The sequence below is a fragment of the Diadema antillarum genome, unplaced genomic scaffold (assembly GCF_040938485.1).
Source record: "Diadema antillarum isolate AM-2024a unplaced genomic scaffold, OU_Dant_1.0 seq00001547_RagTag, whole genome shotgun sequence".
NCBI lineage: Eukaryota > Metazoa > Echinodermata > Echinoidea > Diadematoida > Diadematidae > Diadema > Diadema antillarum.
Window position 1 is genome coordinate 206,193 of NW_027272276.1, and position 68,295 is coordinate 274,487.

The 68,295-nt window shown below is 37.0% G+C and overlaps 2 protein-coding genes across 2 annotated transcripts; one reads left to right on the forward strand and one right to left on the reverse strand.

The window, feature by feature from the left end:
• Window positions 1-3,883: 3,883 nt before the first annotated feature.
• LOC139710589 (uncharacterized) lies at window positions 3,884-49,846 on the forward strand. The gene is made up of 7 exons (XM_071622514.1): window positions 3,884-4,140; window positions 14,290-14,582; window positions 38,619-38,833; window positions 39,684-39,830; window positions 41,192-41,343; window positions 47,548-47,666; window positions 48,737-49,846. Exons 2-7 carry the CDS (start codon window positions 14,309-14,311, stop codon window positions 49,552-49,554), a joined length of 1,725 nt encoding a protein of 574 aa, XP_071478615.1. The 5' UTR covers window positions 3,884-4,140; window positions 14,290-14,308; the 3' UTR covers window positions 49,555-49,846.
• Window positions 49,847-58,934: 9,088 nt separating this feature from the next.
• On the reverse strand, window positions 58,935-65,301 carry LOC139710596 (mitochondrial import inner membrane translocase subunit Tim16-like). Its single transcript, XM_071622520.1, has 4 exons — window positions 65,251-65,301; window positions 63,084-63,171; window positions 60,534-60,745; window positions 58,935-60,254 (listed from the first exon to the last, which is right to left on the reverse strand). The coding sequence occupies exons 1-4, from the start codon at window positions 65,299-65,301 to the stop codon at window positions 60,114-60,116; spliced, it is 492 nt and encodes a 163-aa protein (XP_071478621.1). The 3' UTR covers window positions 58,935-60,113.
• Window positions 65,302-68,295: the final 2,994 nt, after the last annotated feature.

Genomic DNA, 68,295 nt, shown 5'->3' on the forward strand with positions numbered 1-68,295 from the left:
TCGTATGTATAAACAAGTAAGCATGATGAAACACCACTCGTTGCCTGGAAAGGAAATCAAGCGTCAGTGCATACATCATACAAAGTGCAAAAACATTGTGTCGATCTCGTATTCTTCGAGTAAAATATAGTCGACTTCATAAGAATGACTAAAAATGAAGGTATGAAAATGAATGGAGAACTTCATTCCCTCGATCTTTCTTCATGTATGACATTGATTTTCATCATTTCGAATATTTACATTCACAATTTTACCAATTGCAAATGAGAAAAAAAGAAGAAAATGTTCTTCGTCAATGATGGAGCTCTGTCGGTTGCTATTCTCCGGCTTTGGCTCTTATTCAGTGTACGAACGCGAAGTCATCTTCACAAGTATATCCCAAAACCAATATCATTGTTCTATTTTTAAAATTTCATCAGAGAGATGTAACTTTTGGATACTCTTCGTCTGGGGTCTTAGCTATAAGTGTACATTTAAGGGGAAAAAAGAAGAAAGAAAAAAAAATAGGGAGACACAACCCCAATGAATATCAATGGAGTGTACAGCATTTATCATATGGAAAGCCAGCTATACAAATGAATGAAAATTCATGCAGAAGTGAAACAAAAAGTCCCCTTCTTTCTGATATGGGTTCGTTAAGGAAATGTGAGATAGTTTTTATAATGTTTGAATGCCACTAGATGTAATGAGCTGATGGACAGGACTAGAAGCTAAATTATGAATGGAAACAATAATAAACTTTAAAATGACTGCAATCATGATTACTTCCTTATCCTAATCCTTATTTCTAAATATTTATTGAGGAATAGAAGTAGTGCCCTTACGAATATTATTTATGTATTATTTTGTTTAAACCTTCATTTCCGACAGACAGGAAAACGCAAAGCATAACATATGAATTCAAAGATCAAAGAACAAATTCTAAAAATGCGTAGATCTACAGACAAAAATAATAAATGCACATGAGTTCCATTGAAGACATTCTTGGAGCTTTCAATGAACACAACAACAAGAACAACAGCAAACATTACTAATGCACGTTGGGACTTCATATTACATTGCCGATGATTTGTCTTGACCCAGCGTAGACAAGGGAAGAAAGCAGAACAGGAACTAACACAGAACGAAACAAAATGATCTTTTCCAAAATCAGATTTTAAAGAGAAATTATATAGAAATACTACTACATAAAACTACATAGAGGCTAAATTACCAAATACACAACAGAATATATTCAGTTGACTTTAAACACTATCTGATATAAAGCTCGGAACAGAATGAGCAGCATCACCGAAAAGTACAAGAATCTATATACGATGACCAACCATACACCCCATAAATAAGTTTGAAGGGCAGCCATTGAGTAACAACCAGGTTCTTGCATTCAAATGTAATGGGTGCATGCCTTACCATCTTTAAGCAAAATGTAAAGAAAATTCAGTGCAGTACGATGGTGTTGCTTTTAGACCTGTAGGTCCATGTTTAGACATAAGCGAACCCTTTTACCCAAAAAAAAAAAAAAAAAAAAAAAAAAAAAAATTATTTGAACGCTGATGGCGCTGTCGAATGAACCTTTTACAGGAGATTAAATTCTCATAAGATGCATCTCTCTCCCACACAGCGAATAAAATTTAGCGAGAAAAGTCACCAAGAAATATTAAAATGCCTCCCAGATGCTAATGAGACTGCGTAGCATTGTCACCCATGAATTGGCTTCGTTGACTTTGTGATCACGATGTATATAGTCATTGATGTGAAATCGTTTGGCCGCTGGATCGACAGCTATAATTTTGTTATCATGTGAATAGGCCCAGTGTTTGTCGATCCCCATCATTGTCATCTCCTCTCATTAGCATCATAAAGCTTTCTTACACAGGCCCGTAACTAGGGGGGGGGGGGGGGGGGGGTTCAGGGGGTCCGCGGATCCCTCCCCCCGTTTGCTCCTAATTGGTACTGCTCGATAGGCTCTCTGTGTGTAAGATAACGGAACTGAAGATTAGCTTGAAATTAAAAAGGTCCACCACGCTTCATTCTAATTCTGACCCCCTCAAAAAAAAAATCTAGTTACGGACCTGTTACATAAAGCAAAAACGAATTTGTCAGCGCAAATAAGGATAGTATAATTTTGGTTGAGATGGGGCTTCAAATTTTTATTTTTATTTTTTCGTTTTTGGTGAGATAATGAGAAACTACTGTGAAATATGAAATTACATACAATTCTGAAAGGAAATCAAAGTTTATTTGCTGAGATATGAAGAAAACAAAGGGTCCTAATAAAAGGTGGGTCCCGCCTTGGGACCACTTTATTTTTAGATTATCTCAGCCACTTCAAAAACGATCAAGTTCATAACATAAAGTTCAATTCCTCTACAAAGTGTACGCTCTTTCATATTTCATAAGTGATTTTTCATCATCTTACTAAAAAAAAAAAGTTAAAGGGATCGTATAGTTTTGGTTGAGACCTAATTTCAGGTTCTATCATTTTTGGTGAGATAATGAGAAACCTCTTAAGAAATATGAAAGAGCATGTAATTCCATAAGGAATTCAACGTTTATTTGATGAAAAATTGGTTTTGAAATGGCTGAGATATCCAAAACAGAGCGATTCTAATAACGTGTGGGACCCACATTTTATTACGATCACTTTGTTTTACTTTATTTTTGGATGTTTCAGTCATTCCAAACTCGATTTTCATCAAATAAACTTTGAATTCCTCTTAAAGGTCCTGTTTACCTTTGGGAGCAGTGATTTAAAAAATGTTCAAGATATCACATTTGATGCATATGCGTAGGTCTGTTGTTACACAAAACATCCTACCATATAAAATTTATGCAATAAAGCCTAAAATATAGGGAGATATCAGCATTTTTCTCGATAAACCATAACTGTAGACGGTTTAGTCTGGAAGCATTCTTATTATAACTATTGTTCCCAATATGTATATTTATCAATACTTGGCATCGATTTTATTGATTCAAATTTTTACAGTGGTTGTTTTTATCCCTAACTCACATTTTACAGCTATTTTAAAGCACTAATGCTTGGTTTTTGTTTCATCTGCAAATGGTAAATTATGCCTTTAAAATGGTATGCTCTGTACTATTTCATAAGTGTTTTCTTGGTATCTTGCAAAAACTTAAAAGCCCAATTCTCATCTCCACCAATACTGTACTATCCCTTTAAAACCTGAAGTCCCATATCAATCAAAACTGTGCCATCCCAAAATTCGCATCATCAAGTCAGAATAATGATCTCAATTCAACCTCAAGATTCCCTATTGACTAGAGGGATAGAGGTACTAGTTGTAACTTCTTGAGCTTATAAACAAAAGAGGGAGTAATCTCTTTAGACATATTTTCTAATTTTCGTTAAAGTTTGCATGCAGCCCCCTCCTACCTCCACGCAATTTTTTCATACTTTAACAATGAAAAGAAGGTGCATCTGGCGAAGAAAAAAAATTACCATCTGGAGAAAATACACATCCATTGAATAAGGTGATCCCTAACTTTTTCATCGTCAGTCAACCCCACCAATAAGAGTTTAGCTTGGTCTGATTTTGGAATAGACTGTTGCTGCTTCTATGTATTCATTCTTTTTTTTAAGTTGCAAAGTTTAGCGGGTGTGGTTCCGCCAGAATGTCACCTAGGTGTCATGTGACTTCACTTGCCCGATTCGAGCCCACAGAACGTGTTCGAGCCACCTCTGTTTGGCATGTTGGGGGTCCGTTTATTTGAGCATGCGCAGTTTAGGAATGTCCATGCTGCTGCAGTACAGTACCTGTAACTGCTCGTCAAATCCAGTACAGTTTGATGCAACGGTCTCCGGTAGCTCCTAACCCGGCAGTGTACCCACGGCCACACGAGTGTGGTGTTGGTAGGCAATCCCACGGCCCCGTGCATGCGCCGCATTCCCGGCAAGATTCGAGCGATGGTTTCACCGTAATACACTGCAAGCACATTACACTACAGTTATATTCTGCGAGTTGGTATCTTCAAAGCATCATTTTGTAATATATGTAGAGTGAATTTCTGCTTGTTGACACTGCGTGTGGGAATGTGTGGTGCCAGTTGGGAGCAACATGTTCAGGTGCATGTAGCGTCGCCGTCCGCGTCGGGACTGTGAGTCGTTGTGTATGTGAGGTAAGTTCTACAGAGCGTATCAAAAAAAGGTAATCCAACTTTGGAGGGCTGCCATTTCTTAACTGTCACTTATGAAGAGCACAATGTTGGTTGTAAGGAAAGGGGAACTTTTTCTCTTTCCATTGATACCTAATTATGTTGATAATTGTCATGCATGACTGAGCACATGGACTTTAAAGACAACAATAACAAATTGCACTTTTTCCAAGTTTGCGTATTAAATTTTACTTTTATTGTGTAGGAACAATGCATGTCTCACTGCATGTATGAGATTTGTCATGAAAGTTGCCAAATAGGCCAGCCTGTACGAATGCAGGTTTGTGTTTAGGTTTTCTCCTAACATTTTACAGTCCATAACCTTTAACAAGGCCTTTTGTCCAAAAGCTTGGTCACTCCAACCAGAGGCCAACTGGGACAGTTTGTTACGGTACTGTCCCAGTTACCTGAGTAGCAAACAACAATGCATTGTCTTGAATATATATGAAGAGAGTAAAATCAGGGAGGTGGAATGGATAATGGTTTCACCTCGGCGGGAAGGACCAAATATCTATATCGACAACGTGGTCATGTTGAAGGTCATGAACCATAGAACGTTAGAAAAAATCCTAAAACTGCATCTGGCTTCACAGATCCCTTCGAGGAGAGCAATAATGTCCAAAAAATAAATGACTCCTCCAGACATACTTGGTACGGAACTTTCTTTCTACAGTATGACTAGTGTACTAGTTATAGTGGTATGGTACATGTACAATGTACGTGGGGACTACTGTATCTTCACACCTGTTTGTCAAAATGATCTCCAAACATGCACAGACACCCTAAATATTAAAGTTACACAGCCGTGTTGCATGGCCTGGGGACGCCGTGCTTCGTATGGCATCTGGTCAGTCTACCTAAATATCCAATAGCCTAGAATATTTGCATCTGAGTGAGATTCAAGTCCAGTAGAGGTGGAAATTTCACTGTTTTGACACAGTTTATACATTATAGATACACTTCTCGGAATATGTCAATCCCAGCAAGGCCCCTATACTCGCTCTGCGATAACTGTGTTGCACAGTCCATTATGAGCAGACGGCACAGCACAGTGTACAAAACACATTCTCAGCAGCACGGCAGTGAGGGCCACAATTGATCTGACCATAGCTATCTCATAGCGATCAAGGCAGGTTCATCTATGGTATCTTTAAAAAGATAATACTTTTTCCCGCCAGTCAGCTATATGTACGAGTCGCGGCGTGTGGTAGCGATCCAATTGATTGAGGACTGGGGTTGTTCGTGCTGTGTGCGTGTGCGTGTGTTTGCGTGTGTTTGTATGTGTGTGTGTTCACATATAAATGCATATTTTTTTGTTATGTGAAATGACAGTAATCAAATAAAGATTACTGAAAAATTAAAAAAGTATGTGTGACGAAACATTCAAAGTGTCATGAAACTTTCATGAATTGGAGCCAACTGTCTTTTTTGTGCACAGTTTGCCACTGGCATTCAATGTACATTGTATAGTGCAGACAAGAACATACGCATGAATTAAAGTTCTGAATCTTACCATTCGCAATAGTTTCATTCTAACAAACAAAAATTAAAAAAAATTATGGTTTTACAGTACCAGGCTGCTTCTTTAACCCTTGACCTAGAATGTGATCCATTAAGTATTGCTTCCACTTCTTTTCTGCTTCCACTTCTTTTCTGCTTTTACAGGATTCTAGCATTGATCAGTATTAACCCATTGAATACGAGCCCCGAGTATACTCGGGTTGGTGTCTATGGAAAATGTGTGTTAAGTAGCAAAATCAAATCTTCCTTATCATACTGTGCAGTGTATGGTAGAATCATAAGATAATAAACATTGACTTGTTTACATCATTCTTTTTTCTTCTTTTTTTCAAATATTGTGGCAGAGTGTATGATTAGTTTTTGTACCTCTATATTTTATTATGGTGACCTCTGGATTGGTTTCTATTGTAATTAAGATCTGGATCACCACAAGATAATGTCTTTCAGAAAGCTTATAATGTATTTCAGTTAAGAAGAGGTGTTTTTTTTTTGTGTAATGCAGAGTCAAGATCAAATGTGACCCGCTACAGCAAAAGGATCTGAAAGTCGTGAGAGGTCAATTTTCTGAAAATGGCATGACAGTCTGCAGTATGCCCTTACTTTTCTGCTTTTATAATAGTCCCTTATATAACACAAACTCATTAAAGTACTTGGGTGCAGAGATATTGATGATTTTAGGAGACCATGTTGAGTGGTCTAGGAATCAACGTTTTGAGAAAACTGCCTTCGGAGTTTTCTTTCAAACACAATCGTGATAAAGGGGAGGTTTAGAGACAGTTTTCACCTCTTGACAATAGAAGGTCCACTCATAGCAACCTCTGCGATGTTTATCCAAGCTTAGCACCAGCGGTCTATGCATGACCAATCAGTAACCAGAATGCCACTCACTGACCAATAAGATCACTCCCTTGTTGCTAGGGACAGAGTCTATCCACGGCACTAAATACAAATCTCAGGAGGTTTTCCTGTTCTGTAGAAAGTCGGATTGAAAAATGATGTCCTAAAAAAATGCTACTTACTTTATTCATTGATCATTTACATATGTAGCTAATGATTGACGAAACATTAGAGTATACGTACAGCATTATGCCAACAACAGAAATTTGATAGTTTTGACCGATTTTCATGATCTGACTTCAAACTATATTTTCTCATCTCAGCCATCATCGACTTTAGGATCCTTTTGTTGTGGCAGGTTAAAAATGTTCATCTCACTTGGCATTTTGGCAAACATGAAATAGAAAGAACAAATTTGTCTGTAGTATGCACGTTTCTGCGTTTCTACATTCTTCTGTAGAATTACAGTGTACACATGTGTATTTTCTTCATTTCTCCTTTGGAGTTGTATCAGTAGTAGGGAAACTTCTAAGACCCCGTATGGCTTATTATTTTTGGTGATTCTCCAATGTTCCATTCTTATTGTTTAGTTGTTAATTTAATGACACAGGCAATCATAATGTTTACACAAGATGTTATCAGACATAACTTGGTTTACATTACCAGTACTCTCATTTGGTGCAGGAAATCAAAGAAGATTTAATAAAACAGGAAGACTTGTAAGCCAGTGAAGTAATCCAACCCTCACATAGATGCTAAAAACAGTCGGGTCGGGGCGCCATGCAGCTTGGCTCACTGGGGCAAAATTAGCCTCAAAATGCTGTATGATGTCTTCAAGAAGACACATCAAATACAGCGTCCATATCCATTACTGGCCTGCAACGATCGTACGCCATTCATCAAAACAATCCTTGGGCAATATTATGATGTATGCTTGTGGTGAAAGATGATTTAAAGGGAAGATAAACCGTGAGAGCAATGTGGATTGAGTGAAAGCAGCAACATTAGTAGAACGCATCAGTGAAAGTTTGAAGAAAATCGGACAATCGATGCAAAAGTTATGGATTTTTAAAGTTTTGGTGTTGGAACCGCTGGATGAGGAGACTAATAGAAGTTATGACGTATGAGTGGACAACAATACAAAGAAAATATAAAGAAAATTCTACAAAAATCAATTTTTCATGAAAATTACAAATTCCATCAACTTGATACTGACATTATGTTAAGGGTAACAATTATTCCCCATGCTTACTGAAAGCGGTTAGTCAAGTGCTCTTTCATAATGCTAGAAAAATGAATTTTTGTTGAATTTCCTTTATATTTTCTTTGTATTGTTGTCCTCTCATACGTCATAACCTCTAGTAGTCTCCTCATCCAGTGGTTCCAACACCAAAACTTTAAAAATTCTTAACTTTTGCATCGATTGTCCGATTTACCTCAAACTTTCACTGATGTGTTCTACTAATGATGCTGCTTTCACTCAATCCACATTGCTCTTAGGGTTTACTTTCCCTTTAACCCTTTCAAAGAATAATGGTTTGGGTATTAAACAAGAGAAAACAGAAATTTGAAAGGAATGGTGCGAAAGTACATTAGCACAAAAAAAAATGAATGAATTCACAAATAATTGATTTATTAGCATTTACACAGTAGATTAATTTTATGGGGATCCTTAATTGTTTTAGCAATGCAGCAAAGATGTGTCATGTCACATATGAAGATCTAATTTCCATTTAGATTTCATGAATTCATGACTCATACTCATAGTATATCTGTTGTGGAGATGTATGTTTTTAGCCTCAGGTTAACATAAAAAAAAAAATCATGATTCAAAGTGGATGGAGATGCTCTTCAGTATAACCCAGCTGTAAACACTGCTTCCAAAAACACTGATAACAAGAAGAGATACCTTTAATATACTTATTCATATTCTGACATTCTCATCTACATTGTATGTCACTGTGAATTATGTCAATGTACTTAGGCAATTTGTCAATTAGTTGCAATGGATATAAATGTTTAGTTCTTTCTTTTTCTTTCAGTACAGTACTCTTAGTCTTTACCCTTAGGCCCTTCATCATTTCTTTGTCTTTCTTATTTGATTTTGATTCTGATTTCAGTTCAACTTCAATTGGGCCAGTTTGCAGACAGACAAATTTCTTCACAGGATTGTGAAAGTCATCAGTGATAGCCTCTTTTTAACAGAATCACTCAAAATACCAGAAAATACTCCTCTATCTTGTTGAGAAGATTTTATCTGTTTTCATTTTGTAGAGGGAAGTGATAAGCGGTACATCTGCAGTGTTGTGGTACAGTGTAGTACTCTAGCAATCTTTATGCTTTTATAAATGTCGTTCTATCTCTCATTATTTCTCAGTTATCTTGTCATAATTACCCACTTTTCCTCCCCTTGTGTAATTCCTTGTTTTCTTCCATTTCCTTCCATTCTACTTCTCTTTCATTTCTCTTTCTATCTCTTGGTCTATTTTCATCCTGTGATTAGACTTTTTTTTCTGTGTCCTCTTGAAGACAGATCCTATACCTTTGTTTTGAGCCAATTTCACCCTAGTGAGCCACGCCAAGCTGTGCTACAACTTGACTGTTTAGCATGAGTCCTCATGCACAAATCCAAGTTCTGCACAGAGCTGTATCAGTGGTTACTATCATGTGGGCTATTAAAGAGAATACAACCTGCATGTATGTTGGCTACGCTAAGGAAAGATTCTTTTCAAGTACAACTGTCAGTCAGTTATCATTGCAGATTGTTACACATATGTAGGGCTTCAATGATTGGATTTGAGGGATACCACAAAATCTTTTTATGCCTCAGCCATGAAGTGGTGCCGAAGGCATTGTTTTCGGGTTGTCCGTCCGTCCGTACGTCTGTCCGTTTTCGTTTACGCGATAACTTGAGTAATATTGACTCGAATTTTACTAAACTTGGTCCAAGTATAAAGTATGATAGGGCAATTACTTGAATAGATTTTGGGTGAAATCGGCCAAAGTTCAAAGGTCAAGGTCAAATCATGAAATTGTATCCGTTTAAGCGATAACTCAAGACTGGATCAAGCAAATTTCACCAAACTTTGTTGGAGGATGATGTGTGATGGAACAATTACTTACGTAGTTTTTTAGTGAAATCGGACAGAGGTCAAAGGTCAAAGATCAAGGTCAAACCCTAAAATTTATTTGTTTACATGATAACTCAAAACTGGATGAAGCAGCTTTCACCAAACTTGGTCCAAGGATGATGTTTGATAGGGCAATTAGTTAAGTAGATTTTAGTGACATTGGCAAGAGGTCAAAGGTCAAAAGGTCAAGGTCAAGGTCAAATGCTAAAAATGTTGCTATTTCCCCCATATCTATGCAATGCCCGAAGGTATTTTCTTGAAACTTAGTGTAGACGTGTACTACTGCGTAAAGATTCTCCAGAGAGAGTTTCATATCAAAGGTCAAAGGTCAAAAGGTCAAAGGTTAGGTGAAAATGTTGCAATATCACTTTTCTTGCAAATGGTTATGTACAAAAATTGTACATGTATCTTCATGGAACTTGGTACATACGCATTATGTACTGACAGGCAAGGATTCTATTTAGGGCTCATGGGTCAATAGTCACGGGGTCAAAGGTCAAGGTCAACTCAAAATTTTACTATTTCCCTCATATACTAGTATATGCAATGCTTGCATTATTAATTTTGAAACTTAAAGGGGCATAGTCCCGGTAGTGTAGAGGGCGCTGTTGATGATACTGCCGATCACCGTTAGCATTGATACGAAGATTACCGAAGTTGAGCTGTCATTAAGAGTAAAGTGCGTAGGTGTTGGTAAGTAACGTTGCCTTCGTTGTCTTCTCTGCGCATCGCGCAGTCTGTAGTAATGCCAAGGAGGTACTAGGCAAGCCTAGTACCTCCTTGGTAATGCCAGGGTGCGTGTATATTTGCTTGTTATTATGACATCACAAAAGAAGTTTGCTAAAGCTGTCATCCCCCTCAGCCGAATCATAAGCCGAACTGTGATCGGACCACTGACTACAGTGGATCGGACTTCTTTGGACTCGGGGAAGTGGGCCAAAGCGTAAGCGCTAAAGAGGAGTCGATAGCGTAGGTCTCTATAGGAAACTTGCACCGTGCGCCCGCATACGCATTTGACTAAAACACCGGGACCATGCACCTTTATATACATGCATTACCTAATGGAGATTCTCTGGGAAATGTCCAGCCAGAAGGTCAAAGGTTAAGGGTCAAAGGCCAGGTTTCAATGCCCCCCCCCCAAAAAAAAAAAAAATATATATATATATATATATATAACCCATATATATTTTTTGTACTGTAATTACACTCTTTCTTCACACCTTGGAAGTTACTCAATGCATAAACTTATAAAACGGGTCGGTCAGAAGTCAAGTAAAAATTCTCAATTCCCCAAATATGTGTACCTGCACTCTTAGACAATTAAATAGCAAACCCAGTTCAAGGAAAGTGAACATTCAAGATATTTCTGACAAACCTGTCATTTCAGTATTTTACCAGTTCTGTGAAACTGTCATCACACATTGTGAAGACATTGTACTATACACCTATTGGGAGAATCATGCATTATGGCGGAGGCATCAGTCGCCATAGCGACATTTCTAGTTTTTTTCAAATTTCAGCTAGCTAACCCCAAAACTATTAAAGTAAAGATTTGTACAGGTTATTAATTATCATTGTCACTTAACCTGAAAAAGTCCAAACAAGCCTCTGTCATTTGGTCTGTTTACTATTCATGTTGGCTTGAACATGGTGTGGGATTACACTCTGATTGCCCAGAGTCATTGACCTCCCAAGCCCAGTCAAGTTTAATATTTTGAATTATAATTTCATATCTGCAGTTGCTACATTGTACTATTAAAGGCACTGTTCACCATGGGAGCTGTCATTCAAAAAGTGTTTGAGATATTATATTTGATACATAAAATGCACAAAAATGTGTGTGTAGGTCAGTTGTATCACAAAACATCCTACATACCATGTAAAAATTTTGTAATTATGCCTTAAGTATAAGGAGATATCACCATTTTTCTTAATGAACCATAACTGTAGATAATGTTTTGTAATAATCATTTGTAACTTTTGTTCACATTTTGTATATTTAGCAGTATCTATCATCAATTGTACTGATTTAAATTTTTATGTCCAGTTGTTCGTCTATAAGTAACGCATATTCTAGAACTATTTTGAAAGACTAAAGCTGTTTTTTAATCTGTAAATGGTATATGCCTTTAAATCTGTCTATCTCGATATACAATCTACGTATGTTCCTACAGTACCTACTGTGTACAATCTTTCTACAGTGTCTAGTGTGTGTTGTGTGTGTGAGTGTCTGTGTACTGACTGTATCTCAGCCTGCTTCAGTCAGCTGGAGACACAGATTATACCAGTCTCTCTTTCTGCCTCAGACAAAAGGTCATACCAAGGAATAGTGTTCTCAGCGTGGACCCCCAACGGTGCAAGCTCTTACAGCAAAAGAAAATACCCAATTCCCTGACCCAAGACCTTAGATAAATGCCCCATTTCTTTGGCGCAGAAATTTCCCAAGGTGCACCCACCAGGGGTTCTATGCAAATTACATTTTCTCCTGCTAGCCAAGCCTACGCCTCTCCACAGTCTCGTCAACCTTTACTGATACTGTAGGTTCCTGTATCAGGCAATATTGCACACATGGAAAATTTGTATGACTTGCCACACAGACTTGGACGTTGTTATTTGTATGGGATCGAGCTTTCATTTGTTCTTTCATTCCTTCAAGTTCTGTTGATAAAATGAATACAATGATGATATTCTATAGAATGAATATATTGATGATATTCTACAGTCGCTGTACATAAGCTCCTGTTTTCACAAACCAAAATAATTGAGACTACAGTTTCACTGCCCTTGTTATTTCAGTGTGATTGTTGGCTGTTGGACAATAATTGATTTTGTGGAAAAAAAAAAAAAAAAACGAAACAAACAAGAAAGCCCGACGCTGTAACAGTTTAATAGGCTATGAGAGTAGATGATGTTAGAAAAGAATAAATGTGGCATGTGTTGGGGGGGGGGAAAGGCTTAGACTGGAGGGAAGACAAATAAAATGGAAAAGGAATGTCATGTCTTTGTATAGTAGACTGATTTCACATCACTGGGAAGACTCCTATAAAGAGTCAAGTTAGCTTCAGCACCCTGAAGGAGAATTTGGCAATGTTGAGTTCATCACAACCACTATGACATGCCTATTGTTTGTATTATAGAAAGCAATGTGACAAATTAGTCTCCATTTAATGATAATTGGATTGCAAAAGCAAACATTTGTATTTAAAAGTTTGTAAAAATACAGTGTACATTGAAAGTATGACAAACAAAATCATTACAGACAGTACAAAATAATCAATGATGTGAATTTTTGTCTCCTCATTCCCAAAGTGGGATTGCTACAATACCATTTTTCATTTCAAGTTTTCATGATTTCAATTTTGATATAATAGTCTTTGTTAAAGGCATTGATTTGATTTCATATTTTTACTCAAAAGCAAGGCCTGTTGTAAAAAAAAAGAAGAAACAAAATGTGACAGTTTTGTCTATAGATGTTACATACACACACACACTAAGTCCAGAAATATTACACAATGTTAGATTGACTTTTAAACCTGTTGTTATCTTTGTAATCAATATTAAGCCATTCAATTTAAAAACAAAGTTTCAATGAGCATCATTATTTGACCTACATAATTATGTTGGTATACAATTGTATGTACATGTCTGTCCAGCATTACATTCATTACCCCCATGTTTTCATTTCAGCAAAAAATCTAATGTGGATTGCTTCTTTTAAGCAACTTTTGGGCAAAGTTATCTCTTATCAAAGTGTTTTAGAAGATGAGAGATATTGCATTGGGAGTTACATGTATGTACATTAGAAACAGAAAATAAAGTGACATCCCGAAAATGTAGTCGACCCATTTGTTGAAATGCCCACTTAGGAGGAAAAATCTGGCAGGGTTATTGGAAGATGGCACAAGAGCGACCAGTCAGAGGTGCTACCTTATAGCAGCAAACAAAATTGTATCATGGGAATGATAAAGTATGCAACAAGCAGACATAAATTTGTATGCCTTGAATAGATGATGTAGTGTTTTCTCCTTTTAGTTAGCTCTGTCTGAGAAATCTTCTTGGAAGAAGATTGAAAGGAACACGTGTTATTTTTTCTTTTCAATGGTGTATCGTGTATTTGTAATGTCCAAAGAAGCCTTAACAAGTAATGAATTTCAGTAGTAGATCTGCTGTTTAAAGGCATTATTTTTCATTTGCAGATGAAACAAAAACCCAACTTTAGTGCTTCAAGTAGTTCTAAAATGTAACTTTTTAATATAGAGATAGAAACAACCAATGTACAAATTTTAATCAGCATAATCTATGTAATGTATTGTTAATTGTACAAAATGTGAACAATAGTTATAGTAAAATTGTTTCTAGACTAAACCATCTACTATTATGGGTTATTGAGAAAAATAGTGATATATCCCTGTATTTTAGACTTTATTGTAAACTTTTTATATGGTAGGATGTTTTGTGATACAACTGACCTACACGTGTTGTACACATATGCATGAAATGTGATAACTCGAACATTTTTAAAATCACTGCTCCCAATGGTAAACATTACCTTTAATTGCAGTAGATTTGGAGGATGCTTGGTAGTGTCGTATGCTCAAGGATGTTCACCATTTTGTCTTTGTAGGATAGCGCCCTCATGACTAATGGACACAGTGGAATCCCCCATTCTGCACAAATCCCTTTCATCCATCTACTCCAAGTACACGCCCAAAGGACCAATCCGAGTCAAGCCTCCTCCAGCACACACCGGTAGGAAAAGAGAGGATGGTATAACACTGACAGAGGCTCATCACACTCACACACAGTCAAAACTGGAGAGCAGCATTTACAGTGGTCACCATGGCAACAATAATAACAATGAAGAGATAACAGTAAAGGGGACTGCATCATCTGTTTCACCAGTACTTGCCAAGTCAGGTAGGCATGGAAACAGCATCAACCAACTCTATCCTCTTTCCTTCTTTAGATCAAGTTTGTCAGTCTGTAGCAGTGAAGGTAGAAGGAACTGATTTGTGAAAACTTATCTCTCCTGTTTGGTTATTGTCAGGTGAGTGAATGTTACTGATAAAATATTTATTTTTAGAAGTCATATTGTATAGAGAATGATGTTTTGACTCAAACTTACCAAAGCTGCTAGTATGTCAGCCAGCTTCATATCCCATCTTATCTCACAAGGTCCTCAGCTTCATATCCCATCTTATCTCACAAGGTCCTCAGCTTCATATCCCATCATATTTCACAAGGTCCTCAGCTTCATATCCCATCTTATTTCACAAGGTCCTCAGCTTCACATCCCATCTTATTTCACAAGGTCCTTGTGAGTTTAATGAATGGGAATCCCTAAAATTACCAAACAACTTGACAAATTCAGTTTCACCCACCTAAGTTTCGTTCACAACTTTGAAAAGGGTAGTATGTTTCATGATTGCATACACTTTAGTAAGTTATATTTCTATATGTTTGTGTCATACCGGGATATTCCTTTGGTGTGTCTAACATGGTAGAACTTTTCTATACAGTGTACGTGCGACCTGATCAAAGCGACAGCTATCGCAACTATGCTGTGCTTAAATGCATGTGCCTGCAAGCCACATGGACATTGCAGTGACAGTGAAATCATTTGACTGTAATGGCGTAAATTTGAGACATCGGTGCAACATTTTTTGTTCAAGTTCAGCAAGGACTTACGTGACAATAATTTCAATTTGTGGAGGTTTTATTGCAAGTCAGTTCAGAGCTCCCAGGTGTTCCCACTCCACTGTACTGTACTTCACTTCGTGTTCTAGCTTGTCGGTCGCAGTTAACAATCGCGGTGAATATGGGAATCTGTGGAGTGTACATAATTGTGGATCTTCTGGACAGTTGAAATTTAGATTGTAATCTAGTCAGTTTAGCCCAGTAACAATTAATACTAAATGCAATTTAACACACCAAATCTCCTTGTATATGAACGAATACTCACAAAAGTAGGGCAAGTCCAAGATAATGCGCGCGTTACGTATGGGACATTCAGAGACTTTTATGACCTGAAAAATAGTGTTAATGGCTTTTGATCATATTAAACTTTATCATGGTGATTGATATCTAGGAGAAGTATAATCATGCAAAAAATGGAGAAAAATGACCTTCACAATTATATTTTAGAAGAGAAAATATGTGCCGTTACGTATGGGACCAGAAAAATTTTGTTTTTTTGAACATTTTTTTCAACCTCAAAACTCTCTGAAAGTATTTCATTCTACAACTTGTAACTCACTGTGATGAAAGTCACAACACTCAAGATTATCACAGGTAAGTTTCGTGTCATTAGGCAAAAAGCTCTAATTACAGGTTCTAATTAAAGACAGACATGACGTGTTACGTATGGGACAGTTACGTATGGGACAGTTTGTCCCCCATTCATTTAGTGTGTGAAGAACCATGTTTATGGGTATTTTGCATAATTATTGAAGTAAAATCTGTTGAAACTACTCAAATACTGATCCAGATTGTCAAGGAAACAATATTCCCCAAATATTCACCATCCTAATCATATTCAATCATATTTTTATATTTTTATGACCAACCCGAGTATGCATGCCCTTTGTCCCCCATTCGTTTAGTGTGTGGAGAGACATGTTTATGGGTATTTTGCAAAATAATTTTGCAAAATACCCATAAACAAATTTTTGCATAATTATTGAAATGGAATCAGTTGAAATTACTCAAATACTGATCCAGATTGACAAGGGAACAATATTCCCCAAATATTTACCATCATAATCATATTTAATCATATTCTATATTTTTATGACCAACCCGAGTATGTATGCCCTATTTTTATCAGGATAGTTACTACTGAAAAATTGAATAGTTTAAATTGTTAACTTCCATTGATGAAGGGCAGTTTGCCATTTCGTTTCAATAAAAAACAACTTGACACAAGAAATATTAATTTTTATAAATATAAAGCAATACCTGCTGTGTGGAACCCCAGTGATCGAGTAGATATATGATGTCTGTCTAGCAGTCAGGTCATTGATTCGAGTCACACCTCGGTATGTATGCCCATGAATTTTGTCGTGGCTATTATTGAAAACTGAATAAGGACAATTTGTGTATCACTTGCAATAAAAAAAATTCATTTTACTTTATATTTTTTTAAATATATATCACAACCATTTCAAATTGGATCTCCATCACTAAACTTTGAATTCCTCTAGTCCTAGGATTGTATGCTCTTTAGTAATTCATATAATTGGTTTCCAATCATCTCATTAAATGTTGAAAACTGACTCCCCATTTCTACAAAAAACTATACCATCCCTTTAATGCTGATTTTTCATTGTGTATTTTGCCATTTTCCCCTCCCCCTTTCTGAAAATTGTGCAGACAAGTACATGTATTGTTTAAAGTGTCTATAACTCAAAAAGTAGCCACAATGTTGGGATGCTTTCTTCAGGATGATTGACCATTTGTGTACTGAGAGACCTTCCCAGCTAGCTACATGCATTCACATGCATTATGTATGAGGATGTCCCATACGTAACGCATTTGTCCCATACATAACATTATTTCAATGCCTAATAAAAAGTATTTCTTTTACTGTTTTTTCTTTTTTCTATGGTATTTAATTTCTCTAAACGATAAATTAGAACTTTCCAAAAGGGCATTGATATAACCTTAGCAATTTTAGAAAAAACCTAAAAAAATGACCTCAATTTGTTACGTATGGGACATCTCATGATAGGACACGAGCTAATTTGCATAATCATTTGCATAATCCCTAAATTTTCATACCAAGTTAAACTATTTGATGAACTTCTTGTGTCCACATATTAATCAAATACAATTTGCTTTCCTTTGAATTAATATGAATTTTTATAAATGTCCCATACGTAACGCTGTGTTCCACATTTATGCAAATGAAGCCCTTGAAATTTGCATAAATTTACGCAATATAATTTTTTCCTCCATGGAACTCAAAACTTCAACTCATAAGCTTCAAAATGATACCAAACATGTCAATATTGAGCAAAGATGAAATTTTGCCTTCTGAGGGGACCTTATCTTGGACTTGCCCAGTAAGCACCAGATTGCATCTTTTCATGGTAAAAACTGAAAAAGCTCCCGCTATCATTTGGGTGACAAAAAAAAAAAGAACCCTACCCCCACTTTTAGGATATTTCCCCCCCCCCCCCCCCCCCCGAACCCATGTGCAGTTAGATAATCTAAGACATTCAAAACAGGATTAAAATAGATTTTTAAACCAGAGATACTCTGAGTGAATACATTTGTGAATGTACTTTCAAGGTTGTACTTGGCAGTTCCAGGGGAGGCCCCATTAGGGCCAGGAACAAATTTAGCTGCCCCCCCCCCCCCCCCCAATGTTCTTTGGTAAGAATCTGGAAAAATGCATTGTAGAAGATGAACTTTCAATACTGGGATAGGCATGAGACCCCCTGCTCCTGTGTTATCTACTGGCCACATTTCTAGATGGATTTTATTTAAATTACAATGTATTACTTTCTTAATAGAGATTCATTATAATCAAATCTGAACCTGTTTATTTTTGGGTGATGCTGCCACTAATGTTCCACCTTTTACAGGGTTAAAGACAGCTGCCATGTTACATTTGTTGTATGCTCTCTTCATGCACATTTCAAGATCAATTTTCTTTAAAACTTGCATGGAGGTAAATCATGGTGAAATTTAGAACCCAATTGTTTCTGGTAAAGCTGCTCCTAGTGCTCTGCCTTTTAGGCCTATAGGGTCAAAGGTCATATTTCGGTGGGTGTCTTGTTTGCACCGTACAGGTGGTGTTTCATGACAGATATTGTTGAAATTTTGCACTCAAATGTGTGATGGTCAAATTTAGACTCTTCTTGTCTTTAGTGATGTCATCAGCATTCCACTTTTCATAGGGTCAAAGGTCGTTAAGGTTAAGGTTAAGTTTGCTGACTTGTATACACTCTACTGGCTGCATGCTTTTTGACTGATATGTACACCCAGGTCCATTTAGTAATATACTCATATACCCCCAACTGTTTACCCATCAATAGTTTAATAACCCAGTATACACTTTCATTACATGACAATAGATATACTAGCTTTTCTCTGCTTTGGTATAGGCAAAACATCATCATTACAAAAGCTATGGTGTGTACAGAAACAATCATATTTGAAACCTATCCATAGGTCTGCACATAATTGTTGACTATTTGCATGGCTTATTATCATCACTTATCCATTTTTTTAAACGCATATCTACTCCCTCCCTACTTTTTTCCTGTCACCGTTGTGCTTTGCAGAGATTTCTGCGATATTTTCTCTGGAAAGGAAATTACATACCCCATTATACTAAATAGTAGCACTTGGGGTTCAAAAGCCGTCTATATTAGCAGCCTCGAGCAGCCTTTCAGCTCATCATAAACAGATAGAATTTAGAACGAGATATGAAACTCGTCACGCTGACGAGTTAGGTGATACGCTTGGGGTCATCAGGTGTCGGTCATCTGTGATCGACAAAGAAAAGAATGTGATATAGGCACCTTGAAGTTATATTGAGCGTGCATGCAAAACCGTTTCTCTAACCACTCGGCCACGGGACATCCCCGGAAATGGTAAGGCAAAAAAGAAATGTATAGATATTACAGGGGGAAAAAGTCAATGCCCACTCAACAATCGTGGCCGCGTGAACATGTATTGCATTGCTAGACGGAAAAGCGGCCTTGTAACGACTGAGGTCGCTATGCCATTTCTGGCAACTTGGGAAAAATACGTCCCGCAGACATAAAACCTATAATCGGCTGGTTTTGATACCTTGCCTTTAATCACAATTTTCAGTGTAATGACGTCATCAAATTACAAAACAATGACATCGTCTTGAAAGACAATTGTTCAAAGTACAACACCTCAGTCGTCGTCATTACATACTATGATCGGTTTGACAAAGTCAACCTGCAAAATTTGCTGCAGTCGAAGCAATGTGGTCTCCAACACACAAAAAAAGAGGGATATGGCGTGTGTGTGTGTCTGTGTGTGTGTATAGGTGCGTTTATATACGAACGTGATTTCTACATGGACGAATATGTAATACAAAATTGAAGAAAAAAAACAGTAAAGTAGCTAAGTATTTTGTTTCGTGATCTTGTGGGGTTCGAACCCGCAACCTCACGTCTCTGAGACGTCGCCTTTAACTACTCGGCCACACGTCTCGACGGGAAAATATGAGGAACGTTATGGACTTGAAAGACAGTTGTTCAATGTATAACACATTCATCGTACGTTGTCAGTTTGCTATTGACATGACAATCTATCACACGAATATGAGGCAGGCATTAGTACCTGTATGAAATTATTATAGGCATGGTTATCAAATTGCCCTAAAATTTCCTTATAGTTGCCTTATTTTTACACACAGTTATGCTATCCCTTTAAACTCGTCACAGTTTAATTAGAATCATTAACATCATACATTAGTACCATATTCAATTCCATAGCTGATAACGTTTGCTAATCAATTAAGATTAATTGTCTAGAATGTGTCATATGGCCAACCTGTATACACACGTATATATACACACACAATGCTAAATGTATGTATCAAACATCTGTAACACAACTTTGAACTAACTGTAGGAAGTATCGCTGCACTTATCATCCATACTTTTTATCACTATCTGAAACTCCACAAAAACCACTAATTGACAAATAATCATCAATACAGAAGACTGAATACCTTTTTTACAATGTATAGCTTGTTACATGTATAAATCAGCACAAAGTAACCACGACTACATTGTGTTACTGAATTGATATGAACAAATTTCATTTTATTACAATATACTATATCAGTTTGAAAGCCCAGCCTGCAAAGTTTTGCAGCAGTCGAAGTAATGCAGTCTCCAACGCAAAACAAAGGTATACTGTGTGAGTGTGTGCGTATAGGTGTGTTTACATGCAAACGTGATTTCTACATGGACGAAGGTGTGGTACTCCATTGAAGAAAAAAAGAAAAAATAAAAATTATATTCTTTCGTGCTCTTGTGAGGATCGAACCCGTACGTGTGCAACCTCACGTTTCTAAGACGACGCCTCTAACCACTCGGCCATACGTCTCGACGAGAAAATTAGAGGAACGTAAACTTATGTACGTGAAAGATGAATCAGGAATCGTTTGGTCCGCATTCCATTCTCATTTTCAGTTTTAAATTGCAAAATTGTCAACCTCATGAGGAGATTTCAAAGAATAAAATGCATGATTACTGCAGCTTATTGTCACATCTACAACATACTTAAGTTTCAAAGGAAATGAAGCAAAATCAGCTGAGATAAAGGTGCTTAAACGTTGTCAAGTCAATGCATGGTTTCTAAAAAAATCACCTCCCATAGACATAACACGTAAACTTGTACGATTTTGCATCTTTACCTTTAAACACAATTTAAAGCATGATGACGTCATCAAATTTCAAAACTATGACATGGACTTGAAAGGCAAATGTTCAAAGTACAACATATCTGAATTTGGGATAATATTGAGCTTAAACAACAGAGATACGAGCAAATGAATGTCAGAAACAGTACCTCAAAAAAATTAATTCCACTTTTTTGATTTCAGATGACGATATGATGACGTCATAATGTAATTATGGAAATAATGATACTTGAAACGTCATGTCCAATTTATATGCTTTTGTAATATGCAATAAAAACATAGGGTCACCTGACGTTTTAAAGAGCTATGGCGAAATAAACAAAGACATGTTTTTTCACTATATTTGCACATAGACGCGCACGCGAAATTTGAACTTTGACGCAAGTGCATTGCTTTGTTATTTGTAGGAATCGATTAGAAATCAATGGATATTGTTGCTCAAAGTATCAGGAATCCAAATCTGTCAAAAAAAGTGTATTTTCATGTTGCTGACGCGCTGTGCGCGCGAAAATGCGCGGACGGACGCGCACGCGCAAAATTGTTTGAAACGCATAAAATTGTCTGAAACTTCGAGATTTCCCATTGGAAAGTTGTTTTGAGCCTTTTAAAATTTTGACGCGCGCTTACGCGCACTTAATGATGTCCTAGGTAATTAGCATCAAAAGAAGTAAGATAGAACGTGACCTGAACTTTATGTCCACAAAAAATGATACAGAAATGACCTTTAGTTATGAAGTTATGATCGATCATGTAACATGGTCCAAAAATCACAAAATGGCGCCTAGACGACGTCATAGATATGTTACTGTCATGAAAACCTTATTGTGGCTAGATATTGTCATGAGACATGTTCCCTGAAAATGTCATGTTATTCCGTAATGTCATTCTTGAGATATTGATGACACAAAATTGTCCAGAAAGAAAGAAGAATAAAAAGAAATAAAGAGAGATTTTGACAATCACAATAGGTGATACGCTGATAGCGTATCACCTAAAAAGAGATCCAATCAGGTCAGGGGGGGGGGGGGGGTGGTTTCAGAGCCTCCAAGCATAGCAGCCTCAAAGAGTCTTGGCTGCTGTGTAAATGCTACCTGGGGTTCAAAAAACTGCTTTTTTTGCAGACACAGAAGTTATTACTGAAGGTCATTGCCAGCTATTAAGAACAAACCAGTCATCATGACCAAACACAGCTGATAAATGCTGCACAACTTGAACACTGTTGTGCTCAATGATGTTTGCGGTTATGTAAGAAATTCAAAAGCTTGTGCCGTATTATCAGAGGGGAACTCGGTTACCATGAGAATGGAACTAGTCTGGCCTTCTTGGGTGGAACCAGCCCAAGCAGTATGAAACAGACAAGAAATCGCTTTTTTGAGCAGGTTTTTAGAACCTCCTTCAGGAGGATTTGAAATCCACCCACAGTATAAATGGGGTAAAAGAGGGTATGCTGTCTGCATGTAGTCAAGAGATGAATTTGTGGCTGTAACAAGGCCTACCCATGTGAAATTGAGAACACCTGTCTTGTCTTCTAAATAGTAGCTTGACCCCTGACCTTTGTATGCTGACCTTGAACTTGACTGTTAGGAGGAACCACTGTCTAGTAGGAGTTGTGGTACAGACACTGCTATCTTCAGGGCCAGTGGCACAGTGTCTGGTAATATGAAACTTCTATTCTAGGATAGGAAAGGAGAAAGGAATCTAAACTAATCTATTATCAAGAATTCAGTGTGGATTACCCTCTAGGCATTGCAGACAGGAGAATTAGAGCAAAGGATGGAGCCTGCAGAAGAAGAGGTAAGTTGAACTGAACCAGAAAAAGCCTCAGAAGGAGAAAGCAATCTGTTGTGTCAAAAATTGAGAAGTCTAGCAAACTGAGAAGTGGGAGTAAACTATGGGTGGGCTAGGTAGAGGCGTGGCCAGGATTAGCTGCAGAGATGGGAAGGGGTGACATGGGATAAAGGTCAAAAACACAGTGGTACATGATCAGTTAAAGTTAGACACAAGTACACCACACCTTGAATTTGTAATTAGATCATGCTTTTTTTGTGGCTACTTTAGATATTCACCCAAAAAAAAAAAAAAAATAGATTTGTTTGCACATGGCATAATGGGTAGCCAGTCGGAGAAAGGGGAGAATGTCCGGAGCTGGGGTATAGGTGTTCAAGTGGATTGAAATGGAAAGCTCATAACTCCTGTGTGAGTTAAGACATGAAGCATTCTCAGAACACTGTTCAGATAAAGCAGGACATGCAATTCACTTTAAATGAACATTTCAAATATAAGCTACTTCATCTACATTTATAGGCACAGATTTGCATTGTTCATTTATGTTGCCCTAGCATTTCGGATTATAAGTAGGATTTTTTTTTTTCAAATTTCAGTACATTGAGGTCTATCAAAGTAAACTATCCATATCATGGTGGCATCATACAATAGAGAGACATGGAGCTCAAGCTGCCTCACACTGTAGTAGAAATCAAGTCTTAGTGCATCTCAGCGGTTAGCCATCATACCCACATCATTGATAGAAATTTGATGTCTTGCACTATTTTTGATATCAGATTAATACTTCTCAGTTTGGTAAAGAGTTAGACTATCAATATTTCTCTCCTTAAAATTCTTAACCTATTTTTTTTTTCGTTCATGACACAAGTAATCACAAACATCCTTCCAGTTGTAGCTGTTTGTGATTAGATATTCATGAAGTGGATTTTATCTGTTTTGTAACACCATATAATTTTGTTCTTTCAGCTTCAAGTAAGAAACGAGACATGAATCTCGTCACTGTAAAAGACGAGTTAGGTGATATGCTGGGAGTCATCAGATATCGGTCACCTGTGATGGACAGCGAAAACAATGAAATATAGCAACTTTAAGTTATATTGCTGCAATAATATGTTAGTAAAGTTAGTGCTGGTTGGAAATAATGTATCCAGTGACCAGGGTAATAATAGTATGTAAAGCGCATTGAAACCCTGAAGTGTGTGAAATGCGCTATATAAAAACCAGCTATTATTATTATTATTATTAAAGTCGAATTTTTCGTACCTTTATAATTCAGATCCAATTGTTTATAACAATGGCAAACCACATGGAAAGTCCAGTACGTGTGTCTGTGTGTGCAAGTAGACCTAAGTAGATTAACAGGTTTTCATAGTACAGTGTATCTGTACCATGTCGTCCTTGACACAAACAAATCGAAATATGACAATAAAGTGTTTCAAAGATCGTCTTGACTTTAATATTGGTCTTTTCAGATATGAACTTTGACCCTTATTTGCATAACCAAAACTTCTATATCTAATCTTGTCATTATATAATATGATCACTTGGGAGAGCTCTTACAGCTACAAGCCTGTACAATTTTCCAGCAGTAAACCAATGAAGTGTTCAATGCAAAGCAAAGGAAAATACAGCAAGTGTGTGTCTTTACATGACAATGGGATTTATCCCTTGACGAAATATGGTGCTATATTGTGACTACTTACTGACCCATTTTAAGGGCTCTGCTGCTTGAGTATCTATGTTCAGCTAAATGAATTGTCAGTGGCGATAACAAAACCTTCCCATGAGCAATAGAAACACTCTAACCTCTGATACAAAACAAGGGAAATTGCGTGTTTGTGTTCGTGGGGGTGCGTATACTTGATGAAATAGTAAAATAAATGACATTGGAGTGAATCTGAACTGCCTAAGAAAAAAGAAAAATAAAGAAAGCCCTTACAGCTACAAGCCTGTGAAATTTTCCAGCAGTAAAAGCAATGAAGCGTCCAATAAAAACAAAGGCAAATAGAGAGAGTGTGTGTTTGTTTACATGGCAATGTGATATGTACCTGGACGAAAGCGGCATTACCTCAATTGAAATTAAGAAAGAGACATTGCTTCTAACCACGTAACTATACAGTAAGACTCCTTGAACCAAGAGTGTGGAACGTAAACTTTTACGTGAAAGATGAATCATGACGATCACCCATGACTGACACATCTTCAAAGGGGACAATTAGAAGTGGAAGGAGTGCCAAGCATAATATGTCTCAGCAATTCCAAAGCAATGACACCTTTACATTTAGGCATACCATAATTTCGCCTCTGAAATCAATGGTATTAATCATGCACCATTGCTTGCATAGTCCATAAACTTTGCCTTACAAACTTTCAGTGAAACGTGTCAGTACATAATTCTGTAACTCCATTAACAGTGATTGACTTCATAAAGAAACATATATCAAACTCAGGGGGATTATAGCTTGATACTCTGTTCTTCACTGCCCTGATGCCAACAACACTCATCACCTGCGGCTATGTATAGAGAAACAGCCATGACGAAAATAAAAGTTTTGCCTTTTCTTTAGCAGATCGACACACAACCCCTTCAAACACACTATAATTGGCAGGGAGGGACATGAAAAAGTTCATTACTAATACACTCAGCAAAAAAAGAAAGTAAACGCTTTTCGAGTTTTGATGTCTCATAGAATGTTTGGCTGAAAGCTAATGTATTATATATCATATTGAAGGTCATTTAATTGGCTATCAACCTGGTAGGTCAACAAAATGGGAAACTTTACGCATGAGTGAACACCATTGTTTTTCTCTTCCAAGGCACATAAGTAAAAATTGCAAAACTGAACAAGTTGTCATTCATGCGTATGTGCTCTTCCATGGAACAATAAGAACAAACAACAAATTTCCCACAAAAAGAAACATGATTTAAGTTGCAAAAATAAACCTTTGATCGCTGTGATATCTCTAAAGCCCAAAAGATCAATGAAGGCTAAAAGTAATGGAGGAAAATAAAGCATCTTATGTCAAATCTAAATTCAAATGAAATAAGAGAAGAAGTAAAAATTAACAAAAATGGTAGAAATTTGAGTTTTTCTTTTCAAATTAAGAAATTGTAAATAGTGTTTGGTTCTTGAAATTATCACATGGGGTTTAAAATCACTAGAACAAAAGAAATGAATAAAGAAATTCAGCTTATTTAATCATCTTTATGCTTATCATTCCCTATGCCATTTGAAATTTGACTTGACAGAAAATTCTTATTTTTCCCCTTTAGTTTCCCACTTTGTTTTTCTTAGAGGTTATAAAGAGATAAAGAGAACAAAAACTTATTTTTCCTATTTCATTCATGGCTCATTGTGTTTAACTGGTCTTTTGTTGCCAATGTTATCGTGAAGGGCATTTGCAAATGAAAGAGAACATGTCAATTTTTGCAATTTTTGATTTTGTGCTTTGGAGGACAAAAACGAATGTGCTCACTCATGCGTAAAATTTTCTTTTTAATTAACCCATTAGCTTAATAGCCAATTTAATTACCTTTAACATGGTATGTAATACATTGATTTTCCTAAAATCTTCTATGAAAAATATGACTTCGAAAAAGTGTTTACTTTCTTTTTTTGCTGAGTGTACTTAACAGTGATGCCTTCCTCTCATGTGGCACGAGATACCTCATAGCAACATAAAGCCTGTCTACAACTCTGTTATTGGGTCAAACAATAACAACCTGAAATATCAAAGAGATGAGCATGATGCTATACACCTGGCTTAGAGTTAATTAATTCAGTTCTCGTTCCCACGCAAGTTGGTGGTATGTAAATGCACACATTCCCACCTACAGTATAACAAAAACAAACATAGCGAATAGGGAAGATAAAACGAGAGGTGGCAAAAGGTAAACTACACAACTGCAATTTATAACCTTTCATGTGACAAGTGAAGCAAATGTATTAGATGTTGTAGCAGTGTTATTTTTCTAAGCATAAACAGACAAATAGAGGATGTCCAGACAATGTCAAATTTAAAAACCATCAAATCAATGTCAGAGAAGATACTTCACAAGATGCATTAAAACCGTAACTTAAATCGCTGCTCTACAACTCGGCCACGGGACATCAACAAAAAAAAAATGTTTGGGGAAAGAAACAATTTTGAATATAACATTCTTGAATTTAAAAAAAGAAAGAAAAAGAAAACGTCCACGTCAGGATAACAAAAGCGCCTGCACGAACATGCATTATATTCTAGATGGGAATACGGCGCCAGAGACGTCGCCTTTAATCTCTCAGCCATACGTCTCGACGAGAAAATATGAGGAACTTATGTTTATATGTGAAAGATAAATCAGGAATCGTTTCGTCCACATTCCATTCTCATTTTCAGTTTTAAGCTGCAAAATTGTCAACCTGATGAGGAGATTTGAAAAAATAAAATGCATGATTACTGCAGCTTATTATCTCAGCTACAACATACTTAAGTTTCAGAGGAAATGGAGCAAAATCAGCTGAGGTAAAGGTGCTTGAATGTTATCAAAGCAATGCATGGTTTTTAAAAAAATCACCTCTCATAGACATAACACATAAACTTGTCTGATTTTGAGTCTTTGCCTTTAATCACAATTTCCAGTATGATGATGTCATCAAATTTCAAAACAATGACATGGACTTGAAAGGCAAATGTTCAAAGTACAACATATCTGAATTTGGGATAATATTGAGCTTAAACAACAGAGATACGAGCAAATGAATGTCAGAAACAGTACCTCAAAAAGATCAATTCCACTTTTTTTATTTCAGATGGCGATGTGATGACGTCATCGAGATTTCCTCGAAAATATTGATACTTGAAATGTTATTTGCAATTCATATGCTTTTGTACTGATGCAATAAAAACAAAGGGTTGCGGGACGTTTTAGAGAGCTATGGTGAAATAAACGACATGTTTTTTCACTATATTTGTATATGGCTGCGCGCGCAGAATTTCAACTTTGACGCCAGTGCATTCCTTTGTTATAAGTCAAAATCTATCGGAAATCAATGGATATTCTTACTCAAAGTATCAGGAATCCAAATCAGTTGATAAAAGTGCATTTTCATGTTGCTTATGCACTGTGCGCGAGAAAACGCGCGGACAGATGTTTATGCACGGAGTTTTTTGAAACACTTAAAATTGTCTGAAACTTCGAGATTTCCCATTGGGAAGTGGTTTTGAGCATTTTAAAATTTTGACACACGCGTCATGATGACCTGGGTAATTAGCATAGTACAGGACGATCAGGCGTGACCTGAACTTCATATCCACTGAAAATGATACAGAAATGACATTTAGTTAAGGGCAAGTCCAAGATAACGCGCACGTTACGTATGGGACATTCAGAGACTTTTATGACCTGAAAAATAGTGTTAATGGCCTCTGATCATATTGAACTTCATCATGGTGATTGATATCGAGGAGAAGTATAATCATGTAAAAAATTGAGAAAAATGACCCTGACAATTATATTCTAGAAGAGAAAATATGTGCCGTTACGTATGGGACCAGAAAAATTTTGTTTTTTTGAACATTTTTTTCAACCTCAAAACTCTCTGAAAGTATATCATTCTACAACTTGTAACTCACTGTGATCAAAGTCACAACACTCAAGATTATCACAGGTAAGTTTCATGTCATTAGGCAAAAAGCTCTAATTGCAGGTTCTAATTAAAGACAGACATGACGTGTTACGTATGGGACAGTTACGTATGGGACAGTTTGTCCCCCATTCATTTAGTGTGTGAAGAACCATGTTTACGGGTATTTTGCATAATTATTGAAGTAGAATCAGTTGAAACTACTCAAATACTGATCCAGATTGTCAAGGAAACAATATTCCCCAAATATTCACCATCATAATCATATTCAATCATATTTTTATATTTTTATGACCAACCTGGGTATGCATGCCCTTTGTCTCCCATTCGTTTAGTGTGTGGAGAAGCATGTTTATGGGTATTTTGCAAAATAATTTTACAAAATACCCATAAACAAATTTTTGCATAATTATTGAGGTGGAATCCGTTGAAATTACTCAAATACCGATCCAGATTGACAAGGGAACAATATTCCCCGATATTTACCATCATAATCACATTCAATCATATTCTATATTTTTCATGAATAACCTGAGTATGTATGCCCTATTTTTATCAGGATAGTTACTACTGAAAAATTGAATACCTGGTAGTTTAAAGTGTTTGCTTCCATTGATGAAGGGCAGTTTGCCATTAAGTTTCAATAAAAAACAACTTGACACAAGAAATATTAAGTTTAATAAATAAGCAATACCTGCTGCGTGGAACCCCAGTGATCGAGTAGATATATGATGTCTGTCTAGCAGTCAGGTCATTGATTCGAGTCACACCTCAGTATGTATACCCATAAATTTTGTTGTGGCTACTACTGAAAACTGAATAAGGACAATTTGTGTATCACTTGCAATTAAAAAAAAAATCATTTTACTTTTTATTTTTTTTCTATATAATCACAACCATTTCAAATTGGATCTCCATCACATAAACTTTGAATTCCTCTAGTCTTAGGATTTTATGCTCTTAAGTAATTCATATAATTGGTTTCCAATCATCTCTTTAAATGTTGAAAACTGAATCCCATTTCTACAAAAAAAACTATACCATCCCTTTAATGCTGATTTTTCATTGTGTATTTTGCCATTTTCCCCTCCCCCTTTTTGAAAATTGTTCAGTCAAGTTCATGTATTGTTTCAAGTGTCTATAACTCAAAAAGTAGCTAGAATGTTGGGATGCTTTCTTCAGGATGATTGACCATTTGTGTACTGAGAGACCTTCCCAGCTAGCTACATGCATTCACATGCAATATGTATGAGGATGTCCCATACGTAACGCATTTGTCCCATACGTAACATTATTTCAATGCCTAATAAAAAAATGTTTCTTTTACTTTTTTTCTTTTTTCTCTGGTATTTAATTTCTCTAAACAATAAATTAGAACTTTCCAAAAGGGCATTAAAATAACCTTAGCAATTTCAGAAAAAACCTAAAAAAATGACCTCATTTTGTTACGTATGGGACATCTCATGATAGGACACGAGCTAATTTGCATAATCATTTGCATAATCCCTAAATTTTCATACCAAGTTAAACTATGTGATCAACTTCTTATGTCCACATATTAATCAAATATTATTTGCTTTCCTTTGAATTAATATGAATTTTTATAAATGTCCCATACGTAACGCTGTGTTTCACAAATATGCAAATGAAGCCCTTGAAATTTGCATAGATTTACATAATATCATTTTTCCCTCCACGGAAATCAAAACTTCAACTCATAAGCTTCAAAATGATACCAAACATGTCAATATTGAGCAAAGATGAAATTTTGCCTTCTGAGGGGACCTTATCTTGGACTTGCCCTTATGAAGTTATGTTCGATCATATGACATTTTCCGAAAATCACACAATGGCGCCTAGATGACATCAGAGATATGTTATCGTCATGAAAATGGTATCATCGCTAGATATTGTCATGAGATATGTTGACTGAAAATTTCATGTCATTCCGTCATGTCATTGTTGAGATATACACGACACAAAATGTGGCAGAAAGAAAGAAGAATGAAAAAAAAAAAGAAATAAAGAGAGATTTTGACAATAACAATAGGTGATACGCTGATAGCGTATCACCTAAATAGTCAGAAGTGTTAGACTACAGCTTTTTATCCTCTTAGCTTTCATGGTTCAAAACAATCTCTGATTTCTAGGACCTTTTTTTTTAGACTACAAGTGGTTTCTGTCAACCCCTTTAAAGATATTCAAACTCAAACAATGAATATCTGAAATGAAAATAGGATCATGTGAATAGTGGATTTTCATGCCTACAGTATGGTATATGTTTGATAGTACATGTATGTCAATGCACATTTTATAGCCATGTTCATTTGAGGGGACCCTCACCCCTCAAAAAGAGTAACATGGGGGGGGGGTAGACTTAAAGGCCTACACACATGCTGAAAAGTATTGGTTAAATGTTAATTGTGGGAGAAGGGAACTTTATGTATTGATTGAAATTTCATAAAGATATATCAGGGAGGCCTGGTATATGTTAAATATTCCCAAACTGGCAGACATCTTTGCATTCCCCCCCCCCCCCCATGTACAATTGTATTATCAAAAAGTAAATCATTTATTTGACAACTTATTTGAAGTGTTAATGTTTACTAAATAAAGCTGCATACAGAGTCAAATGCTGTTTGGAGAGGTGAACCTAAAGAAGATTCCTTTGAAGAGAGATTGACACTGATGCCATATATTTGCAAGGTTTTTATTTTTGCGAAATTTCGCGAGTCAGTTGCCATTTGCAAAGTTAAAAAATACAAAAATGTCAGCTCTGTTCCCGACATTAATGCAACATGCATGCATACATTCATTCATCAGTTTATTACTGTACTCCCTTATGGCGACTTTAACCACTCATAGAATTGTCGGAATGTACTGATTTGCCAAAAATATAAATAAATAAATAAAGATAAAATAAAATCACAAAAAAACCTCAACTTTAACCTCACTAATGGTGTGTATCAATACAGAGCCAAGAAACAGAAGAATATAGGGCTTTAATACGGAGATACCATATACATTTGGTACAGGCTTCAGAGTTTTGAAAATAGATTGTACTATCTAGACATGGTGAGCACAGGTAAAATTTTATGAACATTAATTTCTTTTTTTTATCAAGATGGAAAAACAACTTGACTTTTAAACCACCATGAACTTCCTTTTTTTTCATGGGTGTTGATGGTACAACTGAGACTTCACGTCTCAGCTATGTACATGATGCTTTCCAGTCTGTGTTTAGATAGCTTCACCTTGAATTTCTCTCTAGACATGATATACTACACAGCTGTCTTGCCATAATTTCATCTGCATTCCAACATTCCAGCTAAGACTAGCCACACCAGTCACCATGGCAACGCATGGTTTGTTTACTAGCAGAGTACAGCCTGCATTTCAGCATGTTCAAGTTTTATTCAATTTTGTTCGGAAGGAGATGAAACTGGTGATATTATTCTTTTCCCCCTCTGTCTAGATGACACTGGCGACCTCCTGCGTATTCTTTCCAAACATCTACCATCCATCATGGTTGCACCCTATTCTTGTTCCTTCTGACTGGAATTTATACTTCAACGGCATTCCTAAAATACATTTGCACAAAGAGCTTCAATGTTCGGTAGTTAGGCAAAGTACTCAACCTAACTTTGACTTGCTTTCTTGCTCTAGTCTGATTGTTGTGCAGTCAAGTGTCTTCCTTCTCTCAGGCAGTCCATTAAATTCTCTTCTTATTTCCACAATTCTATGCATTCACCACTTTGTGGTGCCGTGGGTTTTATTTCCTTTCCTATTTCTGCCTAATCCCAGTAAGCTGAATCTAAACTCAAATGATGCCCCTCAGAAATAGTCTACATGTAATGATATTATTATTTTGAGAAAATGACATCATACAGTAAGTCTCAAATGAATGAAATATTTGTGTCCATGTGCAAGGCACAAGTAGAATGCCATTTTCAGTATTATCATATGACCCAAGCATCCATTGTAGATACCAGAAAACTATATCATAAATGACATGCTAGAAATAGATTGAGCTTCCTTATTGTTTGTTGGAATTCATATCTTATCCAAAAAATAATAATAATAATAAGAATAAAAATAAAAAACAAAAACAGATGACAGGGAGGAGGAAGAGGAGACATTTCTGCCTCAGCGTCTGTCTGTAGAAATAACTTTTATCAGGATTTTCTGGTTGGGCCTTGGTTGTTCCATTGAAAATACAACAGTTTGTGTCGCAGGGAACGAAGGCTCTCTCAAATATATGCCGCAGCCATTTTCATGATCCCTGTGCTCACGAGGTCTGCTGAACTTTGCAAGAATCTGCAAGAAAGTGATAAGAACATAAGGCAGTCAATAAATGACCTGTCACAAGTCCGTGAATCAAAATAAAGATGTCAAAAATATATTCTTTCAGGAAATTCTCTAAAATCCAGAGTTTATTTGTGCTGTGATGGATGAAGAATATTGTTCATTGATGATTCTTGTGGGCTACAGTGTATCTTAAGGGTACAAAGTAGTCTGCTACAAATATGAACTTACCACCTTAAGGTTGGGCAGGGAACAATTGAAACAACTTTTTTTTTTCTGATTACTTCGTACATTGGGGTAGATTTCCCTATTGCTAAAAGGTTTTTTTTAAGTATTACATAGAGAATGAGGATATATTGGGATATGTATTGATTTTTCAATGTGGCAGATGCTTAGCAGTAATGTGATAAATGTATTTTATATAATAGCCTTTTGCAATTATTCTCATATTGTACAGGTGGTAACAGGTGATTTATTTCACATTAACCTTATGACTCATTGAGCTCGTAGCTTTCTTTTCAGAAGTCATTCTTTAGTTCTTTTCTGTGATATAAGGGTTCTTTCAGACAAAAAAAAAGAAAAGAAAAAAAACACACAAAAATCTGATGCCTCATTCTTATTCTCCAAAGAGTTTAAGGAATGTTTTTCTTGTGCCTCATATTCTTTAAATGACAATTATACATTGGGTACCTTCAGTATGATATGTAAGGCTGACAAATTTGATATGAGGTGAATTATACAGGTTGCTTGCTATAAAATGGTAGAAAACTTTGTGTCATACCAGTATTCAAATCTTCTCTAGATGTTTGCAGTTACAATATTTTTACCCTAAAGAAAGTTGTACTCTACTAAAATGGTTTTGAACCATAACTATCAATCATAAAGTTACAGGGTCACATGTTAAAAAGCTGTAGGATCACACAGGTCCTGCACAGAATTACATTCTTTTTTATCATTCTTCTTTTCTTTTCTTTTCTTTCTTGTCTTGTCTTTTCTTGTCTTTTCTATTTTTTTTTTTTACATTTGATCTCTTTGTTGGATCCAGAGCTAAATTTGCACATTTCCCCTGTCGTTAGGCAGTTACCTTAATGTAGCTGTTTAGTCGTTTTACACATGATTAATAGTAAAGCTACTTGTTCCTATCAGTTATCTGATATATGCTGGAACACAGACTAGTCCTGATTTCAGTGCAGATTACAGCAGACTCAGAAAGTGTATCTTTAGTGAGTCATAGGAGTGGATGAGTGAATTCAAACACAGAGAAGAATTCTACTTCGTTCAATAATCAATTGATAAATTTCCCATACCTGCCTCAAATGCCTTTGTTGTATTCACCATTTATATAAATCCTATTGAAGTACTGATTGTATCAGTTTTCAAAATCAAGTATATGAGATGGGGTTTTGAGGAAAAGGAGCCACACAGTGTATAATAGGCAAACTGTGACATCTCTGTATTCTTGAATGCCCTTTGATCATTTCTCAAACAAACCCGCATGCCTAGAGGGCTTGGCTCTCAGTACTAAGTCTGTGGGATGACCCAATGTTAATTAGATGTCATTTTCTATCAACTACAGATCAAAGATGCATTTTCACTAAATACAAAAGGGTTATCAGGCAAATGGTGGTTCTTTGTTAGGGCAATTTTACACTAGTCATATTGGGTCTTCCGAATGCAGAATTTTAGGTTTGATGAATGCTTTGGGAAAGAGAATGGAAAGAAGAAAACACTGACTCTTGTGTCCTAGTCACAAGACTTGCTTCCTCTCGTAGTCACAGTATAACCTGCTATCATTTTGAACCTGCCAAATGGTACTGGCAAGAAACTGGCTAGGGTTGTATGCTTAGCCAGAGAGCTCTGTAGTCATATTGACACACAGAACTTATTGGTTTGTGCATCGTGATGCAAAAATCAGTTTTCATTGGAACCAATCATACATGGGAGAAAAAAAGTGTCACTTGGCTTTTAATAAATGAAATGCTTGAATCTCCAGACTGCCTATACCTAAACGAATGACCAGAACATGACCCTTGCCTCACAAGTTTGCAAACCTAGTGTGGTGAATTGCATTGTGGGATTTTCAAAAATCGCTTCTCTCTTCGCGTGCCATTCATGCACACACACACACACACACACACACACACCACAGGACAAATTGTTGCAAAAGTTTTTACAAAAAAAAAGCAAGCTGGATTAATTTTAGCATTGCGTTGCATTTTGCAAGAGTTAGCAGTTTTTTGTGTGTTTTCACACACAAGAATTAATGGTTTTTGCATCACGTTCCAAAAAATTATTTTCTACAACTGATCATTTGAGATGTTTATGTGAATGTGACTTGTGTCATCTCTCATAGAGGGCAGCAATCATGACTGGAATGGACCAGAGTAAGAAGTATACACATTATAACATGTAATTTCAACTTAGAATAAAATACACTTTGCTTTACTCAGACTCGTGCAGTTTGACATTCATTGCTGATGGGCTTGATATGAAAGATTAATCAGTAAAAATTACTTTTGCCCATTGGCACAGTCCCATCCTTTAAAAATATAAAATGTTTTAATTTATTGTTGACCTCTTGATTTCGTCATGCAAGAAAGTTTTTAATATCCATTCTTCTTCCCTCTTTTCTTTCTCAAGCCATTTTTTTTTAAATTCAGTCTTTTAAACTGTGACTACCTCAAGAATGTTAAAATTAATCAAATTATTGCAACTCTGAAAGCAGGTTCTGCTGTCTACTGTAGCTCTGAGTTGATCATCTGACTGTTTGCACACAGAAGTAACCAGCAGAACAAGTTGTGTTCAGTTAGGCCAGAATTTTCAAAGAATCATTGGGTGTCAAAAATACAAACTGCCTTTATTCATTTTCCCAGCGAATCTAGAGATAATGCAATGTAGCTGATGATTTATGTATAGGTGGCCCTCCTAAGATAGTTCATCATCATAGATGTGATTATAAGGTTTTTGACATGCACTCACCCCCTTTTCAGACGCATGCCATTTTATACCAAAACTCGATAACGAAACGACGTATAAAGAATCATCGTATAGCCGACAGACCATTCAGACATTAATTTCGACCGTTCTGGGAAACATCGTATAGATGTGCAGTTTCCCACTGCGCATGCTGTTATAGTCATGAGTGACAGCTGTGGGGTCACCTTTCGTGCGCGCTCCCATTAAGCCCCGCCCAGTTATGCCGTTCTATGGTCGCCATACGTTCAGACGGACATGGAATGCTGATTCGTTATCGAGTTCTAGTTCGAAACGATGCTCTGGCCGTCGTTTCGCTATACGTCGTTTCGTTATACGTCGTTTCGTTAGTCAGCGTTCAGACGTATAAATTCATTGTATAGCTATACCGTTTTGGTATAGCTGTACCGTTCTAGTATAAATTTTTTGCGTCTGAATGCCCTGTCATTCTAGTAATAAAACTTTCTTCCAAGGTTGCTTTGTTTTGTTAGAGCATCTAGGTATGATTCTTCAGTTTTCTAGTTAAAAGTGTAATGTTGAGCACTTGAAAGCTGAAATTTAACATGTAGAAGACTTCGTTCTGTGGGGGAATATGCTTTACATACAAAGTATAAACATGTATTGCAAGTAGTCGCTGCATTTAAGGCATCCATCCAAGATAAGAGAAATGTCCTTAATGTCACATTGGCTAATAGAAAGACCCAGAATTCCTGTATGTGTTGCAGGAAGAAACACAAAGGATATACACTGTACATGTAAAGCAAAATCAGATTTGTGGAGTACGGTCATCAACACTTAATGGAAACAACTTTAAAGTATACTTCAAGGACTTGTTTATGATAATGTAAAAAAAATAATAATAATGAACAGAAACTGACATGTTTTGTCAATTTTGAATACAAAAAAAAATAGATATGAGTTAATAAATCTGAATATCTCCAACTAGTACCTAAAGAGGCTTCTTGCTTGCATTATTATCAGATGCCAGTAATTTATTACAAAGTAAATTGTGAAGCCAGATTCAGTCTCTGCGGAACATAACCCCGATGTCCCAATTTTATGGTCAAGGTGTTTATATGTCTGGGAAGTATAAATGTGAGTGAGAAAGGAGCTGTTAAAGTTTATCCCATCTTATCTTTATCACATTAATAAATGTATTTTTGAAGAGAAATCATGTTGACATCTTGTTACATACATGCAAAGAGTTGTAGAGGCCTTGCAAATACTCAATGATGAAAGTCTCTTCAGCATTTTTGCCTGATATAGGCCAAACATATCTTCATTGTGCAGTGCCTGCTAATATAAGAATTGATTCAGGGAGGTACAACCTGTAGATGAATCATACCCCTTTCAGTAACCCTCTTGGTGCGGACCAGGAGTGGGCCAAGTCAACAAATTTTGAGTTTATGAATGGGTTGGGCCAAAGTGGCCCGCGCTAGGTGCGGACTATTTTGGCGCTGTTGGAGCTAGCACCACGCGCTGACCAGGCACGGGCCTGGCGCTGATCGAAGAGTTTATGAACAATAGCAGCGCCAGGCGCAGGCCAAAATTCCTTTCACGGTGAAAGGTCACAGCTTGCGCTGCTCAGCTCACAAGCGCGCGGCAAGCACATCAAATATCGCGCGAAAATGCACTTCCACTCTGTCCATGACGCGTTCAGTTACCATGATAGTTATCCCTTACATGACTGAGTTTATGAATGGGTCATCGTAAAAGTAGTGCGGCTCTGCTATAGTTACTGAACACAATTTTTACTGCTTGGCGCAGGCTAATTTAGTTCGGACCAGGACGGGACCAAAAATGGATGAGTTACTGAAAGGGGTAATAGTGAGCCGCACTCTGAATTCTAATAATGATCTCTATGATGGCCACATTCAGCTTTGTAAAAACCAACCTGTCCATGTGGTAAGTTTGTGTGATAACTTTGATTCTAGGAAGCTGGAGTTCCCACGGTTTTTCCCTTCTTTGACTAGATAAGCTCCATGGTGTATGGTTGTATCCTGTCTCCAATGTGTTGTGATTGTAGGATTGTATTGCCTCATTGTTGCAGCCACATCAAAGCCTATATTCTTGTTTGTGTACCACCCCATTACCCCCTGTGGAGCTCTAGAGTTGATTTGTTAAGGTATGCAAGGACCTTGAGTTCTTTGTACTCTTCCCAGTTGATTTCCTCAACAATACCTTTCAAACCAACATTATGATAGCTGCCCCCTATTGTTACAATCACAGAAATTGCTCAGATTCATCGTTGGCTTTCTCATGGGAAACGTTGATTCTATTGATTATTGGTGCAGGGGATTTTCAAAGCATCAATGAATGGTTTGTGGCGTGAGAAAGATAGTGTCCTTCCATCCATTTTTTTTTATCGAGAATGTGAAGATTTGCCATCAATCAGTGTTTAGAAATGTATTGATTTTAAATGTAACAGCTTCTCTGCCTCTAAAGAAGTGTTTATCTACTTTTCCCATCAATCTGTAACAGCAGACTCCATTGATATGAATAAAGCTGTTCCCACATTGAATCAACATTTGCCCTTTAATCAGACCAATGAGATGAACATTAGTCTTTCTACCAGTTAGCAGCCACTGGGCAGGTAAGAAATATGTCAGTGTCATTTTACACTTTGTAAGTGTGTATTATCGTATTTTTTCTGTGTTGATGTGCAGTTTGTAAGAGAACTTAACTAGTGCTTCAGCAAGACATCTTGAAGGAGTTATGGACAGACTTCCCTGTGACATCAGTGTACACAGTATCTACAGTATCTGCTGTAAAGTGTTTTTTTTTTCCATCTTATTGACAGCATATTTTCCCCAATAAAATGATTTTGGTGTCTTGTTTTCTCCTCAGGAGCGACAGTACTTCTAGGATGCGGGGTTCAAGAGCATGGTGGTAACAGCCATCTTGCTTCGTCCATTGCTAGGACTGCTCACAGACGTCACAGCAAACCTGTAGATGTCCCAAGCGATTCTGTTGTTATGGAAACAAACCCTGTAGTCTCCTTGGACAGCCTGTTAGTTGATGGCCATACGAGATCCATCACTAGTAGAGATGGTGTTATTAATGTGAGTTTTTACTTCTAGTAGTCACATATTAATGTGAGTTTTTACTTTTAGTAGTCACATATTAATGGGAGTTTTTACTTTTAGTAGTCACATATTAATATGAGTTTTTACTTTTAGTAGTCACATATTAATGTGAGTTTTTACTTTTAACAGTCACATATTAATGTGAGTTTTTACTTTTAGTAGTCACATCTCTGTGAACACGTCTTGTTGTGGGATGACCAGTGTAACAATGTCCAGTGAAGAAGGATTTCTCACCCACCTTAGTGGTATGCCTCTATTCATTATGACTTTCTGTTTCACAGATTAAATCTGCCTGGTCTACAGTATTTTCTCTGAAAACTTGTCTGTACCCTGACAAGTTCATTTAGGGTGTGATCATTATTGGGGGTTTTTTTATCATGAGGATGTTATTGCAGTTATTTGACATGATATAATTCTATTGACATTTCATTTACCTTTCAGTTCAAATGAACTACTCCCTATGAAAGGAGATGTTTGATTTTTTGTGTGTTGATTTGAATGGCTTCTTGAAAGTATTTGTGAATGAAGTCATCCTAAATTGTGTCCCGTCCATTAATGTGCTAGGTATCCTATTAAAATATGATATTTGTTCCTCTTGTAGAATTCTTTGATTTGATTATTTATGGGAAAGTTAAAAAAAGGAAGAAAGAAATAGAAAGAGTGCACCACTCCTCATTTCCAAACTAGTCAGATACTTGTTGTGAACTTCACTTATTCCTGTGTTTAAGTAATTTCTCTCATCAGATGTCATTTTTAACTTGGAGCAGTGTTCTTCACTTTAATGTTTGTTAATGGTTTTGGCTTTCTTTTGTGTGTCTTTAAACAGCTGAGTAATATCACTGGTAGTCAAGCCAGTAGTCCGATGGGGTTCACACGAACTATTTTTCACACAGACAGCATTGGAGAACAAAAGGACATGACTGAGACTTCATCAGCTGTAGGGGGCAGGGGCTTGGAAAACAACACAGTACTGGTAAATAAGTCTTACTTTGTTTGACACCCTCCTGTGTGATTAGAAAACAACACAGTACTAGTAAATTGGTATTATTTTGTTTCAACCACTCCTGTGTGATTGGAAATCAACACAGTACTGGTAAATTGGTCTTACTTTGTTTTAACCACTCCTGTGTGATTGGAAATCAACACAGTACTAGTAAATTGGTATTATTTTGTTTCAACCACTCCTGTGTGATTGGAAATCAACACAGTACTGGTAAATTGGTCTTACTTTGTTTTAACCACTCCTGTGTGATTGGAAATCAACACAGTACTAGTAAATTGGTATTATTTTGTTTCAACCACTCCTGTGTGATTGGAAATCAACACAGTACTGGTAAATTGGTCTTACTTTGTTTTAACCACTCCTGTGTGATTGGAAATCAACACAGTACTAGTAAATTGGTATTATTTTGTTTCAACCACTCCTGTGTGATTGGAAATCAACACAGTACTGGTAAATTGGTCTTACTTTGTTTTAACCACTCCTGTGTGATTGGAAATCAACACAGTACTAGTAAATTGGTATTATTTTGTTTCAACCACTCCTGTGTGATTGGAAATCAACACAGTACTGGTAAATAAGTCTTACTTTGTTTGACACCCTGCTGTGTGATCGGAAAACAACATAATACTAGTAAATTGGTATTACTTTGTTTCAACCACTCCTGTGTGATTGGAAATCAACACAGTACTAGTAAATTGGTCTTACTTTGTTTCAATCACTCCTGTGTGATTGGAAATCAACACAGTACTAGTAAATTGGTATTATTTTGTTTCAACCACTCCTGTGTGATTGAAAAACAACACAGTACTGGTAGAGTGGTCTTACTTTGTTTCAACCACTTCTGTTTGATTTCAGAAGCATCATGCTGTCTCTATGGTTGCATTTCTGATGATTTGTTCAGTTGTGGGTGTTGAATGTGTCTTCAGGGGATGTACAGTATTACTGAATATATTGTGAGTCATGATTTTAAACAAAACATTGAGTTAATACCCAAACTTGTGTGAATTGAAATCTTCTTTTTAGACTTATTTGAGCAGATGTCCATATGAGTGTTTCTTTGATTTTGTTGTCATGCTGAGCAAGTCTTTCTAATTATGTCATGTAGAAAGTGACTTGTTATTTATTTATTCATCTCCTATATGTTAGAAAGAACAGAATTGTTGACTTTGTGCCTGTTGAGTCAAATTGCAGATACAATAAAAGATGTTATAAATTTGTTCTCATGGTTCCATTCAATTAAATTCAGTTACAGAGATAAGAGGTCGCAATGTTCTATTGTTGGTTTCTGGGCTGTCTTACAGGGATGTTATTTTATTTTGTCATTCCTTCAGGTTTGTAAGTGGGCAGGGTGCTATGCGAAGTTTGACCAACTTGAGAATCTAGTCTGCCATGTCAATGAGAGTCATGTGAGACTTGAGAAAGAATCTGAGTATAGCTGTCGCTGGGAAGGATGCCAACGAAAAGGGAAAGGATTCAATGCCAGGTCAGTTGTGTTGGAGTATCTCCTCTTTTATTTAGCTATACCAGCTGCCATTCTAAATCTCGGCTGATTCAAGTTAGGATTGACAATAATTTGTAGTCCTCAGATGGACCGAAATAATCGTTGTCATTTGATGTCATATCAAGTTGTGATAGAGGTGTATGTCGGTGCCTGCCCGGCAGATGGGCCTGAGGCTTGCACAATGTAAACTTGCTGGCCCGAATTCACGAAGGTGGTACAAATGAAACCATGTTTTAAACCATGGACAAAAACCATGGAGCGCCAAGTGTCGCATGGAATATTTCGTTACGAAATCAGTCATTTCGTCGATGAAATGATTATTTTGTAACAAAATGACAACATTTTGTAACTAAATGAAAATTTTGTACACGAAATGATAATTTCGTTAACGAAAGAGTCATCTTGTCCACAAAATGACCAATTTCATACTGAAATATTCTGTGCGACACTTGGCGCTCCATGGTTTTTGTCCATGGTTTAAACCATGGTTTCACTTGTACCACCTTCGTGAATTCGGGCCGCCAGTGCCCTCCTGCCAGGCAAGCAACAAATTGTTTCACTGCAATTTTCCATGAAGCACTCGTAACCCATATCATAAAAATTAGAATCGAGAAGTAGTGCATCATTGCCACTTTGGATTATACCATATTCCATGTTCTAGCCATGATCCTATTCAAGAAGCGTGACCATCTGGTACGAAGTCCGTTTTCAACAAACAAAAACAAAAAAACACCTTCTATTACAAGCAACACTACAAAGATGCATTCTGGTTACCAGCCCTTCACTTTTGTGTCATTGGATGTCTAATCCTGCACTGTTTTCGACCCCTGATCACTGGTCACTTATCACTGTTTACTGGTCAGTGGTCACTGGTCACTGAGTGCTATCCATTGCCTACCTGGTATCCTATCCTTGATGGATGGCCCTCATGCAGCATGTCTGTTTGACTAGACTCATTTCCTGCTTTCTTTCTTCCCTCCAGTCTTTATCCATCATTATGACAATCAGTGATGTATGGGTGAACAACTAGCCAGCTAAACCCTCAGACAGTATTCATAGCCTTTAGATTGTAAGAGACCTGTATAATGGTCAACTTTATGGGGGGCCTCAAGAATTGAAGCCTTGTGCTGCAAAGCATACAGTCTTATTCAGAGAAGAGACCAGAGTGTTTGATGATGGAACATTTGGCCTCTCCCAATGTCACTTGAATTATAGTAAAAGGCCGCAATAATCATAGACTGTAGGTATTGAACATCTTTATTACAGGTGTAAACGTCTGAGCTGGCATGGCTGCTTCTCATTGTAACAGTTTTATGTGAAAACACATTGAAAGCAACAGTGCAAGTATGCGTGGCTAATCTCTGTGATTATTAAACCATGCAGATTTTCATTCTGTTACATTTAGCATACATCTTTGATGGTCACATGTCAAAATATTTTCCTGCTTCCAGGCAATGTTTTTATCCAAGCAACATTAATATCATGGATGCATTGACTTATTTCATGCACCTGTTAATAAAACTAATATGCTGAAAGTCAATGAAGAACTTTTCCTCTAACATACTGTACTCTTATTGAACATTTTACCCAATAAGTAACATCAACTTTTTATACTAAATGGGTATTTACAAGTTCTTATTATTGAACATTGGAAAAAGATGAACTGTATCTGATTTTTTTTTTTTTAAAATCTAAGTATGTCCTTACAAAATTGACATATAGCAAGAACCAAGCGACTGTTACTCAGGTTGCAAAGCTTACTGCTGTCTTCAATAGATCTTCTGCACTGATAACAACTAATATTGATTAATACTGTATTCAATGCAATGTGACCTATTTATTAGACATAATGACTTTACAGGAGATAGAATTGTGTGTTGTTCCCACAGTTGACTTTGTCTGCCATTATTCATCTGTACACAAATCAGTGAATGGAGGGAAGTTGTTTTCCCATCCTGCCTGGACTGTGAGAAATTGAATGAATTCCAGGAGTCTAGGAATATAGAAAAGGATGTAAAGTGTGAATGATTGCCTCTCTCTCTGCCTTCCTCTGTCTGTTTACTCATATGTTTGTCCGTTTGTCTCTCTCTCTCTCTCTCTCTCTGTCTTTCTTTCTCTGTCTCTCTGTCTCTTTCTCTCTCTCTTTACATATGAACAATCAGAAAATGGGTGTTTTTCTCAACATGCTCAACAGTCAATGATGTAAGGTTGACAATGAAAACAACTCACCATTCACAATATAACTAACTTACACTCCATCAAGCACTAGTTACTTTGTGGTATCTGAATTATAAAAATATCTTTTTTACTCAATATAAAGAATTCATATATTAGAAACAGGAGAAGAAGTAAGGACATGTTAACAGAAGGTGCTTTGTGAGCATTTAATATGTACAGGGCCCAACACTTTTTTGTGGTTACTTGTTGGGAATATTAAAATCTGAAATTCAAACTGGCCCAAAATAAAAGCAATTGTAACAATCCATTCGAATCTTAGTTGTCCAGTCAGGCCAGTAAAAGATAAATTTGGTGGCTCAACACCAATTTTTAGTGGCCACAGGCCACTGGACCACAGGCCACTGGACCACCACTAAGCCCTGCTATAGCAGACATCCAAGCTGTACCAGACTTCTTATCAAAATAATGAGTCATGTGAATATTGAAGCAAGACTAGGCAGCCTAAACCATCTTTCTCTCATATTTGCCTTCTTTCTGTGGCTCTGTGCTATGTTATTCCTCCTTTTCAACTTGCTATGTGGGTGGTCTTTCACAGCCAAGCTACCGGTTCGCTTTGCTCTCCTTGATAGTGGGAGGAGTAAGAGGACTATGTAGACTGCTGAGATATACGGCTGTGTTGTGAGAAATGTTCATGGGTCACACCCTAAGCAAACAACAAAGAAAATGTTTCAGTAGTCTACAAGGAAATGGGTACTATGGGTCTTTTTGTTACTTTTGACTTGGTCATAGAAATCAGAATTTAAATGGGGAACTCTTCTGGGTACTCCGTGTTCTCAAGGAATATTAAATACCTACACAGAGCTGCCTTTCAGTCTCTGTATTTCCATTCAAATGTCATTTTAACATTCCATGACAAACTGACACTAAACAATAAATACTTGAAAAATCATAATAGAATTTCTGATATGAGTAGCATTTCTGTTGTAACATTAATTTGAATTAGAAGAGACATGGGAACAAATTGCGTGATAATGATTTCATATCTCTTAATTTAATGAGCCAAGTGACTTACTATATGACTGTCACACTGTAGACTAATAATCAGTTTTCCATTTATTCCTTTCTTTCATGTTAAGACTGCAATTCAACTCAATATTCAAGTTAGCATCTTAATCAGTAAATACATTTTGATTAATTAAGTCAAAACAAACAAACAAAATGTTCATAGTTCATTGCACTCAGACATAGGATAAAAAAATTATGTAATCTATTTGTTTTCCGTGTTTCCATGAAACAGTTAATATTAGTTGCAATTCCAGCTTGCGCACATACACCACATATTTCTTGACGGTTTTGTAGACCAAAAAAAAAAAAGAAAAAAAAAAACTAGAAATAAAAATTAAAAAATAATCTGCACCAAATTACTGGTGTGTTTTAATAACCTTTCACCTTAGACATCATTTTAAAGATATTTTTGTTATTCAAAGAAAAGGGAGAGTTGAGGTTGTGACATCATAAATTAATCAAATTTACACATGTGGTTACAAACAAGATTGCTGTCCAGTAGAGATGTGAGATGTTGAAATTCCATGACTATACATGTGACTTCGGTGAGAATTGTATGCCCAATATCTAAAGCATAAAAGTGATGTCATCTTTGTCTACCTTTGTCTCTTTGATTCATTTCAGTCAGCTTGTAGACTTTATGTTCTGCAGAATTGTACAAGTGCAATTTATGAATTTAGATGTCCTGGATATTGCTTTATTCACTAGCTGTCCTGTAAAACATGTCATGATATTTGATCACAGATACATTAATTATTTGATAAATAATATGACACCACTTGAAGTACTTCATGTAAAATCTCAATTAGATATATGAGACGTGGACTGGCTTTAGAGTGTTTATAAATGCTTTTCATAAAATTGCCAGCCCAAGAAAAAAAGAGAGACATTTTTTGGGAGGATAGTGAGAGTGTATAGAGAAGAGCTTCATGACCTTTGACCTGTGTTGGTAGTTCTGTGAGAGAAGCAAGCCATGTCATGACAGTGACACTGACTACCATCTTAACAATAGCTGCCTTGTCTGGCTAAGATTTATAGGGCTCAGGTAGCATGGCAGAAAGATGTAGGTCACAAGACTGCTATGGCATTTCCATGGCAACAGAATATCAAATTTGTAAAGGAGGATAATGTGACTTCTTCAGTGTCCAAATGGGTGTGCATTGTTTCTCAGCTATAATACATTATTGATCAAGAGAGCTGATAAAACCCATGCAGGCTGCTCACTGCAGAGCCTCACTCTTGTCATTATCTAGGCTTCCTTCAAATGTCAGCCATATTGTACCCTGAGAATCATTCTGATGTACACTAAGTTCAGTGGTGATGATAGTCTAATGTTTATTTACTAGCTCAACAAACCCACAATTTCCCTTAAGATGGTGTGTGATGAAGGCTTTGCTTGTAGCTACTGATTTGTACATGTAGCCATGTATTGATGAAGAACCTTCTCTAATTTCAAATGAGTTTTGATGAAGAAGCATAAAGTCATTAAATTATTCCTTTTAACTTTACTGAGGCATGTCAGTGGCATAATGTCATAGTTCCATCTCTTTCGAATGTTTTGTTGTATTCCTTTAATACTGTAGCAACCCCAGTCTGTTTTCATTCAGTCTTAACATACACCATTAATTCAGTCATTTTTCTAGTTGTCTCACATTTGTTGTAATGTTGTTATGCCTCCGCCACGAAGTGTCGCCGGAGGCATTATGTTTTCGGGTTGTCCGTCCGTCCGTCCTTCCGTCCGTCCTTCCATCCGTAATGTTATTTTATGGACGGCGTATCTGAAAAACTGTTAGAGATATCCTAATGAAACTTGGCATTGTATATGTATGAGTGGGCGAAGTTGTGCCTATCAACTTTTGGGCGCACATGCTCAAGGTCAAAGGTCAAAAGGTCAAGGTCAAATGCTCAAAATTTCACTATTTCCCCTATATCTATGCAATGCCTGGAGGTATTTTCTTGAAACTTGGTGTATACATGTACCACCAAATAAAGATTCCCCAGAGAGAGCTTTGGGTCATGAGGTCAAAGGTCAAGGGTCAAAGGTCAAGTGAAAATGTTAAAATTTCACATTTTTCTCCATATCTCACAAATATTTCAAGGTATCTTCATGGAACTTAGTATTTATGCATTTACTGACTGGCAGTGATCATGTAGGGAATATAGGGGTCATGGGTCAAAGGTCAAGGGGTGAAAGGTCAAGGTCAACTCGTCAAAATGTCATTATTTCTCTTTTATCTATGCAATGCCTGCAGGATTTTTTCTTGAAACTTAGTGTATTCATATATTACCCAATACAGATTCTCTTGGAAGTTTCTTGCTTAAAGGTCAAAGGTCAAAATGTCAAATGTCAGGTGAAAGTGCTAAATTTCACTTCTTTAAACTTATGAAAGGGTCAAAAGTTCAGTACAAAAATCCTCAAATCCCTAATACCTGCACTCTTAGACAGTATAGCCATTCATCTAAATAAACCCTGTTCAAGGATAGTGAACACTCAATGCATTTGTGACAAACCTGTCATTTTGATATTCTGCCAGTTATGTGAAGCTGTTATCACACATTGTCAAGACATTGTGCTATAAACCTATTCGGAGAACCATGCATTATGGCGGAGGCATACCAGTCGCCATAGCGACATTTCTAGTGTATTTTTGTTTCTCTTTCATATCTTTTTTCTTCATATGTTCCCTTTTTCTGCGACTGATATGATATACACTATTGTAACAGTGATCTGCTGTTGGTTGTTTTCTTCTTTGTTGCTATCTAAATTTGATAGAAAAACTAAGTATCTGCACTAACTTGGCACGTCCTTAACAGTCTGGGATAATTTCCTGAGAGATGTCACAGTGTGAGTACACTCCCCTCATTGATGTTATAAACATACAACATGCATACAAACATGAATTCAAGGATGGTATGGTGTCTCTGTGTTCAATACTTCTGTAGGTACAAGATGCTGATCCATGTGCGTACACATACCAATGAGAAGCCACACCAGTGCCAGCTGTGTCACAAAAGTTTCTCTCGCCTGGAAAACCTCAAGATTCACAATCGCTCTCACACAGGTAGGCCACAGCGTGGGGTCAGATCACCTGACATGTCTTCTGACTATCACCTGATAGTTTCATTAAACTGACATATGTACTCCTTTGGCAGTGGAGACTGATAGTTTATATATAACTTGCACCATATTTATTTCAAGTTTTTTACTCCACCTAGAGTGCATCACGGTAGCTGTTGATTTGGGGCATAGATTTACTGTCCTTTGCATTGGAGGAAAAAGTTTCCTGGTGCTGAGATTAATTCACTTTTATTACTGTAACCAATTAATGAAATTGCAGTCAGAAGACTTCATTATATGAAAGTTTATCTTAAGTACTAAATGATCATCCAGTAGAGTTTCTCTGTGAAGAAAGCATACATGATGATAAAAGTGTTCTTACTAGGGAGGCAAGCTGTGCTGGGCTTGTTTCTAAGCTGGTGGATGAGTGCAAATTTCAAAACCAGAGTATTTTTATGTACTTATTTTTTTATTTTTTTTTTTTTGGTAGCACATAGGAATGACCATTCAAAGACTGTGAGTTATAGTTATAGGAATTTGTTCTGTTGAATAGAATATCTCAGCTCCTAGTCTCTGCAAGCAATAAAATGATTATAATCCATTTAACTGGACACTTCACACAAGCAGGAAAGAACTATCCCTCTCGTGGATTATTTTAACCCATTGAGGATGAGCTGATTTTCTACAACACACATTTCCCATAGACTCCTGCCTGAGTATACTTGGGAGTAGTATTTAATGGGTTAAAGTGAATAACGATGGCTATATTTATGATCAAGTCTTTGGAGATCTTAAAGGTAATCCAGGGAGAATGGGTACCACAAAAAGCCCAAATATCATGTTAATTCTTGATTGAATGAAATGACTTCTTGAGTGTGCCTGTGGGTTCCTGTTTAAGAGGAAATGATGTATTATCAAAAAGCTCATGAAATGCAGCCAAAGTCACAGTCACACCACTACTTGGTGTACATAAAGTGATCTCTCCTAACTATGGCATGTGTGGTGTAATTCTTATTGTAAGTAAAACCAAAGACGGTATCTCTTGCCATTGACCTCTCACTGTATCTCATCCAGGTGAAAGGCCGTATGAGTGTCCTGTAGAAGGATGCAACAAGCGCTACTCCAACTCCAGCGATCGCTTCAAGCACACTCGTACCCATATGGAGGAGAAGCCCTACAGCTGTAAGGTGCATGGTTGCCACAAACGCTACACAGATCCTAGTTCACTGAGGAAACACATCAAGTCACATGGTCACTATGCAAATCGTTACACATCAAAGAGCGGTGACACAAACCTAACTAGTTCCTCATCAATCAAAGCCATCACAGGGCCAGTTGGGATGAGTATTACAGCCACATCACCCTCAGTATCAATGTCCTCCACCACTATCAGCCCTTCTACCATTGTGCCCACAGTACCAAACCTGAGTGTGACTCCATCTGTTAGTAGCAATTCAGATGGTGTGTTGGTGTATCCAATCCTGGTACATCCACCCAACCTTCCTCCACACTTCAGCTATGTTACCGTGCCAACAGGTGCCCTAAACAGCCTTCCTACCAGCCTTCCTACCAGTCCTCTCTTTCCTAGTGTCCCCGTCACTTCGGGCAGCATTCTGGGCAGTCGCCTGCTGGATCCACCAGCCCTGTCTCCTCGTGTCAAGATTGAGTCGGGCTACCAGGGTCTAGATCTGGGCCTAGGTTCCACCCCACTGGAAGTCATTGTTAAAGAGGAGGATAATCCCCCACTGGAGCTGAGTGTTAAACAAGAGGGGCGACCACACCCACCCTTGAAGCCTTCTGATATGGGACTGGGTGCTTTATCCTCCTCCTCCTCATCTTCCTCCTCAAAATCAGATCACAAGCCTTCCACTGCCTTGGTAAGCAGTTCATGATGATGACAATCCCTTGCCAAGAAGTTTTCTTCAAAGTACTACCCTTCTTGATGGCTGCCTTGAATATTGTCATTTTTTAAAATTCAGATATTTTTGAGAAAACAGATCACATTCTGGAATTTTGCACAGTGTGTGGATATAAAGAATGTCAATTTGTACAACTGTATGTTTAACATTCTCTTCTAGGACTTTTCAATTTATTCAAAATGTGAGAAAGATGCGTTGTAATCTCAGCTTAGTTTCTAATGGACCGATACTCTGCAGCCGCAAGCTATTTTCATGCCTCCCACCCCTCCCCCCCCCCCCAAAAAAAAAAGAGAAAAAAATAGCAGCTATGTATAGTTTCGTGATATATTTTTCCACATATATTACAGATCAGTTTCAAACAAATGTGCATGTATATACCTTAGTATTCGTCCATTTTTTAATCCCTTTCAACTGGGTTACAGATGATAAAAAGAAAGTAGAATTCATATCTGTGAATTCTGTAATTTCTGAAATATGTTTGGCCCCCATGATGGGCCAAGCAGACACTAGCTCCTTGCCAATGTCCAAAGTTAGTTGAAAGTGAATGGGAGAGATGGAGAGATAAATGAAAGTTCTGAATAGCCAGTATTTACTGGGCAGTTTTACAGTATATCTCAGTTAGCCTTGACAACCTGAGGTTGCACTTGGAAGCAAACATTTTGCAAGTGTGTTGTAATTTCACGCATCATAATTGCAGTAGGATAAGTGTTTTTTTTTTTCAACAAGATTGCAGTTTCTATTTTCTTTATTTGTGCCAATTTTGTCTGTGAACACTTACAGGATGACAGTGAGCAATTTTGTCTTATCTGATTCTTTTTTCCCCAAATGTGTTATTTTGATGCACGCATGCACACCTCTTGTACGAGAATCAAACATTTTTCAACTGTGTACAATATAGACGTTTGACAAGAATGTTATCATGACATGATAGTGATATTTTCACAGCACATAATTTGGACAAGTTGCACAAGATGCAACAATGTAATCGCTATAGTTTGCTTCCTATAATTGGCACTCTTACTAACATCACTGTGAATGGTATTGTGTCTTTTTTTTTTCATGTTCGTGTTCAGAGAGGCTCGGCAATCTGACTAAAAACTTTGTCTATTCTATTGAAGGCGATGGAATCTTACAAGAATGGTCAGTAACAGAGTCATTGTGCCTTAAGGTTTTTAATCCACAGAGTTGAGTGCTGCCTGATCCTCTCTTCATAATACATGTATCTCATCTAATTGACTGAGTTGATTACAGGAAAAAACAAAACAAAAACAAAACATATATGCATACATTGAAATAATTCACTCTACATCACAAAAAGAAGTGTCAGAATGTGTGTCATATTTAAAAAGCTACATTATGTTTCTTTAAATGTCTTTCCCTTCCAATAAAAGAGAAAAGAAAAAAGAAGGTTGAAAATGCAGAGAAGTGAAGAGCCTTAAAGTGAATACTTGTTTGTCAGTCATTACAAACAGGGTGTAGAATGCTTTACTCCACTGTATTAAAGTCTACTTTTATAGTCTATCATAAAGTTGTGAGCCACAAGAGAAGCTTTCAATGTCAAAAAAAGTTAGGAATAGGACATGCCACTTGTAATCACTCTAGCCTCTTTTCTCTTCACATGATGTTTGTTGGGATGATAATCAAATTAAATTGAATTAGATTATTAAGGAATTTTATTCATGTGAAGACTCCAAGTCTCCTATAATTGAGAAAATATTAGGTGCTTATCTCTTGTAGCCTTTAAAATTTGTAAGAAAATGTTTTTTGCATAGTCTAGGTCACATGTTTGTTATTAGAGCAGATTTTGAGATTTGAAGTACAGTAGGACCTCGATTCTGCAGCCATTGATTATCCAGATTCTCTGTTATATGGACGTCGACTGGCTGACATTTTTTTTTTTAATGTTTTCATGTATTTTCTGTGCCAAAGCTCACTCAAAACAAACACATGTTCAACCATTATCGTGTGAATACACAACGGCATATATTCCAATAATCGGAGAGTGCTGTTCAACCATTATCGTGTGAATACACGACGGGATATATTCCAATAATCAGAGAGTGCTGTGACTTTAAAGTCAATTGGTGAGACATCAGACAATGTCAAAGACTGGTGCCGCCCTTGTGACCGGCAGTGATTGCACAGCATTAGTTACAGTACAACGCAGCGGCAGTATTCGACGAGCTGCAATATTGATCTCATTGTCGGGTCAATATCATTTAAATAAACAATACATGAAGGTATATCTTACTTGTATTTTGTTTTATTTCAGTATCAATCTATGAAGTATGAAACATGACAGTGCCATGCAGATAATCATAATATGAGTGAATTGATGATAACATGTGTATACGCTTATAGCATGATATGCTAGAAAGGGCTGTATTTGAGCATGTCTCTCTTATCCGGCCAAATTGAATATCTGGGCGCCCGTCAGTCCCAACGTGGCCAGATAATCGAGGTCCTACTGTATGTTTGATTGTATGTTGTATCTTTATGCAGGTGTTGTAATATTACCTGTTGTTATTCACCTTATTGTCATCAGTACAATTTATTTATTGCCTTTTACAGTTGATATTCACATCAGATATCTACTTACTGTACATAAATTTTGAAAGATGTTGTCATCTATGTTATGAATGATGCATGCTTGATGCCAAGACTAATTTCAATGAATTTAGCCATTGTTGCTGACATTGATCAACCATGTTTTCCTATATTGTACCTTGATTCGTGAGCATTGCTCATAATTTCATGATGTGGACATATCCACTATTTTTAGCACTTCCTGTTTTCACACAGTTCATATTTTTATGGGTAGTATAAGTACATTGTAGTATTTTCCACAATGTTTACGCAGATATATGTATTGAAAAGTAAAGGTTTCTGTACCAGGTACTGATAGGTGTAGAATGTGATGGTATGTTAGCCATGTACTGTCAGGAGATGGTGTAACCATTACAGTGAAGGAGAGAGAGTATGGAAGGGAGAGTATACCCAGGGAGAAATATTATTTTTTCATGTGTGAAATGAAAGCAATATAACAGTCAAAATCAACTAGTGGATGAAATTACACAGTAAGGTATTATAGCCCATTTGAATTTGAACGTATTTGTTTTCCAATTTGTGTTTTTATTTGTTTCAATGTGGAAATGAGTGAAATTGAATGGCAAGTTAACTAACACAGTGCATGTATGTATTGAAGAGCTGCTAAGTGCACTGGGACACTACTTAAATCATACGCATAAGTTTTGTTTTGTTTCAAATAGCAGTAATGTCAGGTTTTTACAGATACTGCAGTATGTCAAGATAAACTTTCAAGTTCAAGGATGATCACTTTGGCCCCAGTTGAAGCTGTGAACAAAAATACAAGTATGAAAGTTTTAGTGTGCAATGCATGAGTGGTGTTTGACCCCAAGCATGTTGTGAACTGCCTTATTTGATATCTGCAAAGCAGTGTAACTTGTTACAAATACTGATCATTCTAGTGGTATTATTGCATTTTAAAGTGTTGTCAGTATCTTTTACTTTACATTTTTCATTATGAAATGTTCAAAAGAAACACTTGTTGGTGTGTTGAAATGCTATCAAGCTGTTTATCATGTTATGTTGCATATTCAAGTGTTGAGATGCCAAGTTTAGTCAATGTTGAGTGTATTGTAGACAATCGGGTCATATCAGTGCCTTGAATTATGTGTATCAAACATAAGCTTACCGCTAGTTTTCTTTTTAGTACTTCTCCCAATGTTACAGTGGGAAAGAAGATAAGGTATACTTTTCCTGTTTCAGTGCATGAATGGCATACATAAGTGTCTGTTACTTTTAAACCATGTGTGACAAGTAGATGCACGCTAATGCATCAAAAGAATTCCTGTATTGTTTCAAGTCACAGTTAATGTTCTTCAAATGTTTTATTTGTATGGATGTTCTCAATGGCAATTTAAAGCCCTTTGTAATGTAATGAAATGGCAAAGATGTGAAAGTATAGAAATTGTTCTTTGTATGCCCAGAAGGGGTCCTTAAAAGATTGTTTGAGCAGTCACTCACTTTAAATGTAAAGTGACTTGAATTCATCTAATGTTGTATCATACCATCATCCTAGGTTTACCCTGGTTAGTCTTGTTCAAGTCTTTGACGAATCAGATTTTCCTTACTCTGCTAGTGGACAGTGGTAATCCCTATTCACATCTCTTCAGTCACATTGAGTTATGCAAGTGAAAGATAACTGAAATAATTATGATAGAAAAAGGGTCAAGGGAAATATTTTTCAGTGGTTTAGCAAGAACATTTTATCTGAAGAAATTCACACAGGTAGTCTAATGTCTAAGGAGTTGCTAATTTTTTGCATGTTTTGAACATAAATTTTCAGTCGACCAGCATCAGTAAAATATCAGATTTGTTTTACTCCTCAGTAGAAGATAATATTAAAGTTTCATTGAACTCTAAGTCTGCACCCATGTGATGTTTGTTCTGCCCATCAGATTCAAAGTCCCACCCATATAGATATTATTTACAATGATTGTAGCACTGTAATTTTCAGCCCTTACCTGTGTAAATGTGTCATTGTCTTTGTTCTCAATACTACATTGTAGTAATGCTGTTTTTGCCATGTATTTATGATGGAACAATGAAACATGTACGTATATGCAAAAATTGTTGTACATCCACACACAAGTTGCCTTTTCTCTATTCTCTTCTACAATTTACAATATATGTTACTGTGTATCGGTATGTTTGTTTAGTATAGTTTATTGTTATATCTATGTTTATAATTTCAGCAGAATGATACAGTAAGTGTATTTATGCCGATTAGTTGTGTGGGTAGGAGGTGTAATCTTGTGTCGCAAAATTTTTATGTTGAATAAAATTTTGACACAATATCAAATCCAGTTGACAGCATCAGTGCATATCTTTGTCAAGCCATTCTCTACCATGTAGTCCAGCCTAAGAACTGATCATAGAAACAGACTACTTCACACCCCTGACATACTTCATGCTAAGCCTACCAGAAAACTTTCTAATCTTACCATGTTTGTTTGCTGACTAGTTGTATGTTACATACTGTGACACATGAATGTGTGTTTATGCTGTCAAAATAAGAATGTGATAATGAGGATTGTGATGGTGATATGCTGTCAATTTTGGTGATGATCATGGTGATGGTAATAACCCTATGTACCCCTTGGCCTGAATTCACAAAGGTGGTACACTCTTGTCCATGGTAAACCATGAACAAAGACCGTAGTTTTTTTTATGGGATGCCAAGTGTTGCATGTCCTATTTCGTTATGAAATCAGTCGTTTCGTTGACGAAATGACTGATTTCATAACGAAATAGGCCATGCTATGGTCTTTGTCCATGGTTTGAACCATGGACAAGATTGTACCACCTTTGTGAATTCAGGCCCTTGTGTTCTGCCCTCATTAGTCAGGTGTAAAAAGTTGACTCCTTGTTCTATATTGTTGTACATTTTTGTATGTTTTGGACAAAGGAGTGCCAGAAGGCATGTTAACTAGTGGAAGAAATATTTATCACTAAACTAGAGACCAAGTGACACAAAACCAATTAGAGTGAGGAAAAAGTGTTTTGTGTTTTGCATTACTCAAAAAAAAAAAAAAAAAACTACCCAAGGTATAGAAACAACCAAATTCCCTTGGACCCAGAACTTGCCTTTTTCCTCTGTTCCTTCCAATCCTGTCACCCCCCAACTGTTTTCACTCAGAATCCAGTCCCATCACCACCCACCTACACTGACGCTAATGAGATGATCACTACTGGGTAGCCATGGCAACAGACCAAGAGGTCAGATGGACCCCCAACATGGGATGTTGGTGCAGTGGAGCTGTGATGGGTGGGGAGTGTGTAGGTGTGTTCCCATAGACACAAGCCTCTGTCAGGTGGGACATATCAGACCAGCTTGCAGGCAGGATCAAATCTCAAAGCAAGTAAAGAGTTACATGGAATGGGGCTTTGCATTAGAATGTTCACAGGTTACTTGATGCTGAAGAGCCTGGAGTAGAAAATGGGCCGGGTGAAGATATATGGTTACATGCCTAGAGGACTGGAGAATACACAGGCCAGAATGACAGAGAGAGAGAGAGAGACAGACAGACAGACAGACAGACAGACAGATGAACACACAGAGAGAGAGGGGGGAGTGAGAGAGAGACACACACACATCCACAGACTGAACTACAGATAGAGAGATACACAAACTGATTGACACACAGAGATAATACACACACACAGGTGCACACACAATGAGGGATCTACAGAGTGATAGACAGACAGCCAAACTGATACCAGGGAGGTGGAAACCAATTCTTTCCACCTCCCTGCTGATACAGAGAGAAGTGTTGTATCAAGAGAAAGACAGGAGATGATTAAGGAGCAGGAACAAGAGAGAGGAAAAAAATTGAAGTACACTGTAGAACATTTAAGCTGAAACGCTGCTGTACAATATTACTCAAGAGTGTCTGCAATAGTAGATTGACGGGTATAATATGTGGTGCGTAAACTGTAAAAGTTTTTAAAAGTTTGAAAAATCTTTGCATGATATTATGTAAATTAGAAAAGATAATGTTATAAGGTATAGCTCCCAAGTCTCTGAAGTTACTTGAAATTAAAATGTTTTCAAGAAATTTGTCAGTGAAGCTACATTGTGTGCATGATAATGGAAACCTTGTCAAGCCATGATCTCTCAGCCTTTATCTACTTTACCGTTGATTACATGTACTTACACTGATGTTTGTTCGACATTCTATCTCATCTATCTCGATCAAATTCAGCATCAAGTCAATTTCACTTTAAAACATGTTCCATCTCTCTTCAACTTTCTTCTTTGTAGCATAAGGCCATTCCTTTTTACACATTTTCTCTCGGGAACAGATTCTTCACCCATATCCGCCTACTGCGTTCTACATGTACTATGTAAACGCCATTCATACCGAGCCACTACAGACAAATATTTGCACCCAAAGCATTTTCAACTTCACATCTCTTTCAAAGGCACTAAAAAATAAAGGAAAGTTGACAAATTATGTACCAAAAGAAAGAGTATAAAATTGCCTTTGTTATGATGTAAATTTCCATGCATTTTGACCAATCAGAAAAATATACCAGTTGACAGAAGTCAGACATGATTTATGAAAATATGAATAATAAATATATTTGATATTTATTCATAAATCAAAAATATTTTCTTCCTTTGGATGTAAATTTGAATGTCATTTTCAAAATATTCAAAGCAAGAGCTTTACAGTGATATATGATGCATGCATATTGTGATCTTCTAAGTAGGAATAGTTGGAAAAACAAAAATATAATGCAATCGCTCTGTTTACGACAAATGGGTATTTTCCATGTAAAAATATCATTGACTGATGTAAAGAGACTGTTCTTTACAACCTTCTCTGAAATGGCATACCACATCCATCCCAATCAATGCATATCACTTCAGGAGAAATAATATGAATTTGTGACCAAAATATCACACAAATACATGTATTTATATAAACAAATGTCATAATTACAGATGTAAAAATGACGTCAAAGTGACATTAAAAATGACGTCATTTCAGCAGCAAGCTCGACTAATTATGGAATTTTCCGTACTTCGGTGATTGCAGGGTTCGCGGCTTCTACGGGAATCCTGTAGATCGGCGGATATGGGTTAATTTTTAAACATTACATCATTAGATCAAGAGATACTGAAATTTCATAAACAGTGATGATGGTCAGAACCACAGATGATCATGTCAATGATGTGATGAGATGTGAGTAAGATGATGCCAACGAGGTAATGTCCATATGGTGATGCCAATGAGGTGGTGTCCATGAGGTTGTGATGCCAATAATGCGATGTCAATAAGTTGATGTCAATGTGATTGTGATGTCAAGGTGATGTCAATGTGATTGTGATGTCAATAAGGTGATGTTAATGAGGTGATGTCACTGTGATTGTGATGTCAATAAGGTGATATCAATGAGGTGATGTCAGTGTGGTTGCGATGCCAATACAGTGATGTGGATGACTCAATGAGGTGATAATATCACTGAGGATAGGGTTAGGTGCCATTTACAACATTCTCACTGGTCCTTATAAATCCTTTTTCTATGATATCACACAAAATACCTTGTTTCCTTCCACATAGAAAACAGGATAAAAAATAACCTTGAGGGAGGAGAGAAAGTCAGTGTTGATCTTGTCACATAGAAAATTGTCAATAAGATATGGATGCAATGAGGGACATACTAAGAAAAAAATAAAGTGAGGATTATAAATGTGAAGTCACATTCACTCCATTTGAGAAAATTTCACCATAGATATGAGAGACAAGTCTTTTTCATGTTAATTCAAACTTTATTTCTCAATGTCACACCTCGTTTGGACCTAAAACACCCACACTTTTGTGTAGCTTCATGTTGCAACATCACAGCCTACAGTTTACTGTCCTCTCAAAGTGTGCCATGCACTATCAGACTCTACTCTCCTCTTTCAATGTTCCTGGTAACTAGCATTTGGAGAGGAGATACAAACACATACAAAAATATCTGCATTAACCCACTGAGGACGGGCTGGTTTTGCTACAACACACATTTCTCAGAGACACCTGCCCGAGTATACTCGGGACTAGTCTTCCACAGGTAAATTCTTAGTCAACAAACTGCTGATAAAGTTACAATAAGCATGAATCTTTAGGAGTAAGACAAAGAAATGTATTTCATCTTTTATCCTTTGCACTTATTGACATGATTTACTGCCACTAAAAGGACCAATGACCACCGGCTTTCATTCATACCATCGTATAGAGGAACAATTTATATTAGCCTTTACTCCAGCACAAAATATCTGACATGTACCCAGTGTATCAATATACAGTCATATGGACCAACTCTCCTAATTTAATCATTTTTTCAATAATATCCCCCCCCCCCCAAAAAAAAAAGGTAAACCTTATGTCATCTGTTTCCTTTGAGGATCTCGTATTCCCAGAGATTGTGTACATAACCCAAGCAGGGTTACCCTGGGTAGTGGATTGACATGTAATCCTTCTCTCTGTATCACCATTGTACTGGTAGCTTGGGGAACTCCCTTTCATCACACACCACAGCAGTTTGAAGTATACCAAAAACATCCAAGACTTCACAGCTTCTGCTATTTTCAAGTCAATACACAACTCCTCTTGTTTAATTAACTCATGTGAGAATAAACATAACAATTCTAAGAAGACACCTGAGGTCATATAATCATGACCAAAGTTAAACTGGATAGTTTGATAGTGGTTCACCAGTAAAAGGTGGCAGATTCAGTACCCATGAAACATGTCATACACACATTGTACAGGCCCAGATTCACAAGGGTGGTTAGGTCCATGGTACAATCAATGAAATGACTGATTTCGTAACGGAATAGGCCATGCGACACTTGGCGCTCCATACAAATTATCCATGTTTTAAAACATGGTTTCAATTGTACCATCTTTGTGAATTTGGTCCACACTATTCCAGGTAGCTCTCAAATTTGCATGCTAAAATCTTCTAAGAAGTTATTGCTGAGGGACCTTCACGGTGATGATGTGACTTGACTGATCTATACTCAAAAATCAAAACAGAATATTGTAAAAGTGGAAATTTTGCAGTGTGGAAATTTTTGTGCATTTCACGCTACAATAATAGTATAATCATGTACTAATAATATACATTATGATACCAAGGAATTAAAAACACACAAAATTCATCGTTCCTGACTGCCCATTAACTTATGTGAGAATTTCCACTTCTACAGTAGTATAAGTCGTATCCCTGATACTCAGACTCTTTTACAAATTAATAATGAGTTTCTTGACATCTTTGTGAACATGAATCCAACAACAATACTGTAAAACAAGGAATATTTGCATGCATCTTAATTTCACGAGAGCCAAGATTCGCAAAATTAAAATGCACACTACAGTTCTTGTCTACGCTATATGCATTGAATGTTAGAGGCAACTTGCAAAAATTTCATGCTGCCAATAAGGCCGTTGGCTCCATTCGTGAAAATTTCATGCCGCGAAAATATTGTGTTTTACAATAGTAGACTATGCATTCACTTGTGGCATCACTATATACTGTAGGTGTCCAGGCCAGTTTAATGATTGATTGTTGTGGACGGCAACAATCCCAGAGATTCTTCTAATTTGTATTAGAAGCCAATCACCAGGATGTTTAATGCCTTTGATATTTGTAGATGGTAGCTTTATCTCATCTTCACAGAGTACACATCTCACAATTTAGTGATATTACATAGCTCTTTGTTTTGTTGTGTTTTTCTGCTTCAGATGTTAAATATTGAGTCTGGTGAATACACCATACATGTAGATTCAGTGATGTGAGCTCAGTTCTGTCCTTCCACACCTTCAAGTCATCACTGATTTTCCACTCCATCTCTGTCTTTCTATTCCATGTCCAAAATAAAACATCCACAAATTCCACAATGAGTGATGTCCAGACTGTTCACATGATTTCAAGGCCTCAAGGTTTAACCTTTATCATGACTCTGATTGGGATTGATTTGACTCTGATTGGGATTGATTTGAGGATGATGTTTCACTGGAGGAAATTTTCTTCCTGTTCTGGACCTCCTCTGCTGCTGTCATCTCCTGATCCACTCTCTCTTTGGCTCGCACGACCTTCAAGAAGCATAAAAGAGATTGATTTGGTGCTGAAGTCATCACTAAAATCTGTACATGCAAGGATCTTTTAACATATAATTTAATATTTTTTTCTTCACAAGGCAATATTGTGTCCTTTTCTATGCATTTAACGTAAAAATTAACATTGCCTGATCTTCATAAATTGTTTGATTGTAGAATGGAAGAGAAAATTTGTACACATTGTGCTTTCTTTTGCCTGTTAGCAGCTATTAATTTTGTAAAATGCACTTACAGATATTTGCCACAACCATGTACCTTTGACTGTAAGTAGAGCGAGCCTCCTTTAGACTTGTCATTGACAGTAAACAGGTGTTCATAGTTCTTCAAGACAGCTTCCTTGTCGGCCAAATCTCTGACGTTGAGAATCTTCTGAGCTTCCTCTAGTGTCATACCAGTGAGACTATCAGCTGCTGCTGCCTTCGCTCCCTGCTTACCTCCTCCAGCTCGCTGGGCTGCCTGTTGGCTGGCTGTCAGTAGAGGAGTAGATTGAGACTTGTCATTACTAGTCAGACACTTACTAACAGTCACTTCAACAATGCATTACAGCTATGGTGTAACCACATTCTCACAAAATGTGTTTTACCAAAATTTTCCTCAAATGAGAGGTAGAACCATGACGAAACTGCTGAAGCAAAATTCATGTAGCCTTTAACCCTAACTAGGCCGGGCTATTTAGGTAGTTGAAAGAGCCGGGGGGGGGGGCCTCCCAGGCCCCCCCTCCAGATCTCGGCCGTCGACCGAGCGATCGCGACGAAAATTGGCACACACATTGCCTATGATGTAATCTAAAATACCATGAAGTTAATTTTTTAAAAAATCATCATTTATGCTAAATTATGCTAATTTATGCATGATGATGCATAAAATCAGACTAATTGGTATAAATCACAAAATAAAGCTCAAAACAGGCACATTTTTTGTGTAAATATTCTTTTTAGTGTCCTTAGCAAATGTAATAAAAAAAAATTGCGATATCAGAAAAAATTCTTAAGTATTTTATTGTTTTTTTGAATTTCTTATATATTTCTTTGTTTTTTCGACTTTATGTTTTTCATTGTTTTTCCGATGAAATTTGTCCGCGACATCGCTCCGAACAAGAAAATATGTTATTCATTGATTTTAATCAATAAAACACCAAAATGATCATGCTTTTATGAAATTTGCCAGTAAGCACAGTTTGCATTGAAATTGTACACGAATTAACGTTTTTGAGCAATTTTTGGTCTGACATGCATGTATATATTTACGCATAACTTCGGAACCGCACGCCCGGGCGTCGCAAATTTGGTGTCAAAAGATGCGGGAGACTCGAAAGAAAAAAGTCATGAAACGTCGTGGCGATAGCTTTTTGCGATTGCGATACATCGTGCGGAACGTCGAGGGGGGGGCCTCGGAGGCCCCCCCGGCCTAGTTAGGGTTAAGCTATGAATTCCTACCTTTCTGGAAAACATACAAAGAAAGAAATACAAAAGATTCCAATATGTATGGACATGTCAGACAAATATGTACTCAAATTCATTAAAATCAAACAAAGTACATCTAAATAGTATTCGACAGTATGATTCAATTTATGCTGCAAATTGCCAAAAACATTACCTCTCTATAAATTATTTTGTGGATTGTCTTTAATCACATTGTGAGTTGAAGATGACTCAACCTGCATATTTGTTTAAAAGCACTGTTTCAGAGTGATTAGAATTTATACAGACCCATGTAACTAATGAACTGAAGTTGTTAATAATTCAGTGAACCAAGTCAGCTAAAAAAAAGATATTCTTTAAGTTTTTTTGTGTTTTTTTTTTTGTTTACACTCCCTACAAGAGTGGATTAATGATTTGCATAGAGTTATCACACATACATAGCAACCTGATTTCATACTGATTCTGTGTCATGTCTCTTGTGAGCTCAGCTTTTTAGGCTCATGCTCATCTTTCTCGTTATTCTAACCTTCCATCTCAAATGACTTGACCTTTCACCTCCATGAGTCTTGCAGGAAGACATCAACATTCAGATCCTACCTATGAAAGCATAACTCCAAGAGAGAAGATTTCAACTCCACCAAAGAGGGAGCTCTTGCACTTCAGAGATGCCACAGCACCATGCAAGGCTCATGAACCAAGCACTTTGGACTCTTTTGCTGTTGACAATTTTCCCACTCTATTAGCAGATCATGCAAACATCTCTTGGACAGTGTCTTTGAAATGTGTACGTGTAAATACAATTTGTACTTATGAATGCACAAAGGCGATTACATTACAGAGGAATACAAGCAATGTTACAGGGACTGTACAGTACTGGTTGAGGTGGGGATTCATGTTTTGAACATTCTTAAGTGAGATAATGAGAAACCTCTAATGAAATATGAAAGAGCATGTAATTTTAAGAAGGATTCAACGTTTATTTGATAAAAATTGGTTTTCAAATGGCTGAGATATAAAAAAAAGTGATAATAATAAAAGGCGACATGCCACAACTTTATTAGGATCTCTTTGTTTCACATTGTTTTTGGATATCTCAGCCATTTCAAAACCGATATTCATCAAATAAACTTTCGATACCCCTTAGAATCGCATGCTCTTTGGCATCTCATAGAGTGGTTTCTGAATATCTCGCAAAACGTTATAAGCTAAATCCTCACCTCGACCAGAACTGTACACACCCTTTAAGATGGTGCATAAGGCAAAATAAAGAGCTGTATTTAACCCGTTGAGGACAGGCTGATTTTGCTACAACACGCATACCTTCCCTTAGACCCCTGCCCGAGTATACTTGGGACTCATCCTCAAAGGGTTAAGGGGAACCCACCTTGGATCTCCTGCCTCAGAGCCTTGGTGAAAGCCCTGGCCACAACTTGTCCTCCAAGCACAATGATTTGTGCCAGATACTTAGCTGCCTGCAGACAGAGAAGTCACAAAAACACAGAGAGATCATTACTTTACTTTGATTTTAAAGATTGTTCCTTCCATGAAAATAAAACATGATAAGCCTCCTCATCATTCTTCCAAACTGACCTCAAATGATGAAAATTAAAATCTGAACTTGATCTATTATTTCTCTCTTGTCATAGTACAATAATCAATGCATGCATGGTATTATCAGCAAGATTATCTAATTCTCTTTAAAATGATATCCTACATGAGTGTGATTATGCCAACAGGTAAAGGAGAGTACATGTGTATTTTGAAATATGAATATTGGAGGTCTGCATTGAAAAGTTGCAAAATGAACACCAATGGTAATGAAGAGGCAATAAAGATGTTGTATTAATTGATATCTATTTTGCTCAGCTGGTCAACCATGAATGCCAATTTAATAGAATTCTGAATTTAACATTCAAGCTTAGAGTGGTGCCATGCCAGGCAAGGTTGATATATCTCATCTTGTACTTTGGGTGTTCATCATACCATGTGTAAGCAATGTTCAGAAGTCCCAAGCAACAGGGCAAATTGAAGCTGGGAGGTTTCAAAAAGATGAGACTGGGAGTCGTGAGACCAAAACAAAATGATGGACACAAAAGTGTCAAGTAACAAGAGATGCTGAGGACAGACCAAGGAGCAGACATCCAAATATCCCAATGGAATGACAACATCAGGGTGTTGCTCTGCAGGATCGCAGGTGACTGTCTTAGAGTACACTACTGATCACAATACTGATCACACTGTGAGAAACTGCTTCCATGCTGCCCATCCCCAAGATCAAGCAAGAAAGACTCCAGTTAAGGAAGCAAATGACTGCTCAACAGAAACAGGTCTGGCTGATTCACTGGTAATATGAACATCTCAAGTGGCTGGGACATTGTCATAGAAAACCTGATGAACATTGATGAACATTTGAAGAATAGAGCATCCATGCTAATATTCTGACAACTTGTTATTCTTGGTCAGGCCAGTGCTGAAGTTGGCAATAAAAATCATTAAGACCCCTAATATCCAGGATAGCCATAGATAACACAGTACAGGGGGTCATCTTTCCTACCGAGAACAATAAAGGACTGGAGCAGCCTTCCAGAGGAAGTAGTGGCTGCTCCAACTCCTGACACATTCATGTCAAGGGTCAGCAAGTAACAGACCATCACTGGGCATTCTTTTTTTTAATAGCGAGAAAAAACGGGGGGGGGGGGGGGGGGGGGAATTGTACAGTGTAAATCACAGTTTTGAAGGCCCATGCAGGACAGGTCAGGCTTGGTCTACATCCCTAGTGCCATGATAATCAACATATTGATTGTGGGTATCTTTGGCAAGACAAGACAAGAATAACAATAATAATATTTGAAATATTGTACATTACCTCTCACACGTAGATTCATGCAAGGACCTAGGAGTGACGGTTGATTCTAAATTTAAGTTTGATCAGCATTTTCAGGCACAAATAAATAAAGCCAATAAATTGATGAATTTAATAAGATGAACATTTGTTTATTTAGATAAGGATAACTTCCTATTGTTGTACAAAGCTTTGGTTAGACCTCATTTGCAGTAAGGAGTCCTTATTTGGAAAAAAAAAAAATTAGCTTTAGAAAATGTCCAACGGAGAGCTACAAAATTGATCCGAGAAATAAGAGCTCTATCCTATGAACAGAGATTGAGGCATCTTGGACTTTCAACTTTAGCATACCGCTAGGCGGGCGAAAGGTAATATGATTGAAGCGTATAATTATTTCATAAATATGATCAAAAGGTAACTGTGCCTGATTTAGGTTTGATAACAAAAAGCACAAGAGGATATAAGTAAAAAGTTATATATTTTTCAATCACATACCACCAGGGCCTACAAGAAGAAACTCATTTTACATACGTATCAGGAAACCTTGGAATGGTTTACCAAGAAACTTCAGATGCACCCAGTGTCTTCCACTTTGAAGTTGGTTTGGATAAATTCTGGGACAATGAACCCATCAATGCATCATCATCAAATTTAAGTTTGACGCCACTCCACCTGGCCATGACCCAGCTCTTTTCAAGAGGGATCAAACCTGGATCTGAATATACAGTAGGAGGCTCAGCCTGCGTTCAGAATCATCCATAGGTATCCATAGGTGGGTATTAATCAATATATAATAAAGACCACCAAGCACAGTCACTGAATACTGTCACTAGTGTCATTTGACATTGCATGCTTGACCATGTTGTTGTATTGTTGACTGAAAAATCAGACAGCGTGTAAATTTGTCTCATTTATCTGGACTCTAGTCTTCGGGGATATGTTCCGCAAAGACTGCGTCTGGCTTAACGGAATCCCCTCCTATACGGAGGAGAGCCGTAAATATCAAAAATTATAAACTCCACCGGACAGACGGATTTTTCTGTCTATGCGCATGCATGTGCAGTGCAATTGCAATCAAACGGAACTTTTCACGCTCAGCTCACCGGACCTTACACAGAGAAGAAGGTGTGGGGCTAACAAAAAGCGCTTCCTACACTGAGGACTGTAAAGCTCTTCGACAGCCAAGACAAAAATTCTTCTGATACTAAACATGCACACGATCTAAACAGTGCTTTCCAAACTTACCATGATTAATTGTTGCTACACTTCATCAACCAACACCATTACTTGTCCACAGTATCGTGTGATATCACTCTCAGTTTACCACATCGTTCGTCTTTTCGCTGTTCAGCCAGTCCTCTCACATGTCATATTGTATAACCATAGGATAATCATGACGCAATACCCGGCGCTGTGCAGCAGCTACCGCAGTCAGTGCTATTGCGAAATCAACGCCAGGCCTACCATAGATAGGTGATTACAATACGTTTTTGCTCTATATGCCTATATATTGATAAAATGATATATTTTGTTTTGAAGGGATGGTATAGTTTTGGTTGAAACCGGGAATTCAGATTTGAACTTTTTGCCGGATGATTAGGAGCCACTATACATGAAATGTTAAGGATCACACAATTTTAAAATGAAATCAAAGTCTATCTATTTGATAATTGTTTTTTTTTCCAATACTGCAATATACAGAAACTAAAAGACATAGCAAGAGAGATCCTGATAAAAGGTGGGACCTGTTTTCAAAAGAACCTCTTGGTTTTACTTTGTTTTGGGTATCTCAGCTATTTCAAAACCAATTTTCATGAAATATTTTTTCAATTCATCTTAGAATTGTTTATTCTTTAATATTTCATATATACTCAGTAACTGGTTTGTATAATTATCTCACTAAAAAACTTAAAACCCGAATCCCCCGCTCCATCAGAAGTGTAACCCTTTAGAGGGGAAATCCGGTTGAAATATAAGTTAGTCTGATAAGAAAGAGTAAAATATTACGAGTTCGATGTCATAATTTTGATCAAATCGGATGAAAAATAAGGAAGTTATGATATTTTGAAGTTTCGCTATTTTTTTTTTTTTTTTTGGGGGGGGGGGGACAGTTCTTGAACAGCCAATATGAATATGCAAATGGCAAAGTGAGTATGTCATCCCCTCACAACTTACCATACCAAGGTATAGTTGGTAAAATTTTGAAATTTCCTTCCTTTTTTTTTTCATTTCAACGCAGTTACGCCCGAGACCCAAATCCTCGTATATATGTAATGATCACTATTCTGAAGTTATTCAACCAGGAATAACATAATGTTTCAGACTTCAATGACACAGACCAGACATTGAATTTTGGTCATTTCGTTTTTGTACATGATCAATGGAAAATTGTGAGGGCATGACATGGTTAATTAGCTCACTCATTTGCATATATCCACTATATATAATGTCATCCAATTGTCTTCGAAAAGTAGATATTATGATACAGTCAAGACACAAATCATTGACATCGGTTATTCACCTCCGACATTGGCATGTAAATCTGAGATTTACAGACCCAGATTCTCAAGGACATTTTCTCAGCCCGTTTAAACTGTAAGCACGTCAGCACCTTGAGATTGAGATATACATGTGTATTTGAGGCGCTCTGACTTCTATTGCATTGTAAATGTTCACGCTACTAATCGTTGTTTTTTTTTTGTTTTTTTTTGGGGGGGATATACTGTACGCAGGGCTCGACACTAACGGTGGCCCGGTGGCCCGGTGGCCCGGGGCCACCAAAAATGAAAGTCGGGCCACCAAATTTTAAAAAAGGGCAAATTTGGTGGCCTGCCTCGGGCCACCAATTTTTTTTTTTAAAGTATGTCAATAAATTCGTAACTTTTTGCGCCGGATATTAGCAGTTAAATTTGTTCAAAGGATGGATGAAAAGGACTGAATGAATGCCTGAGAGTGAGTGTTGCAAGTTTGTTGAAGTTTATTTATGAGTAGATATAGCCAACTTCTAATTCTTACTATCATAAATCTTAAATATTTGACTCATTAAAAAAAAATGGACTTTTAATGTTTTTTATTGGGGTTTTTTTCGAGACACCAAATTTTTCTCTCGGGCCACCAAAAATTTCAAATTTAGGATTTTGGTGGCCCCATCGGACCACCAAACAGAAAAGTTAGTGTCGAGCCATGCTGTACGTATTGAGTAAAAATGTATAAACGGGGGAGATTCTATATGGACAGAGATTTTCGATCAGCTTTCAAGTTCTACTCATATCCTGTTTGAATTCTGATGTTGATTCGGCTGCATGTGTGTAAGTTGGCTTGTTTGAAATGATATGTTTAAAATGTCAGTGATCGAGGAGCTTGACAGAGTTTTATTGATGGTAATTGTATAGGGTGCTATTATAATCAATTTGTTTTCCAGTCTTTACAATTCGGTGATTGGTGTATTGTCTTGGAGTGCCGTTATCTGACACAGTAGATCAGTAACCCAAACAACCTGTCCAGGCAGAGATAATCTTGATATCTTCTTTGTCATTAGTAGGCCTAATTATCTCTGAACGATATCAAAGTTCAGAATATAGCATGATCGACCATCACAAAGAGCCTAGAAGGTACAAGTATCGAATCATTTTTGAGTCTCCATGAATACTGGCTGTCCTATGACAGTTGATGCTATAAGAAAATCCTCACACCTGCAACAATCACCCCATCGCTGGATTCTTCCTTCTCCCGGTAAGACCAGAGCTTTAATCCT

What these genes read in the sequence shown, in the direction of transcription:
- LOC139710596 (XM_071622520.1), bottom strand. Translation starts at nt 65,301, where the DNA reads ATGGATGATTCTGAACGCAGGCTGAGCCTCCTACTGTATATTCAGATC. An exon ending in TACTGTATATTCAGATCCAG is followed by an intron (nt 63,172 to 65,250) that starts GTTTGATCCCTC and finishes CTCTGTCTGCAG; the next exon opens with GCAGCTAAGTATCTGGCACA. An exon ending in TCTGAGGCAGGAGATCCAAG is followed by an intron (nt 60,746 to 63,083) that starts GTGGGTTCCCCT and finishes CTCTACTGACAG; the next exon opens with CCAGCCAACAGGCAGCCCAG.
- LOC139710589 (XM_071622514.1), top strand. Translation starts at nt 14,309, where the DNA reads ATGGACACAGTGGAATCCCCCATTCTGCACAAATCCCTTTCATCCATC. An exon ending in TGGAAAACAACACAGTACTG is followed by an intron (nt 39,831 to 41,191) that starts GTAAATAAGTCT and finishes TCATTCCTTCAG; the next exon opens with GTTTGTAAGTGGGCAGGGTG. An exon ending in TCACAATCGCTCTCACACAG is followed by an intron (nt 47,667 to 48,736) that starts GTAGGCCACAGC and finishes TATCTCATCCAG; the next exon opens with GTGAAAGGCCGTATGAGTGT.